This window comes from Biomphalaria glabrata, chromosome 2 (genome assembly GCF_947242115.1).
Source record: "Biomphalaria glabrata chromosome 2, xgBioGlab47.1, whole genome shotgun sequence".
In the NCBI taxonomy this organism is placed as follows: Eukaryota; Metazoa; Mollusca; class Gastropoda; family Planorbidae; genus Biomphalaria; species Biomphalaria glabrata.
The window spans coordinates 36,155,019-36,227,107 of NC_074712.1; the positions used below are offsets into that span (position 1 = coordinate 36,155,019).

Genomic DNA, 72,089 nt, shown 5'->3' on the forward strand with positions numbered 1-72,089 from the left:
GTAGTGAGGAGCCAGTTAGCTATTATTTAAACTATCCTATCTGATCTTTCTGTGGATACCTGAAGGTCGAGGGGTCCGGAGACCACAATTTGAGAACCACTGATGTATAGGACAATCACGTGATCTTCACGAGCCTACTAAGAGAACAGGTAGAGAGTAAGATGGTCTAATAATCCTTTTGATACCAGCAGAACTGCAAGCTAGTCGAAGTTGGTCTCATTGTATAGAAGAAATTGTTAATTAAAAGTAGGTCTAACTAGTTTTTCATTTAGAAAGCAGAGTAAACGGTTCCACGCAGACATGCTGTGCTATTATCTAAAGTAAATATAGGCTAATTATCATAGCAGCAAAGTGGCACTAGTCCTGCAATTAGTTGCAATCACTAGCAAGAAACTAAATCTAGATCTATAGGGATACTTTAATTACTCGGTCTCTATAATCTATTCTATTTTCCGTCGTTTGTTAGTAAAAAAAAAAAGATTTTTAAAACATAAGTTCTCTTGGTAATCTCCCTTCTTTAGCTAAGAACAATGTTTCAAAGTCCAGCCTGTGTGAACCACCCCTACCCTCTGCTAGGTGATAGATCAGAAAGTAAACAGTTTAAATTAACACGTGCGATATTTTTATATTTAAATTTAACCTTTTATCACTCTATTGTCAGTACAGAAATGTCATAGTTGTTGTGAAATTATTCTTTCAACCTTTCTCCAGCCCCCCTCTTCTCCTAATTTCTCTCTCTCTCTCTCTCTTCCTCTCTCTCTCTCTTTCTTCCTCAGCGGCGTAGAATCCATGGCGCGAAGGGGTTCAATGAACCCGGGCCCACGACCATTTAGGGGCCTACACCCGATGGTGTAACAACCATGGGCCACGGTCAAATTTACCTCTATGCAACATGTAACAACACAAGGTGCCAGATGTGACAACATTTTGGATGGTATGATGTGTTGTTATGCCGGGGATTTTACTTGAATTCAATAGTTAACAAAAATGAAGATCTAGAATCACAATTGACAATTCTTAGATAAAACAAAACTCTGGAACTTTATTAAATACAACGTAAATACAGTTATGTACAAATTACAAATCAATGAGCATATTACAAAGGCTTTTCAAATAGAGCTCTTAGAAACGTGTCTATCTACAAGAACCTTATTTTATCGACTCACTTTACCTTCTTACTACCGCCAATTCTTTGGCGCTAACTCTTTTCAAAAATGTCTTTGTTTAAATTCAAATCAACCAATAGATTTCAAACATACTAATTAAGTCCCTTGGGTAAATCCTGATTTGAATGTCAAGTGTCTAAATTTGAGGATTAAATCCCGAGACTCGTGTCGAGGGCTTATATTTCTTTACAAATGAGAAATGTACACACAATTCTATAATGTGATCTGTGACATATTACCCCCCTCTCCATTTAGCATTTGTATGGTAATAGAAATGCTCATATGTATTAAAATATTTAAATATACACAAAATACCATACATGAGATTATAGAAAAATGGTTGAGGTAACATATGACAAAATAAAGTCAACTTGGAGATAAAAAATATGTAAATGCAGTGAATAAAATTATTGATGACTTTGAACACCTGTCTCACTATTGAAATGGTTATGAAAATGAGACAATGCTTGTCATGAACAATATCAAAAGTTGTACAAAGCATAAATCTTGAATTGAATAAGTTATGAAGCTTCATGATGAAATTAAAATATGACATTATAACTCATTTGTGAAAATGTGTACATGGAAAAAAATATATTGCATATGAAAAATTGACATAGAAAAATAATTGTGATAGTACATGACAATCTTCTGAGAAAATAATACTCAATGTGATATAAATCTCAACATGAAAAATTCCAATTGTCTGTCATGTATCTGTACTATCATAATAGGATATATGCAATAATAATATACCTGAAATAAAATGCTCATGATTTAAAAATTAAAATGTCTGATGCATGTCATATGCAAAGATGCTGAAACATAATTAAAAAGTATCTTGAATGAGTGACTTTCCTCAGTGTTTTGCTTGGTGCTGAAATAAATATAACATCTGATATAGAACTCCTGTGGAAAAAGTGAGTAAACAAATTAATTTATTAATTAAATATAACTGGATAATGTTCTTCCTTGACGAGTATGAATGATAATGGATCAAGTGACACTAAATATGGTATAGTACATATATAAAATGTAAGTGTGAAGTTCAAAACCCTTCTGAATTGCCGTCATGGATGTGTGTACGCTTTTTCTAAACTTGAAGAAAAGGTCTCTCAGTTTATGAAGCTGTTGACTCCATGTCATAATGATCTCACAGATAATGTCTGATTGAACCGCGTTTGAGTTTGGTGAAAATAAGAACTGTCCGAAACCAAAACTCAATTTTCTGGTTGATGAACTTTGACGCTGTAGAACAATGGTAGCAGAATGCTTTGCATTAGAATGTTCAATAGAGCAATGACTGAACATGTCTGAGTTCAATCGGTCAATACAGCAATGTTGAAGAAGTTCATTTGTTCCTTTCTGAAGAAAAGTTGTCCCTTGAGTAGAGGGAGGATGAAACTTGGTGTTGTCAATGTTATTGCTTTCTGAGTTTCTTTCAAATTGCAGTACTGGAAATGTCTCAGAAGCACTGGTAAAGAAATCTGCATGGTCTGTAAACACTTTAGTGTCCTTCACTTTCTGTAGTGTTATGTCATTCAGAGTGATGACCTTGGGAATGTCAATGTTATTGGATGTTGGTAATGAAACATCTATCTCAGGAATGGGTGTTGATGATGTTTCTTCTTCTTCCTCAGGAATAGTTGCTAAGCTTGTAAAATGTTCAACTTCTGCTTTGATGTCTTCATTATCTGTTTCATGGTAATGTTCAAACATATGAACATGAAATACTTTGGTTGACTTGTTGACATTGATTTCATAAAGCAGGTTGGAAATCTTTCTGGTGATGGTAAATGGACCTTGCCATTTGTAGAATAGCTTGTTACTCCAATCTGGTAACAGTAAATTGACTTGATCTCCTTGAGCAAAATATCTTGACTTCATGTGTTCATGTAATATTCTTTGACTTTCAATGTTCTTGGTTGTAATGGCTTCGTTAGTTGACTCGCATTCTTTCAAATGAGGAATACTTGTATGAGTGATAGAGTCAAGTTGCATAGTTTTTCTTTTGTCTGGTATAGCCAAAGTTGATTGAATATAAGTATCTGCTTCTGGTTCATGAGACTTGTCTTGATTGACTTCAGTTTGGCCAGTTAGAGTTCTTGTATCATTGTTAGAGACTCTGGGCATGTCGTCTTGTTCTTCAAAGTTCAACAATGGACATTCGGGAATTGGAGGTGGACTTATGATCGGTAGGGATGGGCTTGATGTAACTGGGGGTGTCCATGTTGAGTGTTCTTGATTGTTGCTGGCTACTGGACTAGTAACTGGTTCTGTTGCATTCTGCATAGCTTGAGTAATTGAGGTAGCCATGTGATTAATTTGGCTAACTTGTTCAGGTGCCAAATGTTCTTGTTGTCTGGACATGGATCTTGTCATTACTGCCAAACATTTTTGACCTTGCTCTATGGCATTTGTACATTCAGTAAGTTCTTGAGGAGTGCATTCTTTAACTCCTTCTATGTTTCCAATGATTAGGTCCACTGGTAGATTGGGTGTTACTAATGCTTTTGTTTGACCACTGAAGAATGGTGTAGTAACATAAATGATGGCTTCAGGTAACTTGCTGACAGTTCCGTTGAATGCAGTGACTTGGACGTGGTTGCCTGTGAAACGGTTTGCGTGTACGAAGCGTTCATGTACTAATGTGGACGTGCTTCCGGTGTCACGAAGAACTTCCACCTTCTTGTCTCCTACAAAGCCTGGATAAAATTTGAGACCATTGGATTTTGCAATGACAGTCATAGTTGAATGCTCATTGTAATAGCTTCTGTTATATGAGCTTCTGTTTGGCATATATTGTGGTCTGGAGTCCTGTGAATGACTTCTGTAGCGAGGTTTGTTGTTATCTGGTTTATTGTTTCCAGGTGCTTTGTTGAGATTGTATTGCTCTCTATTGCTGTATCTTTGAGTTAGTGATGTGGGTCTATCAAAATTTTGATTTTTGGAGACTGCCTGTTTTTTCCAACATTCATGAGTTTGGTGACCCTTTTTATGGCAATATGAACATTCTGTGGTTCTGCTGCGGCATTGAGACGTGAAATGCCCTAGTTTATGACATTTGTTGCATTTGACTTTGTCATCTGACTTATATCTTGCATTTTTGTCTTGAGCAAAGCAGACAAAATTTTCTTCAACAGATGGTTTGACTGACTTGTTTGGATAGGCTGCTCTATATTGTCTGATGATCTTGGTTAATGTCTGTATATCAGTAGGATTTCTCTCTATAATGTAGGATTGAATATCTTCTGAGTGAGCATGGGTGATGTTGTCGATAATAATATGTTGACGAAGAGCTTGGTAACTTTCTTCTATTTTTGCCATGGATACCCATCTATCAAACCACATTGACATATTAGCTACAAAAATTTGAGGATCATCATTTTGCTGTGGCCTTTCATTATAGAATTTCTTTCTATAGTTGGCTGAAGTTGCTCCGTATTGGCGCAGTAGAGCTTCCTTGATATCAGAGTAAGTGCTGCGTTCATTGATTGACAGTTGTGAGCAAATGTTGACAGCTTTGCCAGTCAAGAGGGTAAGGAGTGAGCTCGACCAATGTGCTTCAGGTAGACCGGATGTTGTAGCTATTTCTTCAAATCTTATGAGATACGAGTCCATATTGTCAATGTTTTCGTTGAAAGCCGATATTTTGTTCATTAATCTGTATTTGTCAAACATACTTGAGTGACCTTGAATTGAAATGCTTTCTTTATTTTCTTTATTTTGCCTTTCGAATTCCATTTTTTCTTTTTCATGTTGTCTTTGCTTTTCGGCGTCCTGCCTTTGTTTTTCAGATTCTTGCCTTTGTTTTTCGGCGTCTTGCAATTTTTTTTCTTCTAATTGCATGCGTTTTTCAGATTCTTGTAATTTTTTTTCTTCTAATTGTATGCGTTTTTCAGATTCTTGCTCTTGATATTCTTTCTCTTCTTGTTTCTCTGCCCACTGGTCTGGCTTTGAAATTTGCTTTTCTTTGGCAAATTCTATTAATTCGAAGAATCGTTGTGTTCTAGAACTGGAAGCCATATTTAATTTTTGTTAGTTTCTTGTATTGGAGCAAAATGTACAATATCTGGATTTTGGCTTTATCTCAGATATAATAATAATATAGTGACAAAGTTCATGAAGCCTCAATTTGCTAATAAATTCTTGACAGTAGACTTGTAGTTACTGGAGTCGTATGATTGATATATAGATCTATTGAGCCGATGTACTTTTTACTGGTTTAACAGTTGGTTAAATCTGGTCTTCTTTATAACGCCAGTTATTTGATTTACTGGTCTTTTTTATACTGCCAGTTATTTGCTTTACTGGTCTTTTATATTGCCAGTTATTTGACTTACTGGTCTTTTAATAATGCCAGTTATTATGTATATTGGTCTTATTCCTTTTGCCAATTACATATAATAATAGTTTTCGTGAGTTAGACGTAACTCTAACGAAAATCTTTATAAAAGAATTATCGATAACCAACTGACCTGTTAAACACAGAAATTCTGTCCTCCGTTAAATAAGAATGAAGTTCCTTTGAAGAGTTTAGAAATTGGTCCTAGATCTTGAATAAATTTCGTTAAAAGTTGTCCGTGAACTTTTATTAGTCGGAGAGTGCCAATGTAACAACACAAGGTGCCAGATGTGACAACATTTTGGATGGTATGATGTGTTGTTATGCCGGGGATTTTACTTGAATTCAATAGTTAACAAAAATGAAGATCTAGAATCACAATTGACAATTCTTAGATAAAACAAAACTCTGGAACTTTATTAAATACAACGTAAATACAGTTATGTACAAATTACAAATCAATGAGCATATTACAAAGGCTTTTCAAATAGAGCTCTTAGAAACGTGTCTATCTACAAGAACCTTATTTTATCGACTCACTTTACCTTCTTACTACCGCCAATTCTTTGGCGCTAACTCTTTTCAAAAATGTCTTTGTTTAAATTCAAATCAACCAATAGATTTCAAACATACTAATTAAGTCCCTTGGGTAAATCCTGATTTGAATGTCAAGTGTCTAAATTTGAGGATTAAATCCCGAGACTCGTGTCGAGGGCTTATATTTCTTTACAAATGAGAAATGTACACACAATTCTATAATGTGATCTGTGACACAACATAAGCTCTAGCTTAGGGTCTCCAAGAAATATTTAGCAGTTACATACAATATTTAAACTTATATGGGGCGTCATATCTTAAATAGGTTAGGACTTTTTCAGCTCTAAATACGGCACTGCATGGCGCGTAGGGGTTTCATATCGCTTGGTCCCATGACTAATGACCAACTGTGGCCTGTCCTACACTGTAATGTTGTAACAAATGGTTCCAAATTTAAAAGTTTCCTTAAAATATCCCAAACGCCTTATTAAACATCATATTAACTTCGAAACATTAACCCGTGTTTTCACCTACAGTCATTGTAAGGAACTGCCTTTATCAGGTTTATTGTAGGTGACGGTGCGTTGGTGGTGACGGTGCGTTGGTGGTGACGGTGCGTTGGTGGTGACGGTGCGTTGGTGGTGACCGTTGGGTCTCATACTCCCATTCTTTCTTTTTGTTCCTCTATGTTAATTAAACCGTTGATAGTATTACCTTTTTTTTTTTGTGCTTTTTTAAAAAGTAAACATCCTTTTTGTTTTCTTTTTTCTTTTTACCAGAAATCTATATATAGGCCTAGACTTAAAATTAGATATTAAACATACAAAAGAGACATCATATTCTGTGACTGACGGAAACGTTAAAGCTGTTGACATTTTAGCTAATTACCATGACTGAATTAGGGAGAAGGCTTATAACAAAAAAAAAAAAAGATAGACCGATAATTACATTTATCATGGAACAGTGTCTTTCACTTGAATGGCTGCCTTGTCGTCTAGTATGTGCACTGGACAGTCGTTCGGATGGTCTCGGGTTTATATCCTGACACAGCATCAATGTTGTTTGTTTTTCAACCGTATCGTCAAAAAAATGATAGGCCTACTAATGACTTCATCAACAAGCTTGCCAAACAGACAGACACCATGAACGACTGAGAACTGTGGATGGTGTAAACATTGAAGAATTTGATGATTGCTGCCTGAAAGTAATTCATCGCCTAGTGAATGTTAGTTTTAACTTTAGCAACAACCTTTCATTAAGTGGTCATCGAGAAGAGTATCGTTTTGGTGACACAAGTAACAACGACAATGTCTTAGCAGTACATACATTCTTAAGAAATCAAAAACATAAGCCTTTACCTCGACTCACAGATTCAAAGATATAATAGACTTGTTGGGCAATGCAATTTTAGAAAAAAATACTAAAGGAGATTCAATTTGATATCATGATTTAAAGCCCTCAAAGAGAATTACAAATTTATTAAAATTGCATTTTCTGAAAATGTTTTGTGAACTCCAATGACGAACTACCCAAAGAAATTGTAATCAGAGAGTCATTTGTAGGTTTTCATCTTTCTCCGAAACAGAAGTCTTCAGGTTTGACTGAACAAATACTCTTAATTAATAAAATATCACCATCTTTCTTTAAATTTACTTACGATACCAAGGCCATGATGGTTCTCCAATATGAGTGGACAGTACAATAGCCTTCAGTTATTGTTTCAACGAACGCACCCAGAGGCGCATTATGTTCAATGTGCTAAATAGTACTTAAACAAGGTCTTAAATGATGCTGTCATTTGGCCCATCAACATTTTCTTGAACCCGGGCCTACGAGTACCTTGCTACGCCACTGCTCTTCCTCTCTCTCTCTCTCTCTCTCTCTTTCTATCTCTCTCTCTCTCTCTCTTTCTCTCTCTCTCTCTCTTTCTTCTACCTTGCTCTGTATCTCTCTACACTTTCTTCTTCCCACTGCCTTCCGTAATTACCTTTTGATTTGCTCACCTCGAGACGTGGTCAGTTGGGCTGGTCACACTACAACTTTGTTTTTAAAACAAATATTGGATGGAACACACACCATATCATGGGTGAAAGGGGGGTGGGAACATTCAACGTGACAAAAACATTTACACAATCAGTCTCCCTGTTAGCCTCCCCCTTTCCCCACCCACGATACTCAAAGGGCTGTGCTAGTGAAGAGAGGGAGGGGGGCTGTGATGAGGTGGGGGTCAATGTTGTGATTAGTTCTAGTCTAATGAATTGCGATACGTCAAACAATGTTGGGGCTATTTCATTGGTACCGTATGTCCAAGTTTCACGTGATACGAGTGTCTCTTGTGTTCTGGGTGCATACCTCTGTGTCAAACACTACGGACACAGTCTCTGTGGTTTGTGACCGCGGACAGACCTCGGAATCAAAAGCGAAGTTTACACTAGGCACACTTGTGGACCTGCAGTTAAGAGTCGGCAATGGCGGTCGAACAAATGAACATCGCGGTAAGTGAATCAATTTTGGATAACACCTTCGACTAAGTATCTCGCACCACTTTGATTAAATCCAAACAGGTCTAAGTCTAGACCTAATTAGCGAGTCAAACAATCGCTTTTTTTTATCCCAACTAATAATATATTGTAATTTTTTTTTAAAGACTAGATATAATTGCATTTGATCCAGTGGTCTCAGTATATAGGTCTCGCTCCGACTGCCCGTCCAAAATGGTTTTGTGTAGCATCAGGGACAGGGCACTGTATTTTAAATTGGAAACACACCTGATGATCACGTTAGATTTCAAACTTGCACGTCTTATTTAGCTGTTATAAGAAAAAGAAAACGTCGTAATGTAACTCTAGTAGTACAAGACATAATGATAGGGTAATTGAGCAAATACACTAAATAGCCCAAGTGAACAAGGGAAAGGTTGGTATAATTCACCTAGAAGAGAAAAAGACGGAAAATAGTTTACTTTTATTATGAAGAAAAAACACCTAAAATTTTGATAATTTAGATTAAAAACAACGGTTCTCACACTTTCCATGAGACGGAATATATTTCTATTTCAAAATTGCAAGTGATTTGAAATCCATTACTTTTATTCTCCAAGGACGAGATGGACACTGTGTCGGACAATGGAATGGTGGACCTGATCAACGGCAGACGCAGGCTAATTAGATGTCCTGCTATATTTAAGAACAAAACGTTTTACATAGTTACAGGAGTCATTGTCATAGCTACAGCCATTATTGTTCCATTAGCAGTGAAGCTCTCCTTGGCGGAGGATTGCAGCCAATACAAGCAAGAGTCGGATAGTTATGTAAGTACACTGAACACTGGACATGTTGGCTTATATGCATGCCAACCTGGTATCCACAGAACACGTTCGATGTCCTAGTTGCATCTGTAGCATCTATCACATAGTCAGCGACATCACATTGTACGAAGTAAATATCTTTGTTTAAAGTTTAGGAAATTGTATCTGCACTGACTTTGTATATCTATACTGGCCTAGTACTAGTAATGCATTTGTGTATAGCAGTGAGGCCCAGAATACGGCCTGTCAAGTATATAGGCATATTGACGTTATGTCAAAAATGCGGGCTATAAAAGTAGTTCGTTATTTTTTAAACTTGTAACTAAAACGAAGTTCGTATCAAAATTCTTTTATTCCATTCAATGAGTTAGTTAATAAATGGAAAATATATTTTATCATGATACATTGACATTTTTCCAATGTGACCTTCGATGCTATTTTTTGTACCAATGCGTGAATCTATGAATGAAGCTTGATTTATAAATGAAGCCTGTGACCTTTTTAATAAGACTTACTTCCCTTGAAGTTTCTCATTAAAAAGTTGTTGTTTTTGTTGAAAAATCTGATTCAATAGATAATTTTAATAATTAGATGGTTCACTTTAGGAAAAGAAAGTAGCCGTTGCATCAGAACTTTGCATGATCTGAACTATTGTGTACGATTTTAATTTTCTCATCTTGTTTCTGAGATCTAAACGGGACGGACAGACAGACCGACGAAACGTTAATTTCAATCATCAATTATGCACTAAAAATTCGATTGCTTCCCATTTCCCGCTACAAACAATCCCAAACTACAATTCTCCAAATAGTTTAGCCTTTTCAAACTATTTACTTTTGTAATTTAGATATTTAATGATATAGCCGATTGAAAGCATTTACTTTTGTAATTTAGATATTTGATTATATAGCCGATTGAAAGCATTTACTTTTGTAATTTAGATATTTAATTATATAGCCGATTGAAAGCATTTACTTTTGTAATTTAGATATTTAATTATATAGCCGATTGAAAGCATTTACTTTTGTAATTTAGATATTTAATGATATAGCCGATTGAAAGCATTTACTTTTGTAATTTAGATATTTAATGATCTAGCCGATTGAAAGCATTGACTTTTGTAATTTAGATATTTAATGATATAGCCGATTGAAAGCATTTACTTTTGTAATTTAGATATTTAATGATATAGCCGATTGAAAGCATTTACTTTTGTAATTTAGATATTTAATGATCTAGCCGATTGAAAGCATTGACTTTTGTAATTTAGATATTTAATGATCTAGCCGATTGAAAGCATTTACTTTCTTCTCCTGATTGCTCTAGCTTTGCCTGAGTCGAGATTGTATAATAGCCGCGGCCTACATGGTTCGAAAACTGAACGTTGAGGTGGATCCCTGTGAAGACATGTACAACTTCTCCTGTGGCAACCTGCTGGCCAAAGCCAAAATTCCCGCTGGAGAATTCATCTGGGATATGGACAACGAAGTGGCAGATAAAATAGAGACAGACCTATACAAGGTATAAGGGTGATAACCCTGCAGTTTTAAATTAGAGCTGAATGGAAAGCTGGGTACTGGGCCTTTTTTTACTTCCCCCTTTCTTAAAACTGATTGCCTGGTGGTATGCTCTCTGAATTGTCATCTGGGTGGTCCCGGGTTCGAACCTTGCATGCATCTTTACTTTGTAATGTTGGTTTGGGTTGGATGTAACTAATTGTTAATCCAATTAGAGCTGGGTCGGCTCACCAATACGAGTTGCTATTCAATAGATTAAGCTCCCGTTTGTTGCCGATCTAAATGAAACCACAAACCAGTGTCATATTTAAAGAGGCATCCTCATGTTAAACTATAACATTGAACCAAATGAGAATAGAGCATCGAAAAGGAAAATGACATTAAATGTTATAGTTAATTTTTGTCTTACAGATGATAGTTTTATATTAAAGCTTTAATTTAGATTTATAGCCAAGAGCTTTAATAAAATACACAATCTGGTAACAGTGATCCCATCCTGCTGGTAGCGTAGTGTTCCCATCCTGCTGGTAGCGTAGTGATCCCATCTTGCTGGTAGCGCAGTGGTCCCATCCTGCTGGTAGCGCAGTGATGCCACCCTCCCTGGTGGTAGCGCAGCGATGCCACCCTCCCTGGTGGTAGCGCATGGATGCCACCCTCCCCGGTGGTAGCGCAGCGATGCCACCCCCCCCCCCGGTGGTAGCGCAGCGATGCCACCCTCCCTGGTGGTAGCGCAGCGATGCCACCCTCCCTGGTGGTAGCGCAGCGATGCCACCCTCCCTGGTGGTAGCACAGCGATGCCACCCTCCCTGGTGGTAGCACAGCGATGCCACCCTCCCTGGTGGTAGCACAGCGATGCCACCCTCCCTGATGGTAGCATAGGGATGCTACCCTGCTGATAACTTAAATTTTGGTTAATAAATTAAATTTTGGCCAATGACAACTTGCTTGTATTACAAACATCAAATAGTTTCATTTTTTGTTTCAGTTACTTCAAAAAGACACAAACGAAATGATGGGTAAAAGTTCCAAGGCATTTTCCAAAGCCCAACATTACTATCAAACTTGTCTAAATCAAGGAAACATCTCGACTCATGGCATTCAAAACATCCAACTGGTAATGTAACATCCAACTGGTAATGTAACATCCAACTGGTAATGTCCAACTGGTAATGTCCAACTGGTAATGTAACATCCAACTGGTAATGTAACATCCAACTGGTAATGTCCAACTGGTAATGTAACATCCAACTGGTAATGTAACATCCAACTGGTAATGTAACATCCAACTGGTAATGTAACATCCAACTGGTAATGTAACATCCAACTGGTAATGTAACATCCAACTGGTAATGTAACATCCTGCTGGCCGTGTGACATCCTGCTGGCCGTGTGACATCCTGCCGGCCGTGTGACATCCTGCCGGTAACGTGACATCCTGCCGGTAACGTGACATCCTGCCGGTAACGTGACATCCTGTTGGTAATGTAATGACATTCTATAGACTACGTAACGACATACTGCGGGTAGCGTGTTGAAATACTACTACAAATAGGGTAAAATCCTGCGGACAAGGTGGTGACATCCTGCTGGCAAGTTGGGAGTTGGGAAACATACCGCCGGCCGTTATGGTGGTGAACTTACCACCGGCCAGTATGGTGGTGATTCCGGTATAATGTATTGTAAAGTAATGAACTCACCTACAAGTAACTTAGTCATACCTTGCTGGCCTTCTTACTGGTAGCTTAGTGATTTTAACATAGTATCATATCCTGCAGGTAATATCTGCAGGTGACTTAATGTTCCCCCTCTGTAGGTAACCCAGTGATCCCAAAATGGAGGTAATCAAGAGACCCCATCCAGTTAACTCAGTTATCCCATCTGACGGGTTTCTGAGCGGTTGTGCTTTAAGGTTAGTCTTAGGATTCACATGGCCTTGGCGTCATGTTTTCAGTGCTTAGAAAGTACAGCACAGGTAATGTTTATATTGGCCTTTTTTTTTTATCATGCAAACAATTTCTCCAACATGTTTGTGTACAAGTTGTCTGTCAATAACTGAAGCCACAAACCTTCAATCTCCAGATGATTAGCCAGTTTGGCTCGTGGACACTTACTAGTGCAAACATTGACGAGTGGAAAAGTAAGAACTGGAACTTGCAGTGGTCCGTGGAGAAGATGCACATGCTTGGAATATACAGTCTATTTAGAACAATTATTGACTGGGACAAAGACGTGTCACAGTATGTCATTAAGGTAAGTAATGTTGATCTAGAAAATATAGATTTTATATATACTTCGTCCATCGTGGTTAGATTATGACCACTTTGTCATCCAGGGGACTTGGCTTTGCACTGGGGTTTTATGCTTCCTTATGTGACTGGTGATCACATGAGGGATAATGACCTAGATTCCTATAGAATGATATAGATCTTGACTTACTCTGGATAGAACTATTTATGCTGTCCATGAAATCTTGGCCACTTAGCCAATCTAACCAATGGAACAAAGACAAAAGGCCAACAATAAAGGGAGACAATTGTTGACTATTAAAATCATTGAAGTGTCCAAAACTTCTCGATTAACAAATTTTGACTGCCTATGAAGAAGCTAATAAATTAACTTTTTTTTTTCTTCCATATCTAACTGTAGTCTTTGTTTTTACACCCCTATGGCATATGCTCATCCTTGACCGGAATCGAAGACATTGCCAATATTATGTTAGAACGAGTATTCATTCACTGGCACTGCCGGGTCGAGTTTGGCTAAAGAGTCCTTGTAGTCCCTAGATTGGTATCCACTGAGAATGTTCTGGTGATTATTATTATTATTATTATTAACCCTGTGTTATGTGCGGGTATACCAATTTATACATAGCAAATTGAATTCTTTATGAGCCAACTAATTATAACATTTTAGAAGGTATTTTATTTTCATGCTAGATTTATCTCTTAAGAAATGTACTCCCTGCTAGATTTATCTCTTAACAAATGTACTCCCTGCTAGATTTATCTCTTAAGAAATGTACTCCCTGCTAGATTTATCTCTTAACAAATGTACTCCCTGCTAGATTTATCTCTTAACAAATGTACTCCCTGCTAGATTTATCTCTTAAGAAATGTACTCCCTGCTAGATTTATCTCTTAACAAATGTACTCCCTGCTAGATTTATCTCTTAACAAATGTACTCCCTGCTAGATTTATCTCTTAACAAATGTACTCCCTGCTAGATTTATCTCTTAACAAATGTACTCCCTGCTAGATTTATCTCTTAACAAATGTACTCCCTGCTAGATTTCTCTTAACATATGTACTCCCTGCTAGATTTATCTCTTAACAAATGTACTCCCTGCTAGATTTATCTCTTAACAAATGTACTCCCTGCTAGATTTATCTCTTAAGAAATGTACTCCCTGCTAGATTTATCTCTTAACAAATGTACTCCCTGCTAGATTTATCTCTTAACAAATGTACTCCCTGCTAGATTTATCTCTTAACAAATGTACTCCCTGCTAGATTTATCTCTTAAGAAATGTACTCCCTGCTAGATTTATCTCTTAACAAATGTACTCCCTGCTAGATTTATCTCTTAACAAATGTACTCCCTGCTAGATTTATCTCTTAACAAATGTACTCCCTGCTAGATTTATCTCTTAACAAATGTACTCCCTGCTAGATTTATCTCTTAACAAATGTACTCCCTGCTAGATTTATCTCTTAACAAATGTACTCCCTGCTAGATTTCTCTTAACATATGTACTCCCTGCTAGATTTATCTCTTAACAAATGTACTCCCTGCTAGATTTATCTCTTAACAAATGTACTCCCTGCTAGATTTATCTCTTAACAAATGTACTCCCTGCTAGATTTATCTCTTAACAAATGTACTCCCTGCTAGATTTATCTCTTAACAAATGTACTCCCTGCTAGATTTATCTCTTAACAAATGTACTCCCTGCTAGATTTATCTCTTAACAAATGTACTCCCTGCTAGATTTATCTCTTAACAAATGTACTCCCTGCTAGATTTATCTCTTAACAAATGTACTCCCTGCTAGATTTATCTCTTAACAAATGTACTCCCTGCTAGATTTATCTCTTAACAAATGTACTCCCTGCTAGATTTATCTCTTAACAAATGTACTCCCTGCTAGATTTATCTCTTAAGAAATGTACTCCCTGCTAGATTTATCTCTTAACAAATGTACTCCCTGCTAGATTTATCTCTTAACAAATGTACTCCCTGCTAGATTTATCTCTTAACAAATGTACTCCCTGCTAGATTTATCTCTTAACAAATGTACTCCCTGCTAGATTTCTCTTAACAAATGTACTCCCTGCTAGATTTATCTCTTAACAAATGTACTCCCTGCTAGATTTATCTCTTAACAAATGTACTCCCTGCTAGATTTATCTCTTAACAAATGTACTCCCTGCTAGATTTATCTCTTAAGAAATGTACTCCCTGCTAGATTTATCTCTTAAGAAATGTACTCCCTGCTAGATTTATCTCTTAACAAATGTACTCCCTGCTAGATTTATCTCTTAACAAATGTACTCCCTGCTAGATTTATCTCTTAACAAATGTACTCCCTGCTAGATTTATCTCTTAACAAATGTACTCCCTGCTAGATTTATCTCTTAACAAATGTACTCCCTGCTAGATTTATCTCTTAACAAATGTACTCCCTGCTAGATTTATCTCTTAACAAATGTACTCCCTGCTAGATTTATCTCTTAACAAATGTACTCCCTGCTAGATTTATCTCTTAACAAATGTACTCCCTGCTAGATTTATCTCTTAACAAATGTACTCCCTGAGCATTTTTACATAGAACTTTAAATCGAAACTTTTTGTCATCCCTGAAGTTTGATGGTGGCTTGGCTCTACCCTCCACATTTCTCCAAACATCAGACAAGTTCGTTACCATGGTGACTGAAATCGCCAAACTTTTGGGCGGAGATCCGGAAACAGTTTCAAGCAAAGTGCAGGACATTTACAACTTTGAGAAAAAAATGGCAGAGGTAAGATTTGTGGTGACCTCCACGTTGTTGAATTTTTCTGTACGGTGATTTACTCTGCGTGTGTGGGTGGCCCACTAATCTTCACGGGGATATTTGTGCATTAATCTACTGTCCATTGAACTGACCCGCTAACCACTGACGTTTTGCCTTGACCTACTGTTCGACTGTGCACCCAATTTGTAATTGTTAAAGTTGAGTCTAGGACTCTTCGAATCTAGACCTATGAAATCTTCACTCCGATAAACTGTTTAGACAAAGGTGGTCCTTTTCCAAAGACAAACGGGAAATTTGGTTTAATAAACTAGTGACAGAGGCCCTATAAGAACGTGTGGACTATGAGAAGACTGTTGATGATCTTGCATTATCACCAGTGATAGAAATATGAACAAAATTCTGAAGCAAAAAAAGTTTCTTTTTGTTTCTTTAACTTGCTAAAGACCATTTTCACTCTGGGGCCGAATGGACTCATTAGCTAATCACACGTGATCGTAGTAAATTGACCTACAGTTCACAGGACCAATGGGAAAAAAATGGAAACAACCAATGGAAATAACCAATGGAACCAACCAATGAAACCAACCAATGGAACCAACCAATGGAACCAACCAATGGAACCAACCAATGGAACCAACCAATGGAACCAACCAATGGAACCCAAAAGATCTGACTTTCACTAAGAAAAATGTTTCCAATTTAGGGTTGACGTAAATTGTCAATCTTTCAGCTAAATGTTAACTTGTGTGTTTATAGTCCATTGATACGTTAGTCTTGGTTTAGGTAGTGTCCATTTACTTGTTGCCCAGTGACTGTTGCCCCCCAAAAATTATATTTAAATATTTAAATTTTCAGATTTTCGAAGGAAAGGATGAGCCATTCCCGCCCCATGAAACTACTTACTTCGACTTAGGAGAATTAAAATCTCATTTCAAATCATGGGTAAATATCTCAAACTAAATCCTTTCTATTTTAAACGTATATGCTTTACAATTATGTACAAAAACGACTATCGCCTTGTTTCTCTAGATTAACATTGAAGATTATCTGAAGAAAACACTCAGCGGGAGATATCGGAATCACACCAGATTTTCAATAATCTCATCTCATTATTTCAGCAATCTCAACGAGTTAATCCATTCTACGAGCCACGAGTAAGTGTTTCTGTAATTTGTCAGCCTATATTAATGATGTACTTTTAGATGTTTTCTTTTTACCTAAATTATTACTGCATTTGATTGCCACTTATTGACTGCCATAACTGCCATAAGTCAGACTATGGGTTATCTCGTACTGTATTAGGTTATTGCTATAAAATTGTTTTGCACAGCAATTCTGATTTAAATGCTTGGCGCGCCAAAGTTAGATTTGCGTTACAGGAGCAAGTGTTTCCAATTATTTATCAGTTTGAGAACTCTTCATTGGCAAACCTGGAACCTAGGCAGACACGGTTCTTGAAAATGGCTCCAATAAATTTCCTAGTAATTTGATAGTGTTTATATCTTTGGGGAAAAAAACAATTGGTCACTCTGATAAAACTTTTTTTAAACACATTTATATCTCGTCATTCCATTTTGTCTGATTTTGGTCTGTGATTAAAGAGTTAAAGAAGTGAAACGTTGATTTTGCTCGTCTAAATATGTCCCAACCTAGCCCATCCTAGCCCAACCTAGCCCATCCTAGCCCAACCTAGCCCATCCTAGCCCAACCTAGCCCATCCTAGCCCAACCTAGCCCATCCTAGCCCAACCTAGCCCAACCTAGCCCAACCTAGCCCAACCTAGCCCATCCTAGCCCAAAAGATCTGGACACGTTCCCTAAAACTTTTTCCAATGTACTATTAGACTAGATTGTTGAGCCAAATATTAACTTGTTTATCCCCTACGCGTGAGTCTTGTTTCGGGGCTCGTTAGAATTTCATACTTTGAGTACATTTATACATTCCCTGAACTATTTAATTTATTTCGAGACATTCGCTGAACTATTTATTTCGTAGTGGCATTCCCTGAACAATTAATTTATTTCGAGACATACGCTGAGCTATTTATTTCGTTGTGATGTGGGCAATGAGAGAGGGGTAAAAATGTTCAATTTTTTCATTAGTTCAGAGCTAAATAATCGATCCTACAAAATTCAAATAAAAAGTTGTATTTTCTTTGTCGGGTGTAATATTGACCTGTTACCATTACAAAGTTTAAAACAAAACGAAAGTATTTAAACCATTAGCGTAGTATACAGCTGCGATATACAATTCAAACGTATATCAAACGTATAGCTCACTTTAATAACATTTCCTACTCATTGACAAAAAAAAAGCTTAGCAAATTTCAAGCACGCGTTTGTTTTCATATATGAAACTGCACTTGGATAAAGTATCTTATTAGTCTAACATTATCTTGACTCACTGACCTGATGCCATCGTTGTTCCCAGAACTCAAGCCAACTACATGATATGGGCAATGATCAACGTGCTCACGGACTACATGCCTATTGAGTTTAACAAGATCAAGCAAGATGTCCAGTTCTTGAATGCCACCAACAGAACAGAGCTGTGCCTGGGGAAGACTTTTGACAACTTTGGCTTCGCTCTTAGTGCTGCCTATATAAATGAAGACTTGAAGACTCACAAGAATAGAAGGGAAATAGTAAGTCTAAACAGTGGGTTCGAATCCTACTACTAGTAAAGGACTCGCTGGTCGTGAGGTTCTGTTGTCTCTGGGATTTTGAGCAGTTACCCTGCAGTTCTGTAAGAGTTTGGGGCTGGAATGTAAACATTTCCATAGAATGTCCGAAGCGTAGCAAAATAGAAAACGTGAAAGGGAGTGTTTTCGTGACTCGGCGGTGTTTTCGTGACTCGGCGGTGTTTTCGTGACTCGGCGGTGTTTTCGTGACTCGGCGGTGTTTTCGTGACTCGGCGGTGTTTTCGTGACTCGGCGGTGTTTTCGTGACTCGGCGGTGTTTTCGTGACTCGGCGGTGTTTTGTATCTTGTATAATGGTCATATGTTGCAATGCTGACCCAAAGGGTGCTTGTTTTGTTAATGTTAAATCTTTTTTAGCTTTAAGAATGTTTTTAGTGAATAGGTTTTGAAGGGGGTAGGGAGTTTATCTTAGCGTTTCTATATTTGAATAGAAATTCTTGGATAGGTAGGTAATCTGATTACGACCTGGTGGGTAATACAAGCAAGGCAATAAAACATATTTTTTCTTTTTAGATTAGCGCGATGCCATCAAATAGATTCTTCATAGAATTTTACATAGGCGTTACTCGTTTGCGCGGTTTTCAAAAGTACATCTGAATATACATTAGTAACACGGCTAGGTCAGGATGACTGAGTAGGTGACCATTTGAAATCAAGGTCTTAGTATCTCTAGCCGTACTATCAGTTTATCTCTGGCACGTGTGAGTTAATACTTCAATGTTCAAGTGTTATACCCTGCTCTGGTTTCCATCTCACAGGCCAGCTTTACTGCCGAGAAAGTTCGAGAGGAATTCATTGCCAACTTAGAGACCATTCATTGGCTGGATGACAAGTCTAGGGAGACCCTGGTGGAAGAAGCGAAGTCTATTGAATTTCGGATAGGCTACCCAGACTGGATCTTGAATGTGACCAAGCTCGATTTGTATTACGAAGGACTTCAAATTACAAGCGATAATGATTTTCTAAAGTGTTATGAATATGTGACCGCTTTTACTGCAAGTAAAGACATAGTGAAATACTACAACAATAGTTACGACAATGACGAGTAAGTTGTTTTTTAATTCAATGTAGCGCTATATTAGGAATAGCCCTCTTTGAAAACATTTCAACTCCACATTAGCATCATAGTATTGGTGTGGTTCAATTTAAATAGAAACACATTTGTTTTTCGACACCGATAGGGAAATAGTTCTCTTAAACGGCATTATAAAATGTCAAAAAATAGGATTCAAGTCATCTTTACAAAGAATGCCCCGTATTCTAGAATAATTTCTGCATACATTATTTGTTCTTCTGTAGCAATCAAAAACTTAGAAATGCAGGAACATGTTTATACATATTTCTCTGGATTGGTTTCACTTATGTATATGAGACACTTTGTGGTGAAAAGGTTGGTAAAGCAATATTTTTACGCTGGTTAATTTGTTTTGAGTAGTGGTGGATTTAGAGTTAAATGTCCGGTGGACATAAGAATCTCAGCACTCTCCTGGTTCTTTAGGTTCAGTAGCCCATGACTATATATACATTTACATAGATGAGTATTTTACAATCTCAGCATTACACGGTATGGTTATAAATGGATATATCTTGTATAGATTTCAACTATAATTGTTTTTAAGACATTAACTTGTTGTGCTTTGAGCTACATTTAATTCGGTGCATGCTATTTTATAATCTTTTCATATATTTAACAGCGTTTTTCATGTTTTGTAACAGGTGGTTGGTAGTTCCAATCGAAACAATCCCAACGTATCTTGACAACGCTGTTTACATTACTTCAGCCTATCTCCAGTTTCCGTTCTTTGAAGAGTCCTTCCCCCCGTAAGTATTTCATCTCTATTAACCTTGTATTGAATCAAGCCAAATTAAAAACTAATTGGTTGATGTTCGTGTTCTGAGATGAGTTTTATCTTAGCCTTCCTAGGATTTTCTGAGTTTGGGAAGGATTCTCTGATAGTTCAGCTGCCTGAGTTAAAGAATGGTGAGATCCATGCTACTTCAGCTGCTTGTGGTGAAACTTCTTTTCAAAAGGAATCTTGTGTCTAGACGATCAACGTAGTTGAATCTGTTTAGCCCTCGAAATGCTTAGCTCAAGTTATGGAATGAATGTGCTTGGTTCTGGTGTAACCATGAGGAAAGAAGGGCGGATGTTTTATGGTAGAGAATCTTATCACATACTTTTACTAGATGTTAGAGCCACAAACCAATGGCCGGCTATTTAACATTTACAATACCAATAAAATGGAGAGAAAGACAATGTCCTTCACAAAGCTGCATACTTTATCGAGAGGCCCAAACAAGACACTGGACCACAAATCCTATTTCTGACAGATCTGGAAACCACTGCAGTTCAACGCAGATATGACTTGTCTCAGCCATCCAACATATACTTGGAAACGAAGGAACGCATATAGTTATGGATATTTATATCCATTGCGCCAACTCGCGACCCATCTTTTATATAGTGGCATAAAGCGTTATGGCTACTAATGTATGGGCTGGAGTTTTAACTATGGACTCACGAGTTACCTTAGCGCCTAAAGGCAGCATGTAGACCTTCGCCCAGCTATACAACATACGCATGCTAATAGCATAAAAGATACGCTGAGGGAGGTAAATACGAGAAAGTCTTACCAGAAGTTGGGCACAATAAATGTTCACACTGGAAAGGATTTGAGTATGATTTAATGTAAAAGTTGTGGAATTAACAGACACATTTGTATCTTTAAAGAGCATCAATGTGTAGAAGTGTTCTTGAGGGGGATATTATCTAACGCAGATAGGCGAGGAAGTTATCTAACGTCTCTCCACATATTTAAACGTACATTTCATGTATCTCACTTACCTCCCCCTTTTTTTATTTGTCTAATTTGCCTCCCCTTGGTTGTTTTGTTATAATTTGACTCTCCTCGATTGTTTTGTTATAATTTGACTCTCCTCGATTGGTTTGTTATAATTTGACTCTCCTCGATTGTTTTGTTATAATTTGACTCTCCTCGATTGTTTTGTTATAATTTGACTCTCCTCGATTGTTTTGGTCTAATTTGCCTCGCCTTAATTTTTATTGCATTATTTGCCTCTCATTGATTTTTTTGTCCTAATTTGCCTCCCTTTGATTTGTCTAATTTGCCTCCCTTTGATTTGTCTAATTTGCCTCCCTTTGATTTGTCTAATTTGTCTCCATTTGATTTGTCTAATTTGTCTCCCTTTGATTTCTCATTTTCCTCCCCTTGATTTTGTGTTCTATTTGCCTCCCTTTCATGAGTTCGTCTGACTTGCCTCCCCTTGGTTTGTCTCCAGTTCGGTATACTATCCCAACATTGCCTTTACGATTGGTCACGAGATGCTGCATGCCTATGACAAGGACACCCTGTCTGAGGTTACTGGCGAGATCTTTGCTACTTCAACAGCACGAGAAGGTTTTCACAATCAACTCCAATGTCTAGTTGATCAGTACAGTCAGTACTCAGTGCAAGAACAGGTAAGGCGTGATACTCTTCCCAGCTGGGTTTATCCAATGGAGACTTTCACAAGTCTAGGACTCTCAATTGAAAATTTCTGGAACTAAATGAGATTTTAATTTTAACATCACACTACTTGGCATTTGGTCTTTGCCTCAAATTTTCGTTCACAAGACAGTTCATTGCCTATTTGTTATGTTTTAATTCATATATTGAACGTCAGTCTCCTCAATCTCAAAATTATTTTGTCACAAACGGAAGCGCTTAGAACATTTCATTCTGATGTACACAAAAATTAGCATAAGCATATTTGAACTATAAACCCAATCAACACTTCCTTTATTTTATACACCGGATTCACCAAACGGCTATTGATAGTTTTCCTCAAAGTATGAAAATCTCTCCTCCCCCCCCCCCAAATATATATATATATATTAAGCTTTGATGTATAATATCTGGACTTGTAAAAGGGTCACAACAGTACTTAAAATCATAAAGCTTAGGTCTTTATATTTGACTTAACAGTGAAAAGCTTAATCGGCTAGACTCTGGGACATATCATACTTAGAAAAGTTTAAACAGCTAGATTTTGGGCGTATCATGTGTACAGAAGGCTTGAAGCGTTAAGCTATACAATTAAAATTCTGTATATTTAGTTCTAAAGCTGAAAAGCTAAAATGTCCTAACTTAATTTCTTATAGATTTAAGACTTTCCCATCATTAATTCAACTAAAGACATTTGTCCCCACAAAACCACAATTCACATCTCACTTATAAGCTGTGGAATAGCGGTGGCTGAGCGGTAAAGAGATTGGCTTCTGAACCAGGCGTCACGAGTTGAAACTATAGGTGCCTCAGAGTCCACCCAACTCTAATGGGTACCTGACATTAGTTGGGGAAAAGTCAAGGCTAGCCGTGACAAGCTCGTTAACCGTGGGCCACAGAAATAGATGACCTTTACATCATCTGCCTCTTACATTCACAAAGTTTGAATGGGGCACTTTATTTCATACTTAAATATTGGCACAATTCAAGTCCGAATATTAATGAGAAATGCTTTCAAATGTGATACTTTATAACGTCCAGCACAGACACAAATATAAGTATATTATAGTGTTAATAATAATAATAATAATAATAATAATAATAATAATAATAAGGCTTGTCTTCGAGTCCGAAGATTGAGACATACAGTATTTCCCGTGGCTGCGCAGCCCCAGCTGTGACCTGCATATTTTGCCACATCCAGGGCAAGCATAATCATTGTCCGCAGGTGGTCGATTTAGATTTTCTTTTCGTCGTCTGCGTTTGTCTGATTATATTATATTGTTAAATAAGTTATAATAATTTAATTGTTAATTTCTTGGCGACTTAACGATGACCACCCATGCTGCCATTTTCTAACCAATCTTGTCTTTTACTGTCTTTTACAGTGATCTTACAAACTTTTTCTTTTTACAAAGCTTCTTTCAAATCAATCTGGTAACTCAACTCAAGAAAACATTAAGAAACTAGAACAGACACAAAATAGAGCAGTGCGATTCATAACAAACGAATATTCACATTTGACTAGAGTAACACCTTTAGTAAAATCACTAAATTTAGAAAGCCTTCAGGACAGAAGGCTCAAAAGTAAAGTAGCAATCATACATAAAACACTGAACCATAATCTTCAAATACAAAAGCAAAATTTAATAAAATACTCTGAAAGACACAAAGATAAAGGCACATTCCTCGTCCCATATGCTAGGACAAATTTGTACAAATACTCCTTCTTCCCTAGTGCTATTAGAGCATGGAATGGGTTGCCTGAGCTAGCCAGGAAGGCCAGTGACTTGGCAGAATTTAAGTCATTGGTTAATATGCATGACTAAATGCATGACGCGTAGGACGTAATCATCTTCTTTTTTGAAGTAACGTCTGTATTATATAAGATAAGATAAGAAACTGGTAAAAGTTGGAACACTTTATTGTACAAAGCTACTTTCAAATCAATCTGGTAAACTGGTAAAAGTTGGAACACTTTATTGTACAAAGCTACTTTCAAATCAATCTGGTAAACTGGTAAAAGTTGGAACACTTTATTGTACAAAGCTACTTTCAAATCAATCTGGTAAACTGGTAAAAGTTGGAACACTTTATTGTACAAAGCTACTTTCAAATCAATCTGGTAAACTGGTAAAAGTTGGAACACTTTATTGTACAAAGCTACTTTCAAATCAATCTGGTAAACTGGTAAAAGTTGGAACACTTTATTGAAAAAAGCTTCTTTCAAATCAATCTGGTAAACTGGTAAAAGTTGGAACACTTTATTGTACAAAGCTACTTTCAAATCAATCTGGTAAACTGGTAAAATTTGGAACACTTTATTGTACAAAGCTACTTTCAAATCAATCTGGTAAACTGGTAAAAGTTGGAACACTTTATTGTACAAAGCTACTTTCAAATCAATCTGGTAAACTGGTAAAAGTTGGAACACTTTATTGTACAAAGCTTCTTTCAAATCAATCTGGTAAACTGGTAAAAGTTGGAACACTTTATTGTACAAAGCTTCTTTCAAATCAATCTGGTAAACTGGTAAAAGTTGGAACACTTTATTGTACAAAGCTACTTTCAAATCAATCTGCTAAAAAGTTGGAATACTTTTTTTTCCCATGTCCCATTCTCGGATTAAGTTGAAACTTTGCACAATGGTTCACTGAACCTGACAATACATGAATCAATTTTTAAAAAGTATCCAATTAGTTAATTATTGGTGATCAATTATTTTGTTTGATAGCGAAATAAGTGGAATAGATTCTACTGAATGGAGAGATGTGGATGTATACATGGATTTAGTCTCGTTATTACGTTTTTGACATCGTTTTTTTTAACCCCCACTTCCCATTCTCAGATCAAGTTCATAATACACGAATCAATCCAAAAGTTTGCCAATTAATTGGTGCTAATTTTGTTTTACATAGCAGAAAGGGAGCTAAACACTGCCATTTGCAGATAAATTACAGTAATTAGTTGTTCTTTTCCTTAAACGTAACCTTTTTATTTCGCTTGTTTCATAAACCTAACAAATTTCTTTTTGAATAATCTAGTTACATATTGAAATTAATTCTCATTGGTAGTTGGAAGATATTGAATTTGACCAAATCTTTTTTATAAAAATTTTTTTTTACAACATAGTGTGCATGTGGGTAAAATGGTTCAAATCTTTCTATTTCAGTATTCAGATGCTAATGGTTCACTTAATGATAATATGTGTGACAATGGCGGCTTTAGGTTGGCCTATCAAGTGTACAAGAAGTATGGAGAATCATCCGATTATCTGATTCCGTTCTTTAACTTTACTAAGGAGCAAATGTTTTTCACTGCTTACTCACAGGTGAGATGATGGCCTGTATCTAGTGTAGTGTACGGGGGATGGAAATAATTTCTAGATTTATATTATTTAATGTAGATTTATATTATTTAATGTAGATTTATATTATTTAATGTAGATTTATATTATTTAATGTCAGGGTGTATTAAATATGGTCAACAGGCATCTATTGAGAACTAGTGGCTAGGTCATCTGGATTCTAATAGTTCGTCCATCATCGTTGGCTAATGGCCACTTATCATGGAGGCTGAGAGTTTTGAACTGGAAAGGGGGGGGGGGGATCTGGAGCTAGGGTCATTGGCTTTTTTTTTTTCACTCACGCTTTTCTTGCCAGCATTATATTGTTTTATGCCATATTTTGGGGGGCCATGTTTCCCTGTCTCAGGTGGCAGGGTCAATGCTAAAAGATTTCCGAGACGCTTTGAAGGTGCCTTGAAGCGTTTTCTTTGTTCACGTAGTTATCGCTTCCCTTTCTTTCATTGACCATAAGAGCCGTTTAGGACAATTCCCCCCCTCTTGATTGCTCCGCTAACTTGCCTCTCCCCCTTCACTTTGGATTTCTCCTTTAACTTGCCTCTCCCCCCTTCACTTGCCTCTCCCCCCTTCACTTGCCTCTCCCCCCTTCACTTGCCTCTCTCCCCCCTTCACTTTGTATTTCTCCTTTAACTTGCCTCTCCCCCCCCCTTCACTTGCCTCCCTTGATTTCTCTATTCTCTTGATCTCACAGGTCTGGTGCACTGTGCAAATTAAGTCTCCATCCGGACTTCACAATGACGAACACACGGAACCAAAGTTCAGGTAAAAATGCCTTATACTTGCACGACCAAGTTTAGGTTAATACATTTGTATTGGACATTCTGCACCATGAGAACGCTGAGTACATGGGAATGGGGAATAGAACAAGTGCATTGATTTATTCTAAATCATAACTACTACAAAATCTTTTATTCTAAATCATAACTACTACAAAATCTTCTCCTTTTGTTTTGGCATCTTCGAGTTTTTCAAATTCGGAAACATTTTCTTCTGCTGTATAAAAGAACAAAATTAACCGAAAAACTTGAAAGTAAATTATGTTAATTGTAGACCACTGATATATTCCCTCTAAAACCCCAGCCAGTTAATTCTGTGGAAACTCGTTTTATAATCACATAAAAACGTATTTCCCCGAAACCAAGTAAATTATTTGTAAACTTCTAATGTATTTCCCCCCCCAAAAAAAAACAAAACCAGCCAGTAAATTATTTGTAGACTTCTGATGTATTCCTAAGTCCAAAGCAATATATTTATTTATTTATTCGAATGTATTTCAGAGTCAACGGTGTTCTGTCCAACAGCATTGAGTTTTCCAAGGCCTTTAATTGCAAAAAAGGTTCGAAAATGAACCCGGAAAAGAAATGTGAAGTTTGGCGATAGTATGCAGATGAAATTCTATTTTCAGTATTTTTTTTTGTTGTAACCTTTTTATTTACTTTTAGCTTTAAGATTTGAAATGTTTTGATGAAACGTCCCCCATTGATGAAACGTCCCCCATTGATGAAACGTCCCCCATTGATGAAAGATTAGAAAGCAATAGTTGATGTCATTTACATGTTGTAGCGTCTTTGAAAATTTGAAATAAACTGAAATGAAATTGTTTCATGACCTTTTTTTTTTTTTTTGCATCGTTCGTGTTTTTTCTCCCAATACACACACAATCACACACACCACACACACACCACACACAATCACACACACCACACACAATCACACACACCACACACACACACACACCACACACAATCACACGTACACCACACGACACGCCTATGTACAGGTTGGAGCCAGTAACGTCATGGCCCTCCACACAGCCGAGACTTTGTCTGTTCTTGGGGATGGCAACACACGAATCATCAAAAAGTTAATTAGTTCAGTCATTTTATACAAAAAATGTACTAAGATAAAAGGGAATAGACATTGTCCAGAGAATAAGTCGATCGCTAAAAATGTTAAATTATCAATAGATTCTAAAGCTATTTTTATAAGAACTTAAATAGTTCAGTGGCTAACATGTCGGACTTCCATCTGGAGACTTCCCAGATCCCCCACCTCCAAGTGTCAACAAAAGTGATTGGACCAAAGCTCGCTTCTAAGTAATAGATACCATTTGTGTACGCTTTATTTTTCAAAACTATTTTTTATAGTTTGTTACATTTGAGGGTGATCACTTTTTATTGAATTAATGTGTTGAACATCATTTGGAAAAAAATCGTTTATGGTTGTCCCTTTATATGTTTTATTGGCTTAGATATTTGTAGTTCTAGATCTATTTTCATGTTTGACCTTTTGTTTTATAGCCAGTAAGGCTAGTTGGATAGTGATAATAATTATCATTAATTATTATTCATAGGGAAATGTGTCTTACATTTTGTGCATTACGCAAAACAAAACATTACTATCATTAAAACATTCCTATCAGATAGTTGACTGGTAGTTAAGGATTGGATTGCCAGGAGTTTTTTTTTTTTTGTCTATCTCAAAATCCAGACCAGAAGAGTGTTGTGTTCTATTGTTTTATGTTTTTTAATCTTGCTTATTAATGTTTCTCTGGAATTATGGGCGTAGCCAGAACCACCCCCCTCCCCCGGAATTTAGTGACTGATTTTTAGCGGCCCCCGTAAGGGGAAAAAGCCGCTATTAGGTTTGTGCAAAATGTCCGTCTGTCCGTCTGTCACACTCAGATCTCGAAAACTAGAAGAGATATGAAAAATATTATTTCATCATTAAATCCGGCTTGAAAAGTTTAGGTGCAACGGCTACTTTTGGTTTTCTAAAAGCAAACCGTTTAATTTATAAAATTAATTATGCAAGCGATTTTTTCATAAAAATACACCAATTCTAAAACAATTACGTAAATGTAAGGGAGGCAATAAATATATTTTTAAAATGTACTGGAAATGTTTACAACAAATACAAATAATAGTTAAAGACGTTTTTTCTGGTCAACTAGCTGCTAAAATTAAAAGAAAACATTTCTGTTTGTTTATAAAGGCTAATAGTGCACTTTGTATGTAAATATCACGCACATTTTTTTTAATGGACTTTTTATGCAGCGATTTTCGTGCAGTAGCGTAACGTCGCAACATGATCAGGTGCTAAACCAATTCCTTAAACTTTTTTTAAAAATCAGATTTTATTTATTTTTTGTTTAGTGCCCCCATCCGAATAAAAGATTATTTTTGTGCGTTTTGTCTGTTGGTCGGTCTGTCCGTCACGATTAGATTTAAAAAACTAGAACTCTAAAAGCTATTGAAAATCTGATTTACCCTTTAATGTTCCTCCCATAACATCTCAATAGTTTTAAGTATCTAAAATTGATTGTTCCGGATTTTTTTGTGCAAAACTAATCAACGCCAACAAATGTTTGTTTGCTCTTCTAACTTATATTACATTCAATTTCCATGCTTAAACGTTACAAAAACACATTATCAATAATATGTTGTTCCGTTTTTTATGTAAATAGCATATTAATGCTAAATCAAAATCTCTATACTGACTTATATTTCATTAAGTGTAAAAATGTTCCGGATATTGTTTTATAAAACATGAATTATGCCTAATGATTGTTTGAAATCGCATAAGGCTTTTAAAAAAAGTAATTTACTAGAATTGATTACTGAAAATTACTTTTTAGACATTTAATTTTCTTGTAAAACATAACATAGAAGTTTTGTAATCGATAAAGAAAGTTCCGGATTTTGTTTCTTACAAATCGTCGCCAGAAATTTCCGAATTTATTTAAAAATCTACTAACGCCAAATAATTGTTTGAACTCCCTCTTCTAATTAATAAACAAATAATCTTCTCATTTACGAAATAATGTTTTTACGGATTTTTATGAAAAATATTTTAACTCACTACTCTCTTACAGTACATTTAACTTTCTACCTAAAACATTAAAAAATCTAATTATCGTTAATATTATGTTCCGATTTTTAAGGAAAACAGAATCCAAACACCAAAGTAAGGTATGAAAATCTCTCCACGTGGCTGTAGTACATCTAATTTTTATACGAGACCATCCAAAAAATTTAATTAACGGTATTACATTTATCTGAAATTCTCTTTTTCTTTTACTATTTATACAAACATCCGGAACAATCTATTATATAAACTTTTCAATTGTGTTCATACCTAAAAATTATTGCGATGTTTTGAAACGTAAAATAAAGGTTAATCAATTTTTAATAACTTTTAGTTGTTTTTTTTTATATCAAGATAACGGACAGACCGACTGACAGACAAAACGCAAAAACAATGTGGCTTTGATCCTTTTTAAATAATATCTATTAGAACTCAGTGCACCAATGTCTATGAACCCTCGTTAAATATCTCGTGTAAATAAAGACATTTTTTTTTATGGTACCGGTACTAGCCTATTGTGAGGTAATGGAATTTTTTTTCTTTGACGTCATATGAATGGACTCTTTAAATGTAATGTTAAAAGAACGCACTCGGTGCACCAATGTCTATTAACCCTCGAAAAAATTGCTTGTATTAATGAAAACATATTTTAGTCTAACTAAGCCGTGTGACGTAGTGTTTTTTTTTCCTTTGACGTCACATGGAATGAATTCTATAAATGAAATGCTAAAAGAACGCACTCGGTGCACCAATGTCTATGAACACTCGAGAAATGGCTCGTGTTGATAAAGGTGATTTTTAGTCTAGCTAGGCCTTGTGACGTAGTGTTTTTTTTTTCCTTTGACGTCATATGGAATGAATTCTTTAAATGAAATGCTAAAAGAACGCACTCGGTGCACCAATGTCTATGAACACTCGATAAAAGGCTCGTAATGATGAAGGCGATTTTTATTCTAGCTAGGCCGTGTGACGTAGTGTTTTTTTTCCTTTGACGTCATATGGAATGAATTCTTTAAATGAAATGCTTAAAGAACGCACTCGGTGCACCAAAGTCTATGAACACTCGATAAATGGCTCTTATAGATGAAGGCGATTTTTAGTCTAGCTAGGCCGTGTGACGTAGTGTTTTTTTTCCTTTGACGTCATATGGAATGAATTCTTTAAATGAAATGCTTAAAGAACGCACTCGGTGCACCAAAGTCTATGAACACTCGATAAATGGCTCTTATAGATGAAGGCGATTTTTAGTCTAGCTAGGCCGTGTGACGTAGTGTTTTTTTTTCCCTCTGACGTTATATGGAATTAATTCTTCAAATGAAATGAAAAAAGAACTCGGTATAGTAATGTTTATTAAGCCTCGTTATGTGACTCGCGTTTAAAAAAGGAATGATATCTTGATTTAGATCTAATCTAGATTTTTTAAACTAGATCTAGATTTTTATTACAGTATATCTAGATCTGGATTTATATTCTAATTAAAATTATTTTAGAGTCTAGATCTAGAATTTCTAGATCTAGTTTAGACTAAAATAGACTAGATTAAGATGTAGAATTTCAATTTCTAAACTTAAAGTGTAAAAAAAAAAGTGTAGATTTTCATTTCCAAACGTTTTGATCAATATTGTAATGTTTTAATATACTAAAACTAATCTACTATTTTTTTATTAAATTTAAATTTAAATTTGCGGCAAATGAATCTTTGAAACATTATTACTTTTGACCATCGGATGGCTGCCTGGTCGTGCGGTTTTCGCGCTGGACTGTCGTTCAGATTTATGGATGGCCCAGGGTTCAAACCCTGCCCGCTCCCATCCCCCGTCGTCCTGCGGGAGGTTTGGACTAGGAAGTAATTATCTTCAACTCTGAAGGAACATCCGAAACGTGTAAAACATTTTACATCAAAATTAAATCACCTCTTGAATATTATTTGCGAATATGCAGATCCGACAGGGATCCGACTTCGACGGGGGCCGCCTCTGAGTTTGTGTAACACAAACTCTCTTTGTAATCTTGTTTTGCTTTGATTTTGTTAATTTTAGGTCAGATTTCAATACTAAACCAAGGGGTTTTTGAGTTTAAAGCCATCTAGCAGTGGGGTTTGCAGTTAAATCCGTCTCTTCTTTAAAATAAAAATGCAAACAATCCCCATATTCCAAGAGCATAGATAAGGAAGATTTCAATTTTAAAACCCCATCCGAAATTAACGATAAAACCCGCTCTTCAATACAAGATTATCCATTCATCAGTCCCCAGATTCTATGAGCGTAGCCAAGTCGGGTTTTGTGTTTAAAACACCCCACCAGCGGGGTTTCCAGCTAAAAAATGCCTCTTCAATATAAAAAAAAAAGCAAAATACGCACTCAAAATGCTATGACCGTAGCCATAGGGGTTTTAAGTTCAAACACCCCTCCAGCGGATTTTGAAGCTAAAAAAAATACCTCTTCAATATAAAAAAAAAAAAGCAAGCAAATTACACATTCAAAATTTTATGAGCGTAGCCAAATGGGGTTTTGAGTTTAAACCCCACTTCAACCCTGAGGAAAAATGAGGTGGCGCCGACCTTTAGGCAGTTGCAGCACACAGCGCTACACCCTGTCAGAGCCTGAGACATCACTGCAAACCCCAAACTGTATATGCGGTTTGCAAAGAATTGCATAATGTGCCCTTGAACTATACTGTCGCTTAAAGAAATACGTTTAAAAATATCAGATGTAGATGCTGGTAAAATAAATGTTTTATCCATAGTGTTTTTCATGTTTGGCTATAAGTATTTAGATCTTGTAAGGCGCTCACAAACCACCATCTTCTCTATATGATGAGAGAGATTTTTGTGGGTCCATTCTGAAATTTTTCTTTGAAAGTTTGAAAGTTTCTCAAACCTTTATCTTACTGTCTCAATTTAATTTCAGTTTATTTCAAATTTTCAAAGACGCTAACATGTAAATGACCTCTAGTATTGCTTTATAATCTTTAATCAATGGGGGACGTTTCTTTGTCTCAAATGATTTTCCAGTGTAATTATTTTATATCGACAAGAAAAGTCACTTGGGCCACATCTTATTTGACAAGGAATTCCAAAAATTCCAATTTTAAATCATCAACGCTGCACATCTCTATTTCTTTTTGTTAAACATTACTTTCCGTGATCGTAGACCCCCGTGCACATCTCATAGACCCCCATAGACCCCCAATTTATTTTTTCACTTTCGTAGACCCCTGGGAAGTCTACGTAGACCCCTGGGGGTCTATATAGACCACTTTGGGAATCACTGGTCAAAGGCGTCGTGAACATAAACGTGTTCATGCGCTCTTCGCTAGTAGAGTGGTTACCGTGTTGGCTTGAGAAGCCTGAGAAGGCTTGAGCCCATGAGTTCGAATTCAGGTCGTTCAGCTTTTTGTTTTTCTATAGATACATTTTAAAAACGATCACCCAGATGCCCCCTTCTTTCTCCCCCCCCCCACCCCAACCCCTTCCCAACTGATCCAGACAAGTGATAGGATCAGAGCGTATTGAAAAAGCTAAAAGCATGAAATTACGCTAAACAAAAACAATTGGTAAAAATATTTCTAATCGCACAGATTTATTATTATTTGTCTAGATCTATTACAAATTTAATTACATGACAGATCCAAACTAATTAATACACTTAATTAATTAATTCATAGGGAAATATGTCTTACATTTTGTGCATTACGCAAAACAAAACATTACTATCATTAAAACGTTCATATCAGATAGTTGACTGGTAGTTAAGGATTTGTTTTGTGTTGTTTTTTAAATAATTTTTTTTGTTGTATTTTCTTTCCCTGATATAATTAGTAAGTGTACTAAATTTTATATATCGTCAAAGACAGGCGTGGGTTCGAAACCCATACTGGCTGATTTTTCTATTTTTTCAATAGGAAACAAAAAATTGACTACTATCAGTGTCATAGATAAGAACAAACAAGCAAACAATGAACGATTGAATGGTATGGCACTAATGTAACAGTTTATGTTTTATGAATGTTTTATAGAATGGAATACAGGGAAAAGATTCGCTTTCTATTTTTGCCATTTATATGTTCCATTTAGAATATATCTAGGTTAATAAGATTTTTTTTTACAAGTTATGAAAAATAAAATAAGAATATTTAGTTTACTATGTTACTTGAAAAAAAAAAGATTTTTTTGTTTAAATTATATATTACTTTTTTTTTTTTTTTTTTTTGCTTTTTATTTCAACTTTTTAAAGAAATCTATCTTGATTTTTTTTTTTTTTTTTAAACACCGCAGTAAGCAGATTTTACCTCTTTAGGACCATATCTTATAGCTCCATATACATAGATTCCATAGGTCAGTTATTTTATACAAATATAAGTCTCAATCATCACATTACTGACTCAAAATACATTTTTCTTAGATGTGTACTTTACCGAGGTTTTTATTTGGACTGGCCAACGTGATAGCCTGACTATTGACCAAGAAGTTTTTGTTTCTTTAATAATGATAGTTTAACATGCAACATGGCTTCCAATCATTTTGTAATCATTGACCATAATATTCCAGCAATCGAAAGTTGAACCAGGAAGTTGAGACCATATGAGTTTTATTGTTGCGCCTATCCACTTTCCCGCCCCATTATTAACAAACGTTATAGACAATGTATATTATTGTATATAGACAACATATAATAATGTATGATTTTGTGGAAAAAACAACTACATACAAAAGTATAACCATTATATAACCATTATATAAACATTATATAAACATGATATAAACATTATATAACCATTATATAAACATTATATAAACATTATATAACCATTATATAAACATTATATAACCATTATATAAACATTATATAAACATGATATAAACAGTATACAAACATTATATAAACATTATATAACCATTATATAAACATGATATAAACATGATATAAACATGATATAAACATGATATAAACATGATATAAACATGATATAAACATTGTATAAACATTATATAAACATGATATAAACATGATATAAACATTATATAACCATTATATAAACATTATATAAACATTATATAACCATTATATAAACATTATATAACCATGATATAAACATTATATAAACATTATATTATAAAAGTAGAGTATTTCGTGTATTTAAGTTGACTATGGAATTCAAGGGGAACAACTCAGAGCAACATTTGTTATTTCGCGAGCACAATCATCGAGTTTATTTCCCCTGTCCTAAATATCTACATTTTTACTAGTATTACAATCTAATACAAGCTGTTTTCTACTGTAGATTTTCATAGGTGGCAGATAAACTACAAGTAGCTAGATTGGTTTTGTTTCGTGTCTGCGGTGTGCAGAATACAAAGTATATGATACTATTTGTGCATCGAAGAATTAAACAAATTTTCTTAACTCTTGTAGCACAAAATAATTTAACTTTAACTACTTAAAGATTGGAGTCGCTGTGGCTGAGTTGTAATGCGCTTGGCTTCTGAACCGGGGGTCCCGGGTTCGAATCCTGGTGAAGACTGGGATTTCAAATTTCGGGATCTTTGTGAACTGTACCTGACATTAGTCTGTTGGTCGTTGTGCTGATCTTAACATCATCTGCCCCATAGATCTCAAGGTCTTAAAGGGGAACTTTTACTTAAAGAGTATTTTAAGACAAATGGGCAACTACCTAGCACTAATAAAGGACACGAAGATCAACTGCTACTCTGTGAGATACTGTCACAAATGATTGCTCAATTTTTATTTCGTAGACACCAGTGAAGAGACACCAGTGAAGAGACACCAGTGAAGAGACACCAGTGAAGAGACACCAGTGAAGAGACACCAGTGAAGAGACACTAGTGAAGAGACACCAGTGAAGAGACACCAGTGAAGAGACACCAGTGAAGAGACACCAGTGAAGAGACACCAGTGAAGTTGGATTTAGCGTCCTTGTCATCGTTTTGTTAATAATGACGTTCTCCAATGTCAATGTTACAACGACAAAATCACATTTCTTATTCCATGTACTTGGACAAATTCATAAAACTTCTCTCTATTCCCTAAAGCCAGAAGGCCAGAAAAGCTTATGATCTAGTAGAGTTTAAGTCTTTTAGTCTTTATTTAGCATGCATAACAAGATTCATACACGTAGAATGTAATAATACAAAAAAAGGGAATGTCTTTAATATATAACTATCTGAGTTAATATATGTCAAATTTGCCCAAAAAGCGTAATTTAATAACTGTGTTATTGACAAGAAATGTAGGTTACCAAATATGAGACTCTATTTATAGTACTTAAGTCCTTCCCCTGGGACACACACACACACACACATGTAAGCCTACTCTTTTTTTTTCAAAAGAAAAACAATTTTTCATCCACTGGACGCGAGCCCGTAAAAATAAATAGCGTGTTTGGTCTTCATTTGACCCTTCGATCTTTGTAATACTTCCAGTCAGTTGTGTTAGTGATATTGTCTGCCAACTTTAGATATTCCTCAGATATTACAGAATTTCTAAGTATAGGTTTCTAATTTAGTCGTGAAACTAACAAGCCTAAAAAGCCATAGAAGTAGATCAGTTTGTTCATACAAATAGGTCAAAGGTGGGGTCCATATAGTTCATGGAAGGTTCTATGAATGTTTGTTTATTTGTAGAATAATTGTAATTAGCCTCTTTAAGAAGAGTGTCGCTTTTGGTCACTTTGAAATATGGTTAAGGCATAAAGAAACAGATGACCTTAATATCATCTACCCCATAGATCACAAGGTCTCTGAAATCTGGTACTTTACTTACTTACAAAGAAAGAATTTTGTTCATTAGCCCGTCGGCTCATATTTCGCACAGCTATGGCTAAAGTTCGGCTGGCTGTGTCCCTGCTGAAGAGGAAACCGTGTCTCCTATTCTTTTCGACTGCCCCAGACTTGCTGATCTCTGTCTGGTCAGGTAAATATTTTGAACACATTATTTCTATCAAAACCATTCTCAGATCAAGTTGAAAATTATACACAATTATTTATTGTACGTAACAAAATATGAATCATTTTAAAAAAATTATCATTTAATCAATTAATAATTGGTAATTAACAACTATTTGTTTGATATTGAAAAGGGAAATAAATTCTACATTATTGATATCTATAGTTGTAAATGTGGAGTTCTTCTCTCTATAAAACCTTTGAGAGTTTTGTTACAGTTTTCATGTCATTTTTGTGGGCTATAAATCACAGAACTATAGATTCACGCAAATCTATGAACTAAAACAGTTGACTGTTACTTTACATTGAAATACTGTTTCGAAAATCCTAGATCGAAATAATTCAAGTCTGCGGATTTAAATCATTTACATTTAAATAGATTGAATACCTAGATCTTTGTAGAATATTAATAAAAAATAAATTGCAAAATAATAATTATGAGATGTGAGTGCTCTTATTTTTAATTTTCAATGACTAGATTTAGATCTAAACATTAAATTATATGTTACATAGGTTAGGGTTGACAAAAACAACAGCTCTACTTCTTATAATTTACAAAATAACGCCCTGTTTCAGCTTTTTAAAAAGTTTTCACGACATTCTTGTGTTGTATTAAACAGTGGCGTCAATAGGGTTGATGTCACCCGGTGCGGTCCACTCGGGGTGTCCCCCCCCCCACACACACACACTGACAAAAAATCGTGTTTTTGCTTGTTTGTTTAGCCATAATAGACATATACTTTATAATTAACTACTTTATAATTAACTACATTAATTGATTTTCAAACAACTATAAAATAGTAATTGAATTTAAAAATTCAGTTGTTACAATTTATCTATAGTTTAATTTTGCAACAATGCTGTAGGGCAACAATGCAACCTTAAGTAAATTACAGTGTTTTTTTTTCTTTTCTGGATTTCAAACTTGAAAACGTATCAATTACATACAATTAATGTATTTCAAAATTTCTTTTTTAATCAATTTACCCGTTATGAAAGTGTCATCTGTTCCTTCTTCGAACGTGTTATGCTTTTGGTAAAGAAAAAGTTTCATTAGCCACCACTGTGTCAATAGTTTAAAGGTAGGCCTACTCTTATGTATCTTTGACCTTCTAGTACATCTTTACCGCAAAAAATAAAGCAAAAATAGGTAGAATCTGGCAATAGATCTTAAGCTGCACCTCTAAAGGCAATAATTTTAGAACAAAAAAAAATTCCATTGCACCATAAGTTTAGGCAAGAAGCATTTTCTGAAAAAGAATGACCAAATAGATTATATTCCCGAGATCGACATATCAGAAATTCAAGCTGACTCCTTTCTAGACATTTTAAGATATTAAGTAGATCTCAGCAGCTTTATTCTCCATTGAAATCGTCGTCACAAAATGTCAAATATTCTGATTTTATAGAAACAGTCCGTGCAATTTATCCGTCCATTGTTTTTCTTCTTTACATCAACCAAAGCAATGACTTCCTTGTCAATTGTAGCAGTACCCGGATGCCATTGTTTTCCGTTTGTCGAATCCTAATGATTATTCTTCATACGTCAAACATTTAAAAATTAAAATATGTTTATCCGAAATATTTTTTTAAATATATATTGATCAATTTATAATTTGTGAATTACATGTTCCAATATTTATTCAATGACACTTACTTTTTTTTAAATTGTCAGTTATTCCAAAAGTGCATTTTTTTTTACTTGGGTGTCACCCCCCCCCCCCACCTAACGGGTGTCACCCGGTGCGGACCGCACCCCCCGTACCTCTCTAGTGACACCACTGGTGTTAAAGATTTTTTAAGCAGTCTAGGTATAAATATATGTCTTGGAATTAAAAATACCTTACTAGGACCAAACGAAATCGACAAGTTTCTTTAATGTAGAAGTGTTGTTGGGTGCAGTTTCAAAGAAGATTAAAACTCTCTCCTCAGACTTCTCATAAAATGATTTGGTCTGGAAACTGGAAACCTGTTTTAAAACTTTTGGGGTTTATTCTTTGGTGTCGAACATCTCTTGGAAGTACAAATATATATCAATAAATAAAACATTCGCCTGGACACAATTAAAATCTTTTGTCTGACTTCATAACGCCCCAAGATTGACTCGTGCACGAGGTGCTAAACTTTATAATTGGCTAATCTATTTATAGAACAATCACGTGATCTCCACGAGCCGACTGAGAGACAAATATATGACAGACAAACAGACAAATAGACAGACAGGCAGACAGACATATAGATAGATAGATAGATAGATAGATAGATAGATAGATAGATAGATAGATAGATAGATAGATAGATAGATAGATAGATAGATAGATAGAGTCATCCATATGCCTACGTGCATGAGAGCATGCCTGTACAAATCATAACTGCTCCCACTCATACAACTATGACTCTGTGGCCTACTTAAGTTGACATACCAGGAGACATTCAGTCACTACTCTAACAGAACAATGCCATAAACAACAATTTTCCACTGGAATCCTTAGAAATTTTGGAAATTGTAAGTTTTCAGTTCGAGATTTAATATTTGAAAAGGAGGGTTTCGTTGTTTTTTTTTTTTTTTTTTTTTTTTATATATGTAATTGGTTTTGTATTTGCAAGATTTGATTTTATTTTTTTAGCGCACTAAAATAAGTAACATATATTTTGTATTAATGAAACATCTGTCTATGAATCAAATCAAGTAATCTAAATCAATTTTAATGACTTGATTTGAAAGGTTATTGAAAGAAAAGAACATAAACATTGTCTAGCCGCATGTATGGGAATGTTAGAGAGTACTTTTCAAGCCTAGAGAAAGAAAAATGTGTTTGTTTTATTATTAGAGTTTGATCGATTATAAACATAACATTATAAGTATAACATTATATACTCCATAAGCATAACATTCTAATCCATAGACATATTATTATAAGAACAACATTGATAGCAAAAGTCATATATAACAAATATTTACTGCAGCAGGGGTGAACGACTGTATAGAAAATATAATAAACATACATATAGGTAACCCTGTCAAGTAAAAACAAAGAACGCCAAATATACGATATTCCATAATAATGTTCTTTTTGTTTTCATTGGTTCTATTACAGAAACTATGAAAGTGTTACAATGATTTCGTTAAATTCGTTTCTCTCCTTTAAATTTCAATTTGCTAATCTTTTTAAAAAAAAAAAAGGCTGAAAGCGATATAAATAAAGAAGGTGGCGGTCTAATAAAAAAAAAAAAAGATTAAGATGATTTTTTAAATAAAAAGAAAAAATATATGACACCATATTAAAATATCTGGTAAATATAAATATAAACTAAATATATATATATATAAAATTACTTGAAATTCGTTATATCTCAGATTGACTCTGATTTATCAGACCTTGGTGATTCCAAGGAAATCATAAACTAGACTGGGTTATAATTCAACTATAAATGGTATATAGCTCTCACTAGCGGATCCAGAACTTTGGAGTGGTAGGGGCGATTTTTTTTCCAAACCCTAACCCTAACGCCCAGTTAACCCTAACCCTACGCATAAACGTGCATACGCGCACACACACACCCACACACGCACACACCCACACACACGCGCGCGCACACACACACACACACACACATATATATGTATATATATATATATATATATATATATATATATATATATATATATATATATATATATAAATATGAGAATACAAAAAGCAGCATTTCTCAACCTTCGGCGAAAAACAAAACAACTGGGGCAGCGCTATAAGGTTCTCTGGTGAAGTTCGGGGCGAAGCCCCGACGCCAAAAGCGTTTTCTTGCTTTTTTGACTGCAGAAACGCATTCTCCTGACAAGTACAGCTCATTATTCATCAATGGAGTACGGGGCGAAGCCCCGACGCCAAAATCGTTTTCTTGCATTCTTCATTGCAGAAACGCATACTCCTGACATCTACAACTCATTACTGTGACAGGTGGGGAAATGTGACGTGTGTTTGGCACGTTTTATGTCTAGGGGATGATTATTTTTAATGCTATCACACCCCCACTTATCAGCATATGAATCGGGAGCAGACACGCAACGAGACAAAGCAATGAAAGATAGATACAAAAGTTAAAATAAAGGATATTTATTTACATAAATATACATATAATAATAAAAAGGGGGAGGGTTTGCATCTATCTCTAGTATATTCTATGTTTAATCATCACTCTTGCACATAATAAGAGAGTATGTCACTTTGTCCTCTGACGTAGCTGGTTGTCCTGTTGATGTCGCAGCTGGCTGTGTCCTGACTTGAGGTTCTGCAGCTGGAGGTGGCGCTCTAGCGGATAGAGGGACGCCGGCGATATAGTTCTTGTGGAGTCTCAGTCCCAAGTTCTAGTATCTGTAGTGGGCACAGTAAGGCGGGTGGCCGGATACCGTGGGCACAAGGTTACTGCGGGCAGAGCTGATCTGCCGTGGGCAGCGTAGTTGACAGGATATGTCCAGTGAGTTGCAGAGGGTTGGCGTAGCTATGACGTCTCACACAGATCTGGTCTATAGGGACGTCGCACCTAATAGCTTGACAGGTGGGCTGTCGAATAGGCGGGCAATGCCGATAGCGCCAAGTAGTAGAGTTGAGTAGATCTCAGTAGGCAAATGCAGCGCTGAATAGCACTAAGCGCAACTGCCGGTAAATAGATCGTTGATCCAATAACTAGGCAATAGGTGATTCTTGATAGCAACTAGGCAAGTGCAGCGCTGATTAGCACTAAGCACAACTGCCGGTAAATAGATCGTTGATCCAATAACTAGGCAATAGGTGATAGGCAAATAGGCAGGTAAGTAATCCGATAAATAGGCAGACACCTGAGGGAGGCTGCGGATAAATAAAGACAAGTTAGGACATGTCTCTCATACATCTTATCGATGCCCTCGACTGAGGTGCATTCGTCAGATTGGTAAAATTGCTTTAGAGCACAAAGGGGAGATGATGACAAATGGGATTTGGAAAATAGATGGCAGATAGTAGCAATATAGAAATGTACATAAAAGGGAAAGTAATAATATAAAAATGTACATAGAAGGGGAAATAATAATCTCAAATAAACAACACAGGTGGATAGAGAAAGAAAAGGGGGGGGGTGAGTTGGGCGGTGGTCAGCGATCCAGATGGTTTGTTTACATATGACCGTGGGTCGAGAACAATGGAGCGTGCTTGAATGTCCCTTCAAGCGTCGCAACTCTCATTAGAGTAAAATGAGTAAAGGGGAGATAATTCGTTACAGGGGAGATAACTCGTATCTCTCTTCTAGACGCAGTATCAGTGCGCTAGTAAGATTATCAAGGCGGCCAACCGAGATAAAGGAAATAAAATAAGATGTACAAATATATACATGGTTGCATCAACTATCAATTGAGCAACGTAGCATTAACAGGGTAATGCAGTATACAAATAAATACATAGAACATGTTTATGTTTTCTACTTACGCCAGTGAGAAATACACAATGCACTAATTAAATATAAATGAACTAAGCAAAATACACATGATAAAATCCAATGGAAATATACACAGAGTAATTGAGATGGAACTTGTGATTAAGTTCGGCTTACCACCAGGTATTCCTCTAGGAGAAAGAATGAGTGATATAGTCCAGACTCGATAGCTCAGCTCGAATGAGAAAGAGAGGGTGATTTGAGTTGGTTTACTATATATATATGCCTGAAAAGTGTGGGCGGACACCGGAAATGTCCTAGGCTAAGAATTATCTTACACGTGGGTGAAATCCGACAAGAGCCGCACCTTGGAGTATCACGCGGTGTGTTGACCAGGGTAATCTCTTAGATCAAAGAGAGACGTGAGAAAAGGGGGGGGGAGGATTAGCTTGCATTCAAACCAAGGTGGTGTCAACCGCGGCTGTCAGACATCCTGTCGATAAGATCAAGGTCTGAGCGTATCTTTGCCCCGGTCAAGGGAAGATAAATGAAAGGACTGGCCTAATTTTCTCCAAGGTGGTGGACTAAGTCTAGCCTGGTAGAGAGGAAAAGGTGTGGCGGGTGAATGATTTAGGGGTTGGATGGGGAAATAATTAAAATAAAATAAATAAATAATGAAAAATAATAATTAATGCTGTGATAAATTTGAGTGACTCTGACAGCGAGTTTTTGACTTGTCACAATTACCCATAAATGAAGTTCGGGGCGAAGCCCCTACGCCAAAAGCGTTTTCTTGCATTCTTCTCTGCAGAAACGCATTTTCCTGACATCTACAACTCATTACCCATAAATGAAGTTCGGGGCGAAGCCCCGACGCCAAAAGCGTTTTCTTGCATTCTTCACTGCAGAAACGCATTCTCCTGAATTGAAGCTCATTATTCATACTATTAAAAAACGACCTTTCGAATAATGTTGTACTTGAAAAATATTCTAATTTGAATTTATAGGCCCATAATACATTGCAAATAAAACCGATTTGTTCCTTGAAAAAATAGGATACCCCACGTATTTAGATTTTTGCTTTGAGGATCGCCGCCGAAAAAAAACTTATTCGATAAATAGTATTCAAGAAAACTCTAGTATAAATTGTGAGTTATAGTCCCAAATTTATTTAACTAGAAAAATATCAGATTTAGTAAAGGTTGTGAAAAGTTTAGAACTCATCTCAATCGTGACTGTTATATTGAAAAATTTCATTTGAATTCTAACTTTTCCAATGCAAAGTCTTTCTTAAAATACTTATGATAACTTCATGTGAAATAACAAAAACTCTGTCTGGAAATGGGAGGGGCGGTAGAGTGAAAACGATTAATCCTCGCTCCTTTACTAATTTCTGCTAAAGATTGCATTTGGCATTAAAGAATAGGTATGGGGCGACTCTATATAAGAATTTAATTTATAGTATATATAAATTATATTAGTGACAGATTTTTTTAATTTTGTAATTTCTTAACTATAATACAAAAAGAAAAAGTATTGATTTGTCCGATGGGTGAAATGCGATTGCATGTATCGCCCCTCCCACCTGGTACAACCCTTTTTCATTTAAATTTACTAATGATACAATTTGAGATAAGAGTGTGGTACGACATAATATACAATGGGTCACATATCAATACGTAGTTTATATTATATAGATATTCAACTAATTTTATTCACAAACTATGATTCTCCACAAAAATAGGACCGCCCCCCCCAGCACTCAGAGGGCTAGAGTGGGGAGGGCAGTACATGCAATCGCCCCCCCCCCTCACCCCACCGAATCGGCCAAAATACCAGAAAGGGAGCGACATAATATAAAATTTATATATTAATTCAACTAATTTTGTTCACAAACTATGATTTCTCCATAAAAACGGACCGCCCCCCCCCCACTCAAAGGGTTTAGGTGGGAAGGGCAAAAGAGGTATTCGCCCCCCCCCCCACCAATCGGCAAACAGGGAACGACATAATATAAAGATCGGTTAAAATATCAATAATAAGTTACAAGGATATAGATATTTAATTGATGTGTTAGCAGGCTGTGATTTCTACCAATAAATTGGACCGCCCCCCCACTCGAAAGTGTGGGGGGGGGGCGGGATTGATACCATCGTCCCTCCATACCCCACCAAATCGGCCAACATACTAGAGGGGGGGCGAAATAATCTAAAAATAGGTTGAAATATAAATAATTAGTATATATTTTTAACATAAGTAATAAATTCGTATACAAATTGTGTGAATCCTATACTAAAGTCCGTCCGCCCCCCCCCCTCCGCCCGGGGGGGGGGGGTCGGACGAGTGGGGGGGGGGGGCGATCGCCCCTACCGCCCCCCCCCCCTGGATCCGCCAGTGATAGCTCTAGATGTTTCAGGGGGTTTCGTTCGATTACATCAAACGTATTCCATTGTAGTCTGTTGTACACGCTTGTGGTAGCTTCAGCACTTACAAAATCTAAGTCCTTAATATTTGGTGTTAATAAAAAAAAAGTCAATAATATTTGTCCAAAATAAAAAAAAAGGAATATTTTTTAAATTAAAAAATGAATTTTTTTTTTTTATCGATTCAGATTTAGCTCGCTTACTTTGACCAAATGTAGGATCGTTGGGTTATATGTTTCAAATAACGAATGAGTGAGTGCTACAAAGAACAGGGTGCCAGGACATCCGCTCTGTTATCAGCAGCAGACGCCTTGGCTGGCTTGGCCACGTTCGTAGAATGCCAGTAGGTCGACTTCCACAGGACATCCTGTATGGCGATCTAATAGAAGGCAGGAGAGCCGCTGGTCGCACACTTTGACGTTATACGGATGTACGCAAACGCGACATGAAGCTCTTCAAAATCGACACTGGCAGCTGGGAAGAAATGGCACTGGATAGATCCACATGGAGAGAGATCATAAAGGAAGGGTCACGGATTGCAGATGTCATACACTACAGAAGCAGAAAGAAGGGTGAAAATGCAACGGCGCCTGGTGATTATATATGCCCAACCTGTGATCGCAGCTGTGTATCAAGGATTGGCCTCTTTAGTCACACAAGAAGTTGCAAAGGGAAAAGATCGTCTCTCGAGACGTAAAATGTCACAGATGTTTCAAAGAATCTTTTTGTACATTTAGAAATGATGATGATGTCAAGAATTCACTACATAATGTAATGAGAGAGATAGAGAAGCCTTGGGTGAATCGACGGATTATAACTTTCTGAACAAAAATGCTCAGTCTATACATATAGGTCATGATTCTTATGTTTTCACGTCACTCATTCAACTGTGCGCGCGCGCACACACACCCACACACCCAGCCCGCTCAAGCCACACATTAATACTATGTCACAAATTGATGAAGGCAATGAAGGACATCAACCTGTTCATTAAACTGTCCTCTGAATGTATTCTTCCAGTGCTCTCCCGTGTTTCTTTGCTGCAACTCATCACGGCAGTTACTTGTTCCTCGATGTCTTCAAGCCGTGTGACGCGCTGGTTACCATGACAACTCAAGGGTAAGGTCGACACGTGAGCGAAGAAAACAAAAGAATCCAGTGGAAAACTTAGACCTGAAGCTGTGTTATTTACTCTAGATCTGAATTTAGAAAAAAAAAATAATTTGCAGTAAATATAATGAGTCGGAGTGTTGCTACATTTAAAAAAGATACAACTTTAATCATATCTTACTTGTGCTATCATTGAGAGCAGTATCAATCAACATTCGTAAACATTTGAAACTAATCAAGTCTGAAAAATTGATGTGTTTTTTTTTTATCATAGGCTTTGGAGTTTGTTGTTGTTTTTTTTTGTTTTTTTTTTTTGTTTTTGTTTTTTTCTGAAAAAAAACTTGGGTTAAAGCACAGGGTTCTTATCTTGAAAGGGATAATTTAAATTCTATTGACATCGTGAGTCGGCTTTCATTTGCAACGCATTATCTCCCTTGCCTTGTCTGAATAGTCCAAGGATTACATGTCAAGTATAATTAACATAGGAGAAGTAATACACAAAATAAAACTTACTTATTAGGCAATGGAGCTTATATTTAGTCAGTGGTGGGGCTGCGTGGGTTTTAATCTATCAAGTCTTGACAGAAAACTAAATGGGCCTCACGAAAGAGGACTTTTACAGAACGGTTGAAACCAAGAATAACTCTTTTTGTTTGCCGGTCAGTGGTCCAACGTTGGTCCAAGATAATGTTGCATTCATGAGATAGAACAGAAGTAAAAGTGAACAATTTTATTCATTTTTATGAAACCTTTTTTTTTTCAGATAAAAATGAACACTTTCAATATGTGTGTGTGTGTGTCTGTGTGAGGATGTCGACTATTAATCACTGCATCGGTGAATCCAGCAAGCTGCTAATCGACCAGAAGCACAGAATGCTAACAACACTTTAACTAAGTCTTGAAAACTCGTTATTGTAAATGAACATAATAAATATAAGCCAAATATGAAAACTACTTTAAAAAAATATAAATAAATATTGTTTTGTGCCGCCCTTTCAAAAGAAATTATTTACAAAACAAAATAATTTATTAGTTCTTCTTCTTCATAACTGTTCTTTACATTGATGACACACTTTTTTTGTGATCTATACATTGTTGGACAGTAAAGAGTTAATACATTAACTCTCAATTGCTGGCCAGTGAGTTAGTTTTCTAAACGAGACAAAGTCTTTGTAACTGGCTAAATAAAGACCATACGATTTTACATCAGTCTTTACTGTCGAAATGATTTCAATTCCTGGTTTAGTAGGGTGACTCATACTTCCCCAGAGACATTCTGGCTGACTGACTGTACATACCGAAACAGGGGGGGGGGGGGGAGTCTCAAGTTGGGGAAGAGGGGGGGGGAATTTTAGGGAGTGGGGAGCGAGGAATAAGATAAATAAGATAACATTATTGGATGAGCTTCAGTAAGAAAACCTCTGCTCTCGAAGAGATGTGCTCACACTAGAGTCCTCTAGTAGTATTACTCTTGTTTTCTTTTGCAATGTTATTTCCTGTAGACATTAGTCATTGACAATGAAACAGATCCACTTTAACACCCACGCTAATACAAAGTTAAAAAAAAACAACTTGCAACGAGATATGGCTTTTAAAAAAAAGCTTTTTCACAAAACCCACTGATAGGATTTCTATCTATTGACATTGGTTTCTGACCTTAACCTTTCGAGCTTTTCTTTACTTCAATGTAGCTCAGATCTTCTTGTTACAATAATGTTTGGTTGTTGTTTTTTTTTGTTGTTGTTTTTTTTTGCCATGGTCTTATTCGGTGTCTTTAATCAAATATGACTAATCCAGAATCAACGGAATAAAAATGATAGAATCATAAACAAATTATTTTCTTTGTTCGTCTGCTGTTTTGTCTCAGCCTAAACAAAGTCAAGGTCATGGTAATCATTTAATAAGCAAAGAGACGTTTGGAGGTAACGAATGGGCGGAGCCTCCGTATCCATTTTGCTAGAGCCTGCTCTGTTAATAAGTAACCTACCTGGTCAGAGACGGCCTTAGCAGTGCATGACCTCGAGGGCTGGTGACTTTTTTTAGCGTCCCCCAAAAGGGGAAAAGACGTTATTAGTTTTGTGTGGCCTGTCTGTCCGTCCCTCCGTCCGTCAGTCCGTCCGTCCCGTTTAGATCTCAGAAACTAGAAGAGAAACAGAAAATCGGACATAATATTTTAGATCAATGAAAGTTCTGATGCAACGGCTACTTTTTTTCGTTTCCAAAAGTGAACCATCTAATTTTTAAAATTATCTATGCAAGCAGATTTTTCAAAAAATACAACCCTTTTAAATGAAAAACTTCAGGGAGGTACGTTTTTTAAAAAGGTCCCAGAATTCTTCATTAATAAATCAATCTTCATTCATAGATTTGCGCATTGGCACAAAAAGATTTGCATCTAAGGTGATCCGGATTAGTAGACCTAGTAGCAGTGGCGTAGCATCCATGGCGCGAAGGTGTTCAATGAACCCGGGTCCAAGACCATTAGGAGTCCACAGCCTGTGACGTAACAACCATGGCAAGTGTTTTATTGCACTTGGGCGCATGGCTCATGACCAATTGGGGCCCTCATGAGCCCTTGGGGATGATTCTTTGTACTTGTATAAAGCCGATTTAAAACTAGTTGCATTGGAATACCTTTTGGTAAATATACAAACTACTCGATTTTTGGCACACAATAAATTTGTCTCATTGGGGGGGGGGGGCACCAATATATTATATTCTGGATCCCGGGCCCTCGGGTACCTTGCTACGTCACTGCCTACTAGTGGTCAATATTACAATATGCTGTTCGCATGGGAAACTGGTTAGTTGTGCGGACTAATACTAGTCCGTCTACTCCAATATATTAATCGAAATTGACGGGGAGAGGTACGTATTTGAGAGCAGTAGCGTCACTAGGGGGATACGAGTGGTGCGGTTGCACCAGGTGAAACCATTTTGGGGATGACAACCAAGTTGAAAAAAATATATCTTGGCAAAAGCAGACACATAGGAAAAGATTATTATATTAAAATCTCTAGATATCTGCCCAAACATGTCTAGACACGTCTAGATGGTAGTGTAAGTTTAAATGACAAAGCACAACGTTATATCACATCTGTCTCAAAGTATAACAAAAGAAACCTGTTCAGGTGGTGTTAAGTCTGTTTCTAATTTTAATTAAAAATCATTGTAAAAATTGCAATAACATTTTAATAAATGTCTTAAACGGTGGGATTTTATAATAGAATTGACACTCATTTTACAATTGAGTAAAAATCAATAATAGTAGGCAATCAGCTCACTGTATTTGTTCAGTAAAAAGAGCTAACTAGCAATAGTGTTTATTGGAACATATTTGAATTTGTAACCTATGCGACCGCAGTAATTCATGCTATTGAGCGTGATCTATGTAGAAAACAGAATTGTTATGATATACTGTATGACTATGCTACACGCAAGGCTAGTAAAGTAATAAAATGCATAGACAAATTTTTTTTTTCTAATACAAACTCTTAAATTGTACTTATTGTCCGCTTCCCTACCGAAACTTGGCCCGCGAAATCCGTTTCTCATAGGGCCCCACAATGCTTAAGTCCGGCATTGCTATTTAGTGACGGGTGAATATACATAGTAGATTACTTGTTCTCTTTCCATGACTTCTTGGTCACAATGGTTAAGTCCGACGCTGCTATTTAGTGTTTGTAAAATGTTTGTTTTACGTTTCGGATGTTCCTTCAGAGTTAAAGATAAGTTTACTTCTTAGTCCAAACCTCCCGCAGGACAAAGGGGGATGGGAGCGGGCAGGGTTTGACAGTCCAGCGCGCAGCCAGCCGTAGCGACGTGTGAACACCCACTTGTTCCCCCCCCCCCCTCTTTTTTTTTCGTGGGGCTACTATCCGCAGAAATAAGAGAGTGATCTTTCCTTTACTTCTTGCTCGTCGAAACTGTCTAGCGAAGAAGAGAATTATATATGTAGATAGATTTTATTGTTTCCGTAAGGTTGTTATTGCAGGAGGTGGTAATGAATATAAATGCTCCGCTTTCTATAAAATGCGTCTCAAATAGCCTCTGACAACCATTCAAACCTCTGACCTTTACTTTTGGCTCAGATATTTGTTCCGGCGGAACTGTTATCACTGAGTGGTGAAGATGCAATGATGAGCGCATGGCGCCTAAACCAGTAAGGTTCGGCTCTTTAGCCTTCGCTGTCATGCACATCTGTACAAGTTAGAATTGCCAATTGCTTTCGCATTGTTGTTATACTTTATGCAATTTATTCTTCTTTGTACCATGTAGCTGTTTGTTTTAGCGATTTGTGGGTCTTTTAAGGCGATACTGTTGTGTTCCCCATCAGTAGGTAAGTCTACTTACTTTCTAATCTAGCTTCATAAAGTTGCCTGCTATTATCTTGACATTATAGTTTGTTCCCCATCAGTAGGTAAGTCTACTTACTTTCTAATCTAGCTTCATAAAGTTGCCTGCTATTATCTTGACATTATAGTTTGTTCCCCATCAGTAGGTCAGTCTACTTACTTTCTAATCTAGCTTCATAAAGTTGCCTGCTATTATCTTGACATTATAGTTTGTTCCCCATCAGTAGGTCAGTCTACTTACTTTCTAATCTAGCTTCATAAAGTTGCCTGCTATTATCTTGACATTATAGTTTGTTCCCCATCAGTAGGTCAGTCTACTTACTTTCTAATCTAGCTTCATAAAGTTGCCTGCTATTATCTTGACATTATAGTTTGTTCCCCATCAGTAGGTCAGTCTACTTACTTTCTAATCTAGCTTCATAAAGTTGCCTGCTATTATCTTGACATTATAGTTTGTTCCCCATCAGTAGGTAAGTCTACTTACTTTCTAATCTAGCTTCATAAAGTTGCCTGCTATTATCTTGACATTATAGTTTGTTCCCCATCAGTAGGTAAGTCTACTTACTTTCTAATCTAGCTTCATAAAGTTGCCTGCTATTATCTTGACATTATAGTTTGTTCCCCATCAGTAGGTCAGTCTACTTACTTTCTAATCTAGCTTCATAAAGTTGCCTGCTATTATCTTGACATTATAGTTTGTTCCCCATCAGTAGGTAAGTCTACTTACTTTCTAATCTAGCTTCATAAAGTTGCCTGCTATTATCTTGACATTATAGTTTGTTCCCCATCAGTAGGTCAGTCTACTTACTTTCTAATCTAGCTTCATAAAGTTGCCTGCTATTATCTTGACATTATAGTTTGTTCCCCATCAGTAGGTAAGTCTACTTACTTTCTAATCTAGCTTCATAAAGTTGCCTGCTATTATCTTGACATTATAGTTTCGGTGGCGATTATAGAGATTGCATATTTGCTGTTTGTTTGTTTTTTTGTTTGTTTGGGTTGTTGTTGTTTTTTTTTTTTTTTTGGGGGGGGGGGGACTTTGGACTGGAACTCTTGTGTTAGAGTCAAGCTTGGTCTAAGGGTAGGCTGTGGGCTTTGTATTGGCGTAGCCTACGTGGTCGTTGTGTATGGACCGTGTTTGATTGTGGGCAGTTTGGGCACGAAGATGAGCGCTGGCATTGTGACCAAGGTGTGCCTTTATGTTACACCAGTAATATATTGTGTACATTAGTCAATAACATCACATATAATGTAACATAAACTTCATTTGTAATGGGACTATTTGATGGCCATATATCAACTATCACCCATATCATTTCATTAAACATGTTATTTAAGACTTGTCCAATTCTGTACGTAGTCCTTTTTCATTACTGGTTTGTTTGTTTTGTTCTGGTTTTTTTTTTTTTTTTTGGAACATTCAATTGATAGACGGTCATGGAGACCCGGTAAGAAGAGCAAACCCGTAAAACAGAATCTTCGATACCACCAAGGAGAAGAGAAACTCTGAATCCAAACCTCTGCTGCCTTGCAGAGCTATACACAAACATGGGAAAGGCTTCTGGAGCCAACCGTGAGCAAAGATCAGGAGCCCTTTACTCTAAGGTACCTTGCAGCACAAAGTGTTACACCCTGGCAGAACATGCGACGCCGCTAAGTATAAATTGTATCAGCTCCTGACGTTCATTCACATACATCAGCTGCGTGGAGAGGAGGGAACTGCTGTGTGGGCGACATCGTTGCAACCATAGCCCATGTAAGAGAGATGGATCACCTATAATCGCATCATGACTAAAGGATGGCCATAGCTTAGGTTTAGTACTAAAGGAATTTATTAAAAGCGAATGATATATAGCTGGTAGATATATTAAATGGTGATATATCTTGTGTATTTAAAACAGAACCTTTGCTCAGAAAATGTCTGTATTTACATCGTTTAAATTAATTTTCTAGAAAACAACTTTTTTTTTTTTAATATGCGTAACCATTCTATCCATAGCATAATTAGTCAGTCTGATCTACGACAATGTCTAAGACGAAGTATTGACCTAATTGTCATGGAAATGTTGGATAAATCAAACAGAGAACTTTGGAAAAACAAACATGTGAACAACCTTTTTATTTTAGCAAGTGTTGTTTTTTATGTTTCATTGTGAAACTAGATGATCAAGTTACAAATAGATGTATTCTTTAATCATTTTGATTGAAGTGTTTTAAAAATATGAATATACACATTTGTTCCGACATACGGATGAGTAGGGGTGACAGGAGGGGTGGGAGAGACTATGTAACTTGTTAAAGCATTGACACACTGTAGACTACTAGATTTGTTGTTCTGTTTCTTTAGACCATTGACATACTGTAGACTACTAGATTTGTTGTTCTGTTTCTTTAGACCATTGACATACTGTAGACTACTAGATTTGTTGTTCTGTTTAGACCATTGACATACTGTAGACTACTAGATTTGTTGTTCTGTTTAGACCATTGACATACTGTAGACTACTAGATTTGTTGTTCTGTTTAGACCATTGACATACTGTAGACTACTAGATTTGTTGTTCTGTTTAGACCATTGACATACTGTAGACTACTAGATTTGTTGTTCTGTTTAAAGAATTGACATACTGTAGACTACTAGATTTGATGTTCTGTTTAGACCATTGACATACTGTAGACTACTAGATTTGTTGTTCTGTTTAGAGAATTGACATACTGTAGACTACTAGATTTGTTGTTCTGTTTAGACCATTGACATACTGTAGACTACTAGATTTGTTGTTCTGTTTAGAGAATTGACATACTGTAGACTACTAGATTTGTTGTTCTGTTTAGAGAATTGACATACTGTAGACTACTAGATTTGTTGTTCTGTTTAGACTTTAGGGCATTGACATACTGTAGACTACTAGATTTGTTGTTCTGTTTAGAGCATTGACATACTGTAGACTACTAGATTTGTTGTTCTGTTTAGAGCATTGACATACTGTAGACTCTAGATTTGTTGTTCTGTTTAGAGCATTGACATACTGTAGACTACTAGATTTGTTGTTCTGTTTAGAGCATTGACATACTGTAGACTACTAGATTTGTTGTTCTGTTTAGAGCATTGACATACTGTAGACTACTAGATTTGTTGTTCTGTTTAGAGCATTGACATACTGTAGACTCTAGATTTGTTGTTCTGTTTAGAGAATTGACATACTGTAGACTACTAGATTTGTTGTTCTGTTTAGACTTTAGGGCATTGACATACTGTAGACTACTAGATTTGTTGTTCTGTTTAGACTTTAGGGCATTGACACACTGTAGACTACTAGATTTGTTGTTCTGTTTAGAGCATTGACATACTGTAGACTACTAGATTTGTTGTTCTGTTTAGAGCATTGACATACTGTAGACTCTAGATTTGTTGTTCTGTTTAGAGAATTGACATACTGTAGACTACTAGATTTGTTGTTCTGTTTAGACTTTAGGGCATTGACATACTGTAGACTACTAGATTTGTTGTTCTGTTTAGACTTTAGGGCATTGACACACTGTAGACTACTAGATTTGTTGTTCTGTTTAGAGCATTGACATACTGTAGACTACTAGATTTGTTGTTCTGTTTAGAGCATTGACATACTGTAGACTACTAGATTTGTTGTTCTGTTTAGAGCATTGACATACTGTAGACTACTAGATTTGTTGTTCTGTTTAGAGCATTGTCATACTGTAGACTCTAGATTTGTTGTTCTGTTTAGAGCATTGACATACTGTAGACTACTAGATTTGTTGTTCTGTTTCTTTAGACCATTGACATACTGTAGACTACTAGATTTGTTGTTCTGTTTAGAGAATTGACATACTGTAGACTACTAGATTTGTTGTTCTGTTTAGACTTTAGGGCATTGACATACTGTAGACTACTAGATTTGTTGTTCTGTTTAGACTTTAGGGCATTGACATACTGTAGACTCTAGATTTGTTGTTCTGTTTAGAGAATTGACATACTGTAGACTACTAGATTTGTTGTTCTGTTTAGAGAATTGACATACTGTAGACTACTAGATTTGTTGTTCTGTTTAGACTTTAGGGCATTGACATACTGTAGACTACTAGATTTGTTGTTCTGTTTAGAGAATTGACATACTGTAGACTACTAGATTTGTTGTTCTGTTTAGACTTTAGGGCATTGACATACTGTAGACTCTAGATTTGTTGTTCTGTTTAGAGAATTGACATACTGTAGACTACTAGATTTGTTGTTCTGTTTAGACTTTAGGGCATTGACATACTGTAGACTCTAGATTTGTTGTTCTGTTTAGAGAATTGACATACTGTAGACTACTAGATTTGTTGTTCTGTTTAGATTTTAGGGCATTGACATACTGTAGACTACTAGATTTGTTGTTCTGTTTAGACTTTAGGGCATTGACATACTGTAGACTCTAGATTTGTTGTTCTGTTTAGAGAATTGACATACTGTAGACTACTAGATTTGTTGTTCTGTTTAGACTTTAGGGCATTGACATACTGTAGACTCTAGATTTGTTGTTCTGTTTAGAGAATTGACATACTGTAGACTACTAGATTTGTTGTTCTGTTTAGACTTTAGGGCATTGACATACTGTAGACTACTAGATTTGTTGTTCTGTTTAGACTTTAGGGCATTGACATACAGTAGACTACTAGATTTGTTGTTCTGTTTAGAGCATTGACATACTGTAGACTACTAGATTTGTTGTTCTGTTTAGAGCATTGACATACTGTAGACTACTAGATTTGTTGTTCTGTTTAGAGCATTGACATACTGTAGACTACTAGATTTGTTGTTCTGTTTAGAGCATTGACATACTGTAGACTACTAGATTTGTTGTTCTGTTTAGAGCATTGACATACTGTAGACTCTAGATTTGTTGTTCTGTTTAGACCATTGACATACTGTAGACTACTAGATTTTTTGTTCTGTTTAGAGCATTGACATACTGTAGACTACTAGATTTGTTGTTCTGTTTAGACTTTAGGGCATTGACATACTGTAGACTACTAGATTTGTTGTTCTGTTTAGACTTTAGGGCATTGACATACTGTAGACTACTAGATTTGTTGTTCTGTTTAGACTTTAGGGCATTATTATACTGTAGACTACTAGATTTGTTGTACTGTTTAGAGCATTGACATACTGTAGACTACTAGATTTGTTGTTCTGTTTAGAGCATTGACATACTGTAGACTACTAGATTTGTTGTACTGTTTAGACCATTGACATACTGTAGACTACTAGACACAGTATTAAAAAATACTATCGCATGCTTCCTTTTAAAGCATCAATCCTTTTTGTCCTTTCAATATTCTTATGGTTGTTAAGTCATGCTTGGGGCATTGGTCGCTCGCCCAGTGCTGGCTGGTTTGACGTAGAGCTACCAGCAAACAATGACGTAATACCTAAACAAAAAAAAACAAAACATTTGTGGTATAAAAGAAGAACATTGGTCCATCATTTAGATAATACCAAAGTGAAATATCTTTGAGATATAAATCACGTGACTTCGTTTCAACCCTCTTCCATTGTTTCCTTTTTGCTTACCCATGAAAGTAAATAATGAAGGTGATGTGTTCAAAAAGTTCAGCGGTGAAGCCAGACCATTCTTTACAGAAGTCCTCAACACTGACATGCAACGTCACTGCGTCTGGGCAGTTTACACCAAGTGCTCATTGCCACGTCGTACAAACCTGTGACGTGGCAACAAGCTAATTGTCTAAACTGCCCACAGGTTTTCACGTTGCAAGTCAGTGTTAAGGCCTTTTAGAACGATTGGTCTCGGGTGATGGGTTTTTGGAAACCGGATATCCGGTCTGCCAGGGTCAACAAGTACGGCTAACATAGTAGTTTTGAAAGAACACAGCAGACATAGAGGAAACTGGCAGAAGAAGGCCTGTAAAGAAAACTACTGGAGTGTTCTCATAAGGGTCGAGGGACACACAAGGGAGAAGAACCCTTGCAGGAGGAAGTTGCAGACGAAGAAAAGAAATTCTAAATCTCCAGCGAACAACCTCTTTGTCTGTATTAGATAGATTTAGCCGAAGTATGTAGCGTTTGTGTGGTGATATGCACTTCTTGGTAATCTTTGGAGTCGAAGACAGTGTCTTATTAGTTATCTGTTAATTGAAATTATGTAATATTTACAGTATGTTGACAACATGTTACTTTACCATTTATTTTTAACTAATTTGATTTAATGATGAAACCATTTCTATGTGTTTTTTTACAAAGTCAAACATCCAGGATTGCGCCTATAACGTTCGCTATGAAAAGTATTATTAAACGGCCAATGAGGAGGGATCCAACTTGTTGTTATTTACAAATCCGTCCCGACTAAGAATGCCACACATAACATGCTAATAGATTACATCCTCTATGGGCTGCCAACTTCCGGCGGTGCCAAAACCTGAATATCCCAAGGGATCCGCTTCCTAAAATGTATGACAAGATCCCAGGACCTACAGGTTCAATTTTGATGGGGGAAGGAAAGGTTTGGTTGGATGCAAGTGTGAGGCAAGCTATTTATACAGCTTCTATTAGCTCACTTTGTCTGTCTGTCTTGTAAAAAAAAGGTTTGAACACGTTATTTCTCCAACACCCATTCCGGGATCAAGTTGAAACTTTAAACAATTATTTATTATACCTAGCAAAACATAAATCAATGAGAAATGAAGCAATTAGTCAATAAATTTATAGGTAATTTATTATTTTGTTTGATATAGACTAAATGAATTATCGTCTAGAGCTATGGTTGCAAATGTGCGATTCTTCCAATTAGAGAAGCGACTTTAACCTCTCCAAGCTATCTATGCCTTGGCTCTTATGCTTTCCTTTTGTATTAAATGATAGAAAAGCAAATCTTGGAAATTCTAATGGATGAAGGGCGTTTTGAAAGGTCCCCCCCCCCCCGGCAATACGTCCAGACACTGTCACACACATACAGGTGAAATAGGTCAATGTCAAGGCTACAAACAGTTTTGAAAACAACATTTAGAAAGTTACTCACTTTTATTTTAAAATTGAAATTTATAAATATCTTGATGGGGTGATAAATTCAAAGCTAATCACATCAAACAGTCCCTGTACTCTCTGGGCTAAATACGTTTTAATGCGACTCTGATCCGGTGAATGAACTCCAACTAGATTGCCAATATTTCATCATTAAATTGGTCACCAAATAGAACTGTAATCCCAGAGACAGTCACGTGTCAATTTAAGGAATCTCTTTTTAATAACCAATTTTTTTTTCTTCCATTTTATTATTCTATTGTAGCACAGACAACGAATATAAGTCAGCGTTTTGTTTTGACAAAGTGTACAGCTAGAATGTGAAAACAATTCGGTAGCGACATTGACACTAAAACTAAGGATGCGATCAATTCGTTTCAATTCCCTTCAAATTTGACTTAAAATAATTATGTTCTTGTCAGAAGTCATTTAGTTGAAGTACGTGAGGTTGTCTTAGCTGTGAAGTATCTGTCGCCCGTAAGTAAAGCGAATGCGGAATGCGTGAATGTAAAAATAGTATGAATGGAAGCTTAATGGAGCTATCAAAATAGCTAATCGACTTAAATCTATTTTTTCAAATAAAAACATTTGCTTGTAGGCCTACATATATTTGAAATGAATAGACTTAATTTTGTATGTTCATGTGTTAAAGTATAAAGTAGATCTATCATCTTTGAATTAAATCTAGATCTTGAGTTATAGATCTAGATCTAGACTTGGCTTGGATAGAGTTCGTCTCTGCGCGTGCGTGAAGGCTTCGCTCTGCGCATGTGTGACCCTTATTTATTACATTTACGCGACTCATGAATGAAATGATTGTCAACACGGCTTCGCAGCTCTAGCGAAAAAATGTATGAAAAATGCTTTAGAAAAACAAATTTGAATGTTAATTTGATTAAAATATGAAATGAATGGACTATAATTAGTATGTTCATGTGTTTAATTATAAAACTATCTTTGCGAAGAGAAGTTCTATCATCTTAGCGTCGAATTAGAGTTTTAGACCTAGGAGAGATGTGTAACATTTCGCGTAATGTCTAATGAAAGAATGTTCTTCAGGAATTCTAAATTCGCAGATATAAGGATATAAGGAACGAATTTATGTAAAAATGCATTTGAAACACAAATTTGAAGGTTAATTTTATTATATAATGAAAGCAGTTGATTTTATTTTGTATTTTCATGTGTCAAAGTAAAAAAACTATATGTGCAAAGTGTAGTTTTAAAAATTAGATCTAGATCTAGATCCTTTCGATTTATACGTGGTAAAAATGGCATTGATCGATAAACTTATAATACTTTCATAGAGTTGGTCACCTTTTTTTTTTTTGAGGGTCTTAAGTTTGTTTTAAGGCTACAATACATACAGGGCCGGTCGTACAGATTGCGGGGCCCTATGCGAAATGGATTGCGCGGGGCCTATTCTGGGTTGTGATAAGGATGATAAGTGAAAATTAAGATTTTATATTAGAAAATAAATTCGTCTTTACATTTTATTCATTCTTTACTAAGTACAAAATCACAGTCAAATTAACTTTACGGGCCATCTACAGTAGATAGTAGATTTTCTAACAAAAAGCCGATAAACATTCTGCCTTTTAGATTTACTGTCGACTAGCCAAATATCGCTTTTGTTTGAAGATGTCGAGATAGATGCCAGAGAGACTATTAACGTAAATGAAGTATTGGAACTTCTTGTTGTGGTTAAAATTCGCCTTATTATTACATTTTTTATGAATTGAAAGCTGAATATGCCGGTTGTTTTAAATCGCGAGTAGGTTTGGTGTTGTTTTGTCTGTTTTTATGGAGATTTGCATCAGTTTTCAGAAGATTTTAATAGTTTCAGGAGATTTTTGTATATTTTACAATTTCAGGAGAATTTCAGGAACCCTTCAACAATAAGTTAAAATGGTTTAATTTTATAATTTACACCTAGAATTCGCGCGGGGACTATGAAAGTGCGGGGCCCACTGCGGCCGCATAGGTTGCAGTGGCCTAAGACCGGCCATGAATACATACACTATGGTCCCAATTAATATCCAAGGGACAGGTTTTATCAAGATTGGTCAAACGGTTAAGATTTCTATGCGGGACATACATACATGCATACATACATGCACACATACATACATACATACATACATAAATACATATATACATACATACATACGCCTTACATTCTACTTTATAGTATATTATATATATATATATATAATGTATTTAATAATAAGAATACAGTACAAATAACAAAAGAATCGTATCTTATCTTTTAAAATACAGACGTTACTTCAAAAATAAGATGATTACGTCCTACGCGTCATGCATCTAGTCATGCATGATAACCAATGACTCTCAAATGCTGCTAAGTCACTGGTTTTCCTGGCTGGCTCAGGCAACCCATTCCATGCTCTAATAGCACTAGGGAAGAAGGAGAATGTATTACCTAACTAAAATATATACAATATGCATGCATTACAAATAATCACTTCAGCTTCTACAAAATGCTAGACTGTTTTTCGTGCTAAAGAGAGACGCGGATGCTCTGTTGTGTTTCAGATTCACGTCTGACGGTTATGTTTAAATCGATTATTTTAAATTCAATCTCGGTACAGTGGCCGAATCTATTTCAACGAATACTGACCTGCATAAAGTTTATGATTTTATAAAATTGTCTTCTATATGGAAGTAAAGAATGTCTAACATTAAGATGGTAGGCCTAGACATGTTAGAAAGCGTTACTTGTAGTTTAGTTTGACCCACTACAAGTAAACAATTGTTTAAATGTCATGGAAACGTTGAAAACTGATCACCTAACCGATCACCAAAATTTTCAAAATGAATTCTTTATCTTGGATGTCCACATGTTTTTATCTAATCGACTACTTTTGTTTACATTTTGTTTCATTGCTATTTATGTGTATGTGTGTTTAGCCTATTTTTGTTGCTTGTGTGTCAGTCTTTACATAGCCTTAAACCTGTTGCCTGAATTTGACAGGAAAACCAAACTCAAAATAATAATAGACAAGAGATGGTAATGCTAAAGGTTTTTGTCTGTTGATGTCTTGAATTGTGTCCCATGGTCACTCAGCAGCCAACTAAAGAAAACAAATACTGGTATTGGCATTAGGAAGACAACATATTGGTGTGTATGTGTGTGTTAAAACGATAGGGCTGATTGTGAGTGTGTGTATGTGAGTGTGCCTGTCAGTAAAGAAACCTTAAAACATAAGTGTGTGTGTGTGTATGTGTCATCCTACGCTTCTGACTTTGATTGGAGGCTTGGTCTTGTAGACTGCAAAATGTTCAATGTAAGATTGAAACAAAACAAAATTGTATCGATTCAATAGAGACTTATGGAATACAATGTTATCTCCATGAGACCTAGAGGCAGACCTCCACAGGTTGCTAGAGACAGAGGCGTACCATAAAGGGTGCGAAGGAAACTATATTTAAAGAAATGACTGTATAGTTTCAAGATTTCCAATTCTCTTAACATTTATTGCGTTTTTATCTATTATAAAATTGTATTTCTGGCACTTCAAAACAAAAATGCGAAATGGAAATACATTTGTGTAAAGAGAGTAAACTATACTATATTTCCGAAAGGGTTTTCAGGGGAAGGGAGTGGGAATTTTACCTTTCTTTACATATATATATGTGTGTATATGTCTCTGGTATTGAAGCCCCAACTTACATCTAGCACGAGGTTATATCGAGTTCTGTTTAGTTCTGTGGTCACGTGCGACTTACATGAATAACAGTAGCTTTGATTGAAAGTTGTCATTGTTTGTTTTTGGATGTTGTTGTTATTGATGTTGTTGTGCAAACATTGTATCTAGTCAATTTCAATTTGTTAGAGCTGAATTTCTTTAAGTGAATCAGAAAGTGTCCTGGTATGAACTGTGGGATCTAATTCTGAGTCACTCACAGAACGTCGTTCACAGATGAGAGAAAGAGAGAGAGGCAGAGGGGGAGAAGACAGGGAGAGAGAAACAGAGGGGGAGAGATATACAGAGGGAGAGAGATATACAGAGGGAGAGAGATATACAGAAGGAAAGAGATATATACAGAGGGAGAGAGATATATACAGAGGGAGAGAGATATACAGAGGGGGAGAGATATACAGAGGGGGAGAGATATACAGAGCGATAAGGAAAGAAAGAAGGAAAGGGAGATAGAGGGAGAGGGGAGACATGGAGAGATATACAGAGGGAGAGAGATATACAGAGGGAGAGAGATATACAGATATATATAGATATATATATATACAGAGGGAGAGAGATATACAGATGGAGAGAGATATACAGAGGGAGAGATATATACAGAGGGAGAGAGATATACAGAGGGAGAGAGATATATACAGAGGGAGAGAGATATACAGAGGAAGAGAGATATACAGAGGGAGAGAGATATATACAGAGGGAGAGAGATATACAGAGGGAGAGAGATAAACAGAGGGGGAGAGATATACAGAGGGAGAGAGATATATACAGAGGGAGAGAGATATACAGAGGGAGAGAGATATACAGAGGGAGAGATATATACAGAGGGAGAGAGATATACAGAGGGAGAGAGATATACAGAGGGAGAGAGATATACAGAGGAAGAGAGATATACAGAGGAAGAGAGATATACAGAGGGAGAGAGATATATACAGAGGGAGAGATATATATACAGAGGGAGAGAGATATACAGAGGGAGAGAGATATACAGAGGGAGAGAGATATACAGAGGGAGAGAGATATACAGAGGGAGAGAGATATACAGAGGGAGAGAGATATACAGAGGGAGAGAGATATATACAGAGGGAGAGATATATACAGAGGGAGAGAGATATACAGAGGGAGAGAGATATACAGAGGGAGAGATATATACAGATGGAGAGAGATATACAGAGGGAGAGAGATATACAGAGGGATAGGGAAGGAAAGAAGCAAAGGGAGATAGAGGGAGAGGGGAGACATGGAGATATATACAGAGGGAGAGAGATATATACAGAGGGAGAGATATATACAGATGGAGAGAGATATACAGAGGGAGAGAGATATACAGAGGGAGAGAGATATACAGAGGGAGAGAGAAATACAGAGGGATAGGGAAGGAAAGAAGCAAAGGAGATAGAGGGAGAAGGGAGACATGGAGAGATATACAGAGGGAGAGATATATACAGAGGGAGAGATATATACAGATGGAGAGAGATATACAGAGGAAGAGAGATATACAGAGGGAGAGAGATATACAGAGGGAGAGAGATATACAGAGGGAGAGAGATGAGGGAGAGAGAAATACAGAGGGATAGGGAAGGAAAGAAGCAAAGGGAGATAGAGGGAGAGGGGAGACATGGAGATATATACAGAGGGAGAGAGATATATACAGAGGGAGAGATATATACAGATGGAGAGAGATATACAGAGGGAGAGAGATATACAGAGGGATAGGGAAGGAAAGAAGCAAAGGGAGATAGAGGGAGAGGGGAGACATGGAGATATATACAGAGGGAGAGAGATATATACAGAGGGAGAGATATATACAGATGGAGAGAGATATACAGAGGGAGAGAGATATACAGAGGGAGAGAGATATACAGAGGGAGAGAGAAATACAGAGGGATAGGGAAGGAAAGAAGCAAAGGGAGATAGAGGGAGAAGGGAGACATGGAGAGATATACAGAGGGAGAGATATATACAGAGGGAGAGATATATACAGATGGAGAGAGATATACAGAGGAAGAGAGATATACAGAGGGAGAGAGATATACAGAGGGAGAGAGATATACAGAGGGAGAGAGATGAGGGAGAGAGAAATACAGAGGGATAGGGAAGGAAAGAAGCAAAGGGAGATAGAGGGAGAGGGGAGACATGGAGAGATATACAGAGGGAGAGAGAGAGTCAGAGGAAGAGTGAGATAAAGAAAGAAAGAGGCAGAGGGTTAAAGAACGGGAGAGAGAGACGAGGGAAGAGAGAGACAGAGGGAGAAAGAGGCAGGGAGAGGGAGAGGGAGACAGAGGGAGAGAGAGACAAGGAATGAAAGAGGAAGATGGAGATAGAAAAGGGGAGAGACAGAGGGAGAGAGGAAGACAGCGAGATAGAGACAGAGAGAAGAGAAAGGAGAGAGAGTTGTAGACCAGAAAGTATATTTCTATTAAACTAAAGAATTGTTACCAGTACAAGCCATAGTCCCTCCATCCTTGACCTCCACGTTCTCTGGCAGCGTATGGCCGTGAATACAAACCTGTCCACTCTTCTACTCCACATTGCATAGCATTCAACAAAGTCTCCTGTTACAGAGAGTGTCTTTCATTATTTGCTGCTACCCTAAGGCCATCGTTTCCCTGATAACATCAATGCATTTGCATGACATCACTCATCATGGGTTAAATAAAATACAATTTAATTATATTGATCCCTAAAGAGTTTTAAAGTCTTCACATTAAACAAATTCATTTTGCGTTTTATAACAGACTTTTAGATAAATGTATATGTATCAATTCAATCCTTCGATCAATCATTCTTTCTCTATCTTTCGTGGAAAACAAAAAGCTTGATAGCTGGCTTGTGTTCGTAAGCTTGGATCCTTGAGTTTGAATCTTGAAAGATGCTGTCATGCAATTAGTTGGTTGTCACTTCCTTGTCCTGTTCACGTGACCTACACCAAAACGAGGTCACTTTCGACTAGAGCAGACTTGAGTATCAAACAATGGAAAATATTAGAACTCAAGTGAGGTTCGTTTTACTTTCATCTTCTATTTATCTTTTTAACAAAAGTTTTTATCAACTCACTCCATCTGTCTGTCTGTCTGTCTAGTACAAATTTTGAACACGTTTTTTCTCCCACTTCCCCTTCTCGGATCAAGTTGAAATTTTGAACAGTTATTCGTTTTTCCTAAAAAATGAACTAATAGAAAAATTAACTAAATAATTAATTAGTTTATGGTAATTAATTAGTTCTGTTTGATATTGTAAAAGGAAAATAAATCTTAAACTATTGAGATATGACTGTAAATATGGAGTTCTTCTTTTTAGATCAGCTTCGTGTTTTGTTTTGTTTTATTTTAGTTTTTATATTTTACTTGTTTAAGTATCTGTGTTTGACCTAAATTGTAACTCTGTTTTTTTAACTGTCTGCCATTTTTATTAATAAGCATTAACATTGACTAAGGTTACATTTGAGTATATCATACTGGAAACTCTTCAGATAAGAAGTTAGACAAATTCATAATTGTTTCTCTTGGTAATAAATCAGCCCTTTGGTAGACACGTGATCAGGGGAAAATGTTCAGAGACAGTTACGGCGTGTCTCTCGATTAGGCTACTTAGAGAAAATTCTGGTTACACCTTCGAATCCCCAGACGACGCATTATTTCTCTTACAAAGAAATGCGCCAAGAAAAAAAATGATTTTGTCACTTTTGACATTTAAGTTTAACTCAGGGGAGATGACTAGTAGGAGAAGATGGACTAAATATAATTGGACTAACAAAAGAAATCAAGGAATCGATACTTAACTAGAAAAGAATGTTACAGATAGTCTTTCTGAAATCACATCAGCCCTTAAAACGAAACTCTATGAAGGGAAAGATTTCATTTCAAAAATTCAAAGCTATTTCCGGAAAATAATAACACTAAAGCTTGTTGGGCAGGCTTGAAACAATTTACTGAGACACCCAAAATGGAAAAAAAACACTATATTCTGGCAAAAGTAGACTCATCAAATAAAACTCACGATATCTACCCAAACATGGCTTTCTACTGGAGTAATCTAGATCTATATATTTTATTGTAGGCCTTATTATATATATATATATATATATATATATATATATATATATTATAGGCCTATTGTATATATATATATATTTCATTGTAGGCCTTATTGTATATATATATTTTATTGTAGGCCTTATTGTATATATATATATTTTATTGTAGGCCTTATTGTGTGTATATATATATATATTATTGTAGGCCTTATTGTATATATATATTTTATTGTAGGCCTTATTGTATATATATATATATATATATATATATATATATATATATATATATATATATATATATTATTGTAGGCCTTATTGTATATATATATTTTATTGTAGGCCTTATTGTATATATATATATATATATATATATATATTATTATAGGCCTATTGTATATATATATATATATTTCATTGTAGGCCTTATTGTATATATATATTTTATAGTAGGCCTTATTGTATATATATATATATATATATATTTTATTGTAGGCCTTATTGTGTATATATATATATTATTGTAGGCCTTATTGTATATATATATTTTATTGTAGGCCTTATTGTATATATATATATATATATATATATATATATATATATATATATATATATATATATATATATATATATATATATATATATATATATATATATATATATATTATTGTAGGCCTTATTGTATATATATATTTTATTGTAGGCCTTATTATATATATATATATATATATATATATATATATATATATATATATATATATATTATTGTAGGCCTTATTGTATATATATTTAATATTTTTTTGTAGTTACGAATGTCAAATAACGTTACCTACATGCTTGCAATGAGGATGCAAAAGGGGGGGGGGTGGAATTCATATTTATTTTATATTTTAGTATTAATCAGGTAAAAAGGACATTATTGCCAAATTTTAAAAATATAAATGATTAATTAAAAGGACGTCGTTTTATCTTCTAAGTAGAACATCTCGATTCAAGAGTTCCCTTTTAAAGATTACAATTCAATGTCTCTGCACGATTCTATAATAATAGTTCTCCGTTTTCATAGCAGAACGGAACTTACTATTGTTCTATTGACTCTTTTTTCTGCGTGGACTGAAAAAGGTCCGCAACAAGATGTCTTGCTAAACACGAGGTTGATCTTAGGCCTACAAGTCCATTTTAAGACCTCTAGCTAAACACGAGGTTGATCTTAGGCCTACAAACCCATTTCAAGACGTCTTGCTAAACACGAGGTTGATCTTAGGCCTACAAGCCCATTTCAAGACGTCTTGCTAAACACGAGGTTGATCTTAGGCCTACAAGCCCATTTCAAGACGTCTTGCTAAACACGAGGTTGATCTTAGGCCTACAAGCCCATTTCAAGACCTCTTGCTAAACACGAGGTTGATCTTAGGCCTACAAGCCCATTTCAAGACGTCTTGCTAAACACGAGGTTGATCTTAGGCCTACAAGCCCATTTTAAGACCTCTAGCTAAACACGAGGTTGATCTTAGGCCTACAAGCCCATTTCAAGACGTCTTGCTAAACACGAGGTTGATCTTAGGCCTACAAGCCCATTTCAAGACCTCTTGCTAAACACGAGGTTGATCTTAGGCCTACAAGCCCATTTCAAGACGTCTTGCTAAACACGAGGTTGATCTTAGGCCTACAAGCCCATTTTAAGACCTCTAGCTAAACACGAGGTTGATCTTAGGCCTACAAACCCATTTCAAGACGTCTTGCTAAACACGAGGTTGATCTTAGGCCTACAAGCCCATTTCAATACGTCTTGCTAAACACGAGGTTGATCTTAGGCCTACAAGCCCATTTCAAGACCTCTTGCTAAACACGAGGTTGATCTTAGGCCTACAAGCCCATTTCAAGACCTCTTGCTAAACACGAGGTTGATCTTAGGCCTACAAGCCCATTTCAAGACCTCTTGCTAAACACGAGGTTGATCTTAGGCCTACAAGCCCATTTCAAGACCTCTAGCTAAACACGAGGTTGATCTTAGGCCTACAAGCCCATTTCAAGACGTCTTGCTAAACACGAGGTTGATCTTAGGCCTACAAGCCCATTTCAAGACCTCTAGCTAAACACGAGGTTAATCTTAGGCCTACAAGCCCATTTCAAGACCTCTTGCTAAACACGAGGTTGATCTTAGGCCTACAAGCCCATTTCAAGACCTCTAGCTAAACACGAGGTTAATCTTAGGCCTACAAGCCCATTTCAAGACGTCTTGCTAAACACGAGGTTGATCTTAGGCCTACAAGCCCATTTCAAGACCTCTAGCTAAACACGAGGTTAATCTTAGGCCTACAAGCCCATTTCAAGACCTCTTGCTAAACACGAAGTTGATCTTAGGCCTACAAGCCCACTACAATCCGTTTTGCTAAATACGATGATGATCTTAAGCCTACAAACCCACTACAAGACGTTTTGCTAAATACGAGGACGATATTAGGCCAACAAACCCACTACAAACGTGCATGACCTGCTGTAGTTTTTCTGACGCTGTTGGGGGCATCTCATTGGGGGGGGGGGCGAGGTTCTCTCATGGAGGGCGCGAAGTCCTGACCATTGGGGAAAGGGCGAAGCCGTTCAAATTATTTTGCAAGGGTAAAATTAAAAAGAAGTATTTCATTGTAATGATCAATCACGTTTGATTATTACCCCACTCAAAGGACATTATTATCAATGTTTAGAAAGTAAGAAGTGAAAGACTTCGTTTCATCTTCTATTAAGGACCTTTTAAAATGCCTACCGTTTTCGTGAGAGGAAATTGCTACAATGTCGATTCAAAACTTGTTTGAAAAAACTTCTCCGCTTCCATGATTCGTCTCGAATGGTCCAAAATTCTCTTCAATGTTTCACATCGTGGATTCGACGAACTTTGTGAGACAAAAACTTAAATGTTCGCGGCTTGGCTTCTTGCTTAACACGAAGATTATCTTAACTTGTCTTAATGGCCAATGCTGCCATCTTCTTTATTAGACTTCATTTGTGTGACTTATTTTATATGTGACCTGCAATCTTCTTACTTTTAGAAACAGTACAGGCCACTAGCGGATCCAGAACTTTGGAGTGAGGGGAAGTGTGACAAGTCAGAAACACTCGCTGTCAGAGTCACTCAAATTTATCACAGCATTAATTATTATTTTTCATTATTTATTTATTTTACTTTAATTATTTCCCCATCCTACCCCTAAATTCTTCACCCGCACCACCTTTTCCCCTCCAGGCTAGACTTAGTTGACCACCTTGGAGACAGCTAAGGCGTGTCCTGTCATTTACCTGCCCTTGATCGGGGAAAGGTAAACACACAATCTCTTTTGTCTTACCCGCCGGATGTCTGAAGGACGGTCGCGGTTGACACCCCCTTGGTTGGAATGCAAACCAATCTTTCTCCCCCCCCCTTCTCCCACGTTTCTCTTTGATCTAGGAGATCAATAGAGTCAACACGCCTCGTGACGGTCCAAGGTGCGTCTCTTGTCGGAATTCACCCACGTGTAAGATAATTCTTAGCCTGGGACATTTCCTGTTTCCGCCCGCCTTTTCCAGGCCTATATAAAGTAGATCCAAATCAAATCAGACTCCCTCATTTTCTATTTCGAGCTGAGCTATCGAGTCTGGACTACTTCATTTATTCTTACTCCTAGAGGAATACCTGGTGGTAAGCCGAACTTAATCACAAGTTCCATCTTAATTACTTTTGTGCTATTTCCATTGGATATTATCATGTGTATTTTGCTTAGTTCATTTATATTTAATTAGTGCATTGTGTATTTCTCACTGGCGTAAGTAGAAAACATAAACCTCACCTATGTATGTATTTAAGTATTGCGTTAATCTATTAATGCTGCTTTGCTCAATTGATCGTTGATGCAACCATGTATATGTTTGTACATCTTATATTATTTCCTTTATCTCGGTTGTCCCCTTGATAATTTTGCTAGCGCACTGATACTGCGTTTAGAGAAGATATATGAATTATCTCCCCTTTTCTCATTTTACTCTAACGAGAGTTGCGCCCCTTTAATGGACACCCTCTCCATTCAAGCGCGCTCCATTGTTCTCGGCCGACGGTCGTGTGTAAACCAACCGTCATGGTCGCTGACCATCGCCCATTCTCCCCCCCCCCTCTTTTCTCTTCCAACTTGAGTTGATTATTTGAGATTATTCTTTCCCCTCATATGTACATTTTTATATTATTATTTTCCCTTTTATGTACATTTTATATTGCTACTATCAGCCATCTGTTTTCCAAATCCCATTTGTCATCATCTCCTCATTGTGCTCTAAAGCAATTTCACCAATCTGACGAATGCACCTCAGTCGAGGGCATCGATAAGATGTATGAGAGACATGTCCTAACTTGTCTTTATTTATCCGCAGCCGCCCTCGGGTGTCTGCCGATCTATGTGCTGAGTGCTATTCAGCACTGCACTTTCCTACTGAGATCTACCCAACTATTTGATATCGAGAATCACCTACTATCTTTGTGCTTAGTGCTATTCAGCACTGCACTTGCCTATTTGCTGTTCAGTGTCTACTCGACACTACTCTACTACTTGGCGCTATCGGCCTTGTCCGCCTATTCGACAGCCCACCTGTCAACTTGTTAGGTGCGACGTCCCTATAGACCCAGATCTGTGTGAGACGTCATAGCTACGCCAAACCCTCTGCAACTCACTGGACAAATCCTGACAACTACGCTGCCCACGGCAGATCAGCTCTGCCCGCAGTACACTTGTGCCCACGGTAGCCGGCCACCAGCCCTACTGTGCCCACTACAGATCTTAGAACTTGGGATTGAGACTCCACAAGAACTATATCACCGGCGTCCCTCTATCCGCTAGAGCGCCACCTCCAGCTGCAGAACCTCAAGCCAGGACACAGCCAGCTGCGACATCAACAGGACAACCAGCTAAGTCAGAGGACAAAGGGACATACTCTCTTATTAAGTGCAAGAGTGATGATTAAACATAGTTTTCACTAGAGATAGATGCAAACCCTCCCCCTTTTTATTATTATCTGTAAATATTTATGTAAATAAATATTCTTCATTTTAACTTTGTATCTTTCTTTCATTGCTTGTCTCGTTGCGTGCCTGCTCCCGATTTATATGCTGACGGGTTGTTGTGTGATAGCTTTAAAAATAATCATCCCCTAGACATTAAACGCGCCAAACACACGTTATATTCCCCAACCTGTCACAGGAAGGGGCGATTTTTTTCCAAACCCTAACCCTAACGCCTAGTAAACCCTAACCCTAGCGCCCAGTAAACCCTAACCCTTTGCATAAACGTGTGTTCAGCACATATCTAAAGCAGTGTTTCTCAACTTTGTGCGATGAAAAAAAAAAACAGTCATGTTGAGCCCTTTCTCTTGATAGCTTGGGGGTCTGGGGGAGAGCTGTAAGCCTCTTCAGTGGGGTTCGGGGCGAAGCATTCTTCACTGCAGAAACGCATTCTCCTGACATTTTCAGCTCATTATTTATCAGTGGAGTTCGAGGCAGAGCCCACGCCAAAAGCGTTTTCTTGCATTTTTCAGTGCATAAACGCATTCTCCTGACATTTAGAGCTCATAACTCATCAGTGTGCGACATAATATACAAATGGGTTCACATATCATTACGTAGCTTATATAGATATTCAACTAATTTTGTTCACAAACTATGATTTCCCCATAAAAGTAGGACCCCCCTCCCCACACTCAAAAGGTTTATGTGGGAAGGGCAGTAGAGGCATTCGCCCCCCCCCCCACTCGACCAACAGGGGAACGACATAATATAAAGATCGGTTAAAACACGAATAACACGTTTTAATCATATAAATGTTTAATTGATTCTGTTAGCAAGCTGTGATTTCTACAAATAAATTGGACCGCCCCACCCACTCAAAAGTTTAGGGGGGGGGGGCGGATTGTTGCCTTCGCCCCCTCCCGACCCCACTAAATCAGGCAACATACTCAAAGGAGGGGGGGCGAAATAATCTACAAATAAGTCGAAATAAAAATAATTAGTATATATTATTAACATAAGTAATAAATTCGTACACAAATTGTTTGAATTCTATACTAAAATTCGTCCCTTCGGGGGGGGGGGGGGTCGGCCGAGTAGGGGGGGGGGCGATCATCCCTACCCCCCCCCCCCTGGATCCGCCAGTGGTACAGGCTAGACTTTATGGAGAATGAGTTCCTGAAGCTCAGAAATACTGAAAATCAGTTGTTGCCCGAGGCTCCGCCCCAAACTCTGCTTATGAAGCTGTAAGCGCACACCAAGACCAATTGCTGACTTAGGAGGCAGCACGTACACTTTCTGGTCTAGATGGAAGTCGAAGTTCCAATAACACATCTTATTGTTATATCGCTTCCGTCTAATAGTCGAACAAAGGAAACATGTTCAGGGGATGTTCAGTCTGTTTTTAATTTTAATCAACTTGAATTGTAACATTTGCAATAACTATTGATTAGATGTCATAAACAGCTGGATTTTAGAATAGAATTGACACTTCTTTTACATTTATGTAACAACCAATGAAAGTAGGTAATCAGCTCACTTTACTGATTTAACAAAAAGTAAAAACTAACGATAGTGTTTATTGGGAAAGGTTTCAAGAAAGTTGCTAAGGGTGGGGTGACACCCTGAGCTATCCGCACCGGGTGACAACCATCCTAGTGACGCCACTGCACCTACCAATGACAAAAACATCTATCTTGTGTTTATAATTAAGGACTTTTAGACTGATTTCCTCCGGTCCAGACAGCAGAGAAAAACAAGGATAACTCTTAATATGAGCCAGTACATCCTGTCCAGTGACTGATATGTTTTCCAGCCTACTGATCTATCTTTTCGAAAATAAAAATAAAATCATCTCATTTACTAGGTCATTGGTCACGTGATCCCTACGATAACTCTACCTAACTCCGGGATCAGCCCTTCATCAAAACAGCTGACTCGTTTCATCTCAGATCTAAGGTCAATCTGTTTTTAATGAGATAATTCTCACGTGCAAACGCTATTAGCACTTGAAAGTAAATCGGTCTTCTGGAAATGTCGGCATAATGGAAGTTATTTCTGTTCGGATGTCGTACTTTCAAAAAAATTGCTACTTCCGGTACGTTGTCACTTTGGATGTACTGTACTCTGAACCAATCACTATCGGATTAGTGATGACCAAATTACAGAAAATTCTTAAAAATCAAAGTACGCTAACTTCACGTTGCGCTCCAGATCATTTTTTATTCATCCGCCCTCGCTATTGTTATTTTGCTGTGTATCTGTCTGTCACGTTTAGATCAAGAAAAGAAACTAAAGCTCTGTTGAAAATCCGACTTTACTGTATGATACTCAAATAGGTGCAAAGCCTACACGAGACTCTAAAAACATATAACTATTAGGCTGACCGACTGACAGCATAGAGATTAGACTGACAGACTGATAGCATAATGACTTGACTTAAAGACTCACTGTATATTATCAGATTGAAAGGTTCATATCATTGCGATTAGAATGACAGACTCAGATCATAACGACCAGTCAGTGTATAGTGTGCATTGTGATTAGAGTGGAGAAAATAAGGATTCTTGGGGGAAAAAATCTATCGAGTAGACCTGTTATTATAATTATTTTCTTATCAATTACAAATAATACATTCTTTAAAAAAAAAAAAAGATAATTATAATTATATCCTGCGGGTATCAATGTTTTTAATCTTT

General features: G+C 36.6%; 1 protein-coding gene across 1 annotated transcript; it reads left to right on the forward strand.

The window, feature by feature from the left end:
• The first annotated feature begins 8,388 nt into the window (after positions 1-8,388).
• On the forward strand, positions 8,389-27,057 carry LOC106068971 (endothelin-converting enzyme homolog). The gene is made up of 15 exons (XM_056020276.1): positions 8,389-8,543; positions 9,149-9,358; positions 10,682-10,876; positions 11,858-11,986; positions 12,952-13,122; positions 15,736-15,891; positions 16,741-16,827; positions 16,915-17,039; positions 18,316-18,529; positions 19,343-19,629; positions 20,301-20,405; positions 21,885-22,065; positions 25,263-25,421; positions 26,146-26,216; positions 26,732-27,057. The coding sequence occupies exons 1-15, from the start codon at positions 8,517-8,519 to the stop codon at positions 26,832-26,834; spliced, it is 2,220 nt and encodes a 739-aa protein (XP_055876251.1). The 5' UTR covers positions 8,389-8,516; the 3' UTR covers positions 26,835-27,057.
• The last annotated feature ends 45,032 nt before the right edge of the window (positions 27,058-72,089 follow it).

Excerpts from the sequence above, each read along its gene's own strand:
- LOC106068971 (XM_056020276.1), top strand. The coding sequence starts at position 8,517 with ATGGCGGTCGAACAAATGAACATCGCG. Across the intron at positions 11,987-12,951 it reads GCATTCAAAACATCCAACTG|ATGATTAGCCAGTTTGGCTC; the intron begins GTAATGTAACAT and ends TTCAATCTCCAG. Across the intron at positions 19,630-20,300 it reads AATAGTTACGACAATGACGA|GTGGTTGGTAGTTCCAATCG; the intron begins GTAAGTTGTTTT and ends GTTTTGTAACAG.